Here is a 68,407-nt window from a genome sequence, read left to right as displayed (position 1 = left end):
CCCCCCTGAGGGTGATCTGCCTGATGGAACTGTACAGTGCCTGCTGAACAGCAGCAGAGGTTGGGCCAGGAAACTCCTGGCTGCTTCCCAAACAGCTGGCCACAGACACCGTGGCGTGGCGACATCCAAGGCTCAGGGGGCCGGAAGGGTGTGACCAAGAAGAGCCATTCGGGGCAGTGCAGTTCCATCAGGAGTCCAGGTGGCCAAGAGCACCAGAGGGGTTGGGTCCAGGGACGTCACCACCCCGAGGCCTCCAGGCCAGAGGAACAACCCTGACCACATGTCCCTCCCACCAGCCCCCGCGGAAATGGAACACGTTGTCCACGGAGCCAAGTTCACTGCACAGGACGCGCCTCCATTTCACAAGGACTCTCTGGCTGTCCCTGGACTCACAGGTCCTTTCTGTTAGGACACCGCCGTGACAGCACTTATTTTTTTCTAGCATCTTTTCTGGGTGGAACCACATTTCTGGGTGACCTCCCATCAGTCCCTAGAATTGGGAGACCTCATTGGTGTGGCTTCTCGAGAAGACCCAAAAGCTGCAAAGAGGTGTCCCCTTAGGCCTGTGCAGTCTTGTGGAGGGAGCAGGGGACAGTGGGAGGATTAGCCCTGCATGGCCTAGGGCCCTGTCCCTAGGCAAAGGGCTCACAGAAGGCGGGGGCTTAGCTCAGCAGAAGGGCACTTGCCAGCAAGTATGAGGTCCCAGTTCCGTCCCCAGCCCTGCAAAAAAGAAAAACATAGGCTCGGGGCTGGGGATGTGGCTCAAGCGGTAGTGCGCTCGCCTGGCATGCGTGCGGCCCGGGTTCGATCCTCAGCACCACATACAAACAAAGATGTTGTGTCCGACGAAAACTGAAAAATAAATATTAAAAATTCTCTTTCTCTCTCCCCCACCCTCTCTCACTCTCTCTTTAAAAAAAAAGAAAGAAAGAAAGAAAAAAGAAAAACATAGGCTCATGGGGACTCAGAGTCAACAAGTGTCCAGGCTGTGTCACTGCCTTAGCCAAGTGACGCACGCACAGATGTGCAGATGAGGGACTCAGAGGGGAGGGGTCCAGGAGGAGCAGCAGCTGCGGAGAATGGCCGGACGGGACTGCAGCCAGCACCTTCCAAAGACTTCTCTTGGCAGGAGGAGGCAGGGAGCCCACAGCCCTGCCCAGGACCCAGGAAGATGTGGCCCTAGAGGGGCTGTGGGCACCTAAGGGGCGTTTCCACGGCAGCAGGGGGCGCTGTCCACCACAGAGGGGGCGTCTTTGCTCCACCTTCCCCAAATTCCAAGGTCCCCCATTGAAGAAGCCCACTCAGCGGCTGGGCCTTGTGGGGGATTCTCCCAGCTGCTGGCCCCCTCCTGCAGCGATGGGCCCCCTGTGGCGCTGCCACCCGCCTGCTATGTGAATGTGGCTGCCTCTGTACGGTGGACAGAGCCTCCCAGAGTGTGGTGACAATGACCAGCTTCTGCATCTCAGGTGTGGAGAAAGTGCTGGTGTCTGAAGAACAAGGCATGCAGTGTGCGATGGGCCCTTGTCGCAGGGTGGACAGTCCCCACTGGCCGTCTGCAGGCGGAGAGCTGGGAGAACCCGTAGCTGCGCAGTCCAAGAGGCTGAAGTCCCAGAATGAGAGGGGTCAACGGTGCTGCCCTAGTCCCTGACCAAAGGCTCCTGGAGGATCTGCCCTGGAAGATGAAGAAGCGAGAGGCGGATGTCCTCAGAGGGTCGCAGCAGCAATCAAGAAGCCTTCAGGAAGAATGGAGCTTGCACCTGCAGCTGCTGTTGCGTCCTCCTTGATCTGTCCACTTTTAATCCATCCAAGCCACCATCCTATTGGTCAGTGCTGCCATGCTTAGGGAGGGTCTCCATTTTAGTTGGCTATCCCACATGCCAATCATTCCTAGACACACCCTCCTCGACACACCCATAACCCTTTTAACCATCATCTCTTAATCCAGTCAAGTTGACAATTCACGTTCACCATGGCAGGGCCCAGATGAATTAATAAATATAGTTATTCAACTTCTCTCTCTCTCTCTCTCTCTCTCTCTCTCTCTCTCTCTCTCGGTACTGGGGCTTGAGATACATCCTCAGCCCTTTTTTATTATTCATTTTGAGACAGGATCTGGCTAAGTTGCCAGGGTTGGCCTCAAACTTGCAGTCCTCCTGCCTCAGCCTCCTGAGTCACTGGGTGTGAACCGGTGCACCTGGCTTAGTCAGCTTTTCATTGCCAACCCAACACCTGACAAGAACAATGTAGAGGAGGAAAAATTTATCTGGGGCCCACAGTTTCAGAGGCTTCAGTCCATAGACAGCCAACTCCACTGCTCTGGGCCCAGGTGAGCAGAGCATCATGGTGGCAGGGCATGGCAGAGGAAGGCGGCCTTGTTCATGGCAGCCAGGGAGCAGAGGGGAGAGAGGAGGGGGCCGCAGGGCATTTGTACCATCCAGGGCAGCTCGGAGTGACCCACCTCCTCCAGCCACATCCCCCCTGTCTACAGTTACCCACCCCCCGGTCAGTCCGTTTCAGCTGGAGTGGGCTGAGGAGGTCACGGCCCTCACAGCCCAATCATTGTACCTCACAACATTCCTGCATTGACACAGGAGCCTTTGGGGGCACCTCACATCCAAACCGTAACACATACTAAGAGCCCGGGCACACTGGACAAACGGACAATGGCTGGACCACAGATAAAAGAGAACTGTGAGGAGCTGTCGGTAACAACCAATCCAGGAGGCCAAAGGATGACCTCTGTAGGAGCCCCAAGGGCCAGGACTTGATCACTGACCACGAGGTTCCCTAATTTTTGCCTCTACTTCCAGTTGAGGATCAACCTGATAACGTAAGTATAGTCCCCTCACCAATGACGCCAACCAACCCGGCCTCAGCCTTCTCCAGCAGCAGCCTCCAGTCGGGCTGGTCAACTTCTTCTACCCTAAAGTTCCCACAGTCCCTGCTTGCCTGTGGGTCTCCATGGTGGCAGAGCCCCGTGCGACGGCAAGCTCAGAATCACCAGGCCTTTGTTTATCTCCACAATCCACGCGAGGCTCTTAGCTTGCAGTGTGGCTTGTAAAAACTCCAGGCCTCTGCGACCCTGCTCAACCTGTCACAAATGGAAAGTTGCATCTGCACCGAACACATTGTTCCCTGAAAAACACAGTATGAGGACCATCCTCCTGGCATTGACCCTGTACCAGGTATTACCTGTCATCTGTCAGTCATTTCAAGTCTACCGCAGTGAGGTGGGGTAGAGAGAAACCAGACCTGCAACAGTGGCCATGGTTTAAAGTCCAGATTTCAAGTGGGTTGCAAGTCCAGATTTAGCCAGGCCTGGTGGCAACTGCCTGGAAACCGAATGGTTCAGGAGGCTGAGGCAGGAGGATCCTAACTGAAGGCCAGATTAAGCAACTTAGTAAAACCTGTCTGGAAAAAAAAGAAAAAAAGAGGGCTGGGAATTTAGCTCAGTGGTAGTGCACCCCTGGGTTCGATCCCCAGTACTGGAAAAAAAAATGAAGTCACTATTGCATACCATGGTCACCAACAATACTATTGAGTCAGTTATTAGACCTTATTCACAGGTGCGCCGAGGTAGAACTGTGTTCACAAAGCAGAACGCTCCAGAAACAAAGGAAGAAAATAACCCATCCCAGAAATGACCCATACGTCAGTAAAAGTCCCCATCCTGGTGACCGTCATGTACCAGTTACCCACATAACCGAGGACACGTGCTCTCAGATGGTGCCCTGTGTACAGACGATGCTCCCAGCCCAGAGGCCCTAGCCGAACTGACCTCAGCCCACTCCTGTCCCTGTGCAGCATTGGTTTCTTTCTCTCAACAAATTCCATCTGCGACTGGTACCTGTCCTCAAATTCCTTTTTGCTATGATGCCATGTCTAGGTTGGTGTGAACGCTCCACCCTTCACACCAGGCACCTTGGAGGCTGTGGGATCCGGGTGGGAGGCCTCTGCAGCCATCCTCTGAGGCTCTGAGACAAGTGCCCACAGAAATGCCAGCTCTTGTTCCCTCGGGGAGGGAGGCCTTCCCTTCTACTGACCTCCAGGAAACCCAGGAGGCTGCAAGGAAGAGCCCCCCAAGACCTCAGGAGCCCTGGCTGGGAGAATCCCCCACAAGGCCCAGCCGCAGGGCTGCCTCCGGGTCCTGGTGGCTGCTCCCTCCTCCCGGGCTGTACCAACTGGAGGGAGGCGCCAGGGCTTCCTGGTGGGCAGAGCACTGGGTTCAGGCCAAGGCCCTGTGTTTGAAAGCAGGGGTGTAGCCACCAGCTCAGCAGATGTCTCCATGGCGACGCCCCGCCCAGCCGATGCCACCCAGGGCCACCTCTGCTCAGGCAGGCAGAGAGGCCAGGGCCACATCCAAACCCCCATTTCCACAGCACCCGGTTTAGACTCAAGTTCCTTTGATTTGTCCTTCAAGTGACACATTCCTGTTACAGGAAAAGCAAAGAGGGAGAGAAAACAGTCCCTCCGGTTGTCCCCCCAAGAGCTGCTGCGGTTCTGGTTTCCCCTCTGCGGTCCGAGACCTGCAGTTTGAGGTCACAGGTTCTCTGGGATCTAAACACATAGGTGTTTCTGTGCTGTCACTGATTCCCTGTAAAAAGCGACTCAGAGTCTGCAAAGTGTTCCACCAAGGGGCTGCAGCGTGCTCAACGGGGAGCACGTGCTTAGCATGCGCGGGGGCCGGGTTCCATGTGCCCAGGTCCTCCTGGATCTAAGTGAATATCAAAAAGTGCATCAGCCACCTGGGAGTGACCCAGGCCTCTCCCGCAGCTGCCCCCACCCCCTGTGGTGCCCTGGGAGTTCTGCCCTGGCCCCTGGTCACAATGAAGCCAGCCGCCCATGAAACCCCCCTCTCGTGCAGGCCAAAGCCCACTGGGCAAGACAAGGGCAGGTCAGCGCTTCAGCTGAGACAAAAGCCTGGGGAGAGGTCTGCGGGGAGAACCCCATCCAGCCCTCCCCCTGGCCCCCCGGCTCTCCTGCCCCATCTCTGGGGCCCCCATAGGAGCCAGACCTAACTCCGTCCACCACATCTCAAGGCATTCCCCATTCCCTCTGGCTATTGGAAGAAGTAGAAAACTCCAGATCCAAACTCCAGCAGGAGAGAAGCCAATCAATCCTCTCTCACCAAGAACCAGCAGCCAGCAGCCAGGGCCAAAGATCCTGCTCTTCGATAAGTGGCCCTTTTGAGGCTCCACCTACTACCGGCTAGATAAGGCTTGTGGGCCTCTGGGACCGCAGGAAACCAGTGTGCTGCCTGAGGGCACGGTGTTGCTCTGAATCACTCTGGGGGCTCCCGGTGAGGGAGGGGGCCTGCTGAACCTGCTGGGCAGGGACAGGTGGGCTCAGCTGCCTCACAGCAGGACCTGTGTGACCAGGGCCAGTACCCGCCCCTCTTCAGACCTGAGTTTCCCCACCTGTGCAAGGACAGGCCAGGACTACATGAGGGTGTCGTTGGAGCCCAGGAAGCATTTAGTTCATCCTGAAGGGCTGATGTCCTGGGAGCTGTGGACTCTCCCTGCTTCCAGAGGTGGCCAGAGCCAAAGAGGCTGTCCATCTGGAGCAAGCTCCTCTGTGTGGACGAATCCCACTGTCCCCTCTGCCCCACACCCCGTGTCCTTTCTGAATCCCCTCCTCTATAGAACTTGGGTGTGCAGACCAGGGGGGCTTCCAGGGCCCTAGGACACCCCTGAGCCCATCTGTAAAGTGACTGTCCCCGTGTGCACATGGCCATGAGCCTTCTGCGTCTTTCCGGGGTTTCAGACCCCCACAGGGTGCGGGGCCCTGACCTTCAGACCTGAATGGGTGAGACCCCCTCCCTCCGCGTCCAGGTCCCACAGCCTCTAGCCTGTGTCCAGCCACCCCTCCCGCCATCAGCTGGTCTTTTAGGGTCTGCCTCTCAGGCTGCCCCACGTGAGGGGCCAGAAGAACATTCTAGATGGCCTCCTGTAGAGCCCCAGTGGCTTCGGCTGCCAGGACAGCTCGCCGCCATCCCAGCAGCCCTCCTGGGCTCTCATCCCAACACTCGCCAAGGCCCACGGAGGTGAGGCTTCTGCAGCATCTGGGGAGGAAGTAACCAGAAAAATTCCTACCCTCTAATTTTTGTGCTTCCTCCTCTCCAAAGAGAGGGAAGTCCCAGTCAGAAACCACAGAGGAAAATCCAGTCTCTTTCTGTGCCGGCGATTGACCCCAGGGCCAGAGCTTTACCCCTGAGCCACATCGCCAGCCCGTTTGTATATTTTATTTTGAGCCAGGGTTTTGCTAAGTTGCTGAGGCTGGCTTTGAACTTGCCATCCTCCTGCCTCAGCCTCTTGAGCTGCTGGGATGACAGGCGTGCGCCACTGTGCCTGTCTCAGTCTACATTTTCCATTTCCCCCAGGCTTAGACATTTTAAAATATGCTTTACAGATATGAAAATAGAAGTTGCAATCTGCTTAGATTTTCATACAACATGGTTTCAGGAAGGAAAAACTAGAAACTTATATGCTTAACAATAAAAGAATGCTCAATAGAATTCCCCACTAATCCAACAAGAGAGGTCACTTTACTCTTCAAAATAAATGAACATGGGCTGGGGTTGGGGCCCAGTGGTAAAGCACTTGCCTAGCATGTGTGAGGCACTGGGTCCCATCCTCAGCACCACATAAAGAAATAATAATAATAGAATATAAGGTTATAAAAAATTAAAAATAAATGAATATTTGGTACCTTTAGGGTAATATAGTTAGGATAGGTTTGAGACGATTTCAACCATTTTATTCTCCCTGCTTTTTTACTTAAGTAACATTTCTTTCTTACTCTTTGCTTGACTTTATTTGAATTAACTATTTTTATTTATCCATTATTTCCTCTATAAACTTGTTAGTTTTACAATCATGTAAAAAATTGGAGGGTGGTTAAGGGTAAATTATGCATTAAATTAAATGCATCCTTGACTTATTAAATTCTCTCATAAATATTTTCACCACCTCTAGGCAGATGACTTACAACCTTTTATTTCTAATTTTCCTTTATTTAAAAAAAAATTTTTTTTTAAATGTTGGCAGTACAGGGTGTGGTGGCATATGCCTGGAATCCCAGCAGCTTGGGAGGCTGAGGCAGGAGGAGTGTGAGTTCAAAGACAGCCTCAACAATTCAGTGAGATCCCATCTCTAATAAAATTCAAAACAGGGCTGAGGATATGGCTCAGTGGTCGAGTGCCCTGAGTTCAATGTGGGATTCCCGCCCCCAAATGTTAGCAGGGACTGAAGTCAGGGACTCACGCATGCTGAGTGGTGTTCTACCACCGAGCTACATCCCCAGCCTTCAATTTTTTCATTTTTAATTATTAAAAATTATTATCAAAGTTCACATTCCCTTCTTTCCTTTGTTCCTTCTCCCTCACTCCCTCCTTCTTTCCTTTTCCACACTGAGGATTGAACCCAGGGGCACTCTACCACTGAACTATATCCCTAGTTCTTTTTATTTTAAAATATTTTAATTATTATTATTATTTTGGTTCTAGGGATTCAACTCAGGGGCACTTTACCAGTGAGCTACATCCCCAGCCCTTTCAGTCTTTTATTTTGAGACAGGGTCTGGATAAGTTGCCCAGGCTGGCCTCCAACTTGTAATCCTCCTGCCCCCGCGTCTCCGTCCTTTGTTGCCCGCAACCCGCCCCCCCCCCCGCGGCCCCTCCTGAATAGCTGGGATCACAGGCATGCACCCCTGAGTCTGGCCCAAGTTCACATTTCTTGGTGGCAAACTACATACCAGGCACGATTTGTTCTAAGCACCTCACTTTGATCAGTATACTCAGTCTCAACAACAGTCACAGGAGGCTGTCAGTGTGTCATTAGCCCCATTTCATAGATAAGGAAACTGAGGCACACAGAGGCTCAGTGACTGGCCCAGAGGCCAGCAGGTGAAGGAGTGGATTCTCACCGCTGGACCATAGCTCCCTGTTTCTTAAATGCCACACTTTCTACCTTACACTCCCTCCCTTTCTTGCAGGTGGAAATCCCCTCCGTCTCCCCTGGGCTCACTCCGCATCTCCTGTCTCAGTCTCTGGGTCCAGTTCCTCCCACCAGCTGGGGGCCTCCTCAGGGCTGGCCCAGTACCCAGCCACCATCATTATAACATCACACTTTTGCTGAATTGTACTGAAACACTCTCCTCAATGTACAGATGGGGAAAATGGGTGAGAGGTGAACTGATTTCCCAGATGGTGGAATGCTGGCCAGCTGAGGGGTGGTAGTTAGTGCGTTCCTTCCTTCCTTCCTTTCCTGGTCCCCGAGATGCCACGTGGTCTCTCCTCACCCAGGCAAGGACCCAGGCAGCAGTGTCAACTCCTCTGATTCCGCAGGAGACAGATCTGTCCTGGCGCCTAGGTGCGGAGTGCATCTGCCTGTCGGAGACCACTTTTTCCAAGGCGCTTGGGGACCAGTCACCCTGAGGCCATGTCGCGGCTCCATACATGGCTTTGGCCTCAAAACGAGACCTGATGGTCTCATCTCGGCTTCACAATGTCCTCTGCACCCCTTCTGTGTAGTCCAAGTCACCTCCTCTGTGAAGCCTTCCAGAAACTCCAGGACGCACCCCCGCCCCCATCGTCGCGTCCCGAGCTTCTGACTCTGCCTGTGGTCTGGGACATCTTGTAAGTAGAGCAGGGCTGAAGGATGCTGTCTCGCCAAGCACGGCTTGAGCGCCTGTAGGTGTCCCCAGCTTAGGTGGGTGTGGGCGATCCCCCGACGCCCGGCAAATGACAGCTGCGGGGGGGGGGGCGGGAGCCCGCGCGTTTTCCGCCCGCCCGCCCTCTTGCCGCGCCGCGCCGCGGCCCGAGAACCGCGATGCCGCGCGCGCGCGTCTGACCCCCGCGGCGCCAGGCCCCGCCCTCCCGCGCCCGCCCCAGCGCCGGCCCCTTTTGTTCCCTCCCGGAGCCCGGCCGCTCGCTCCGCCGGCGCTCGGCTCGGCTCGGCTCGGCCGCGGGGCGCGCAGGCAGCGGCCGGGCTGCTCGGGGCGCGCCTCCCGCCTTCCCGCGGCCGCCGGCCCGCAGACGGGGCGCGAGACAAGCCCGGAGCGCGCAGCGCCGACCCGGGCTCCAGGACGGGCGGTCCCCGGCGGGCAGCACGCGCAGGGAGGGGCCGCAGCATCCTCGTCCCTGAACCCCGGGGCCGGGGGACGAGGCCGGGGCGCCGGGCCCGCCGACGAGCTGCTGCAGAGGGCGAAGGTAGGAGCCGCCCGAGGGGCCGCGGGCGGGGGTCGCGGGCAACAAAGGACGGAGACGCGGGGGGCGGCGGCAGCCCCGGCCTGCCTGGAGGCCGGGCGGCGGCCGGGGCATTGTCGGCGTGGGCTGGCGGAAGGGCCGGGACGGCCGGTGGGCGTGGGGGAGCTGGACCGGTGCACCCCACTTCCCAGCCGCCTGCGGGGCTGGGGACGCATCCTGGGCTGCGGGTTCCCGTGGCGAAGGCATCGCGGCGCCGTCCGTGTCCCCACCCACGGACTGGGGTCCGGCGCATCTGCCGGGGGCTGGGGGGGGCCCTTCCGCCCTGTCTCCGAGGGCAGGGTCAGGAGGCTGGACGCCTGCAGGTGCTCGGCTCCCGAGCCCGGGCGCAGCCTGGTGGGCGCGGCCATCCAGCCGCGTCTCCAAACCCGGGGTCTGGGAGCACCGCGAGCCCCCGCCCCGCCGCCTGGGGTCCCGGCCGATGGCCTTTGCAAAACTTGGCTGAAGTGCGAGGCCGAGCGTGGGGAGGGGAGATCCGGGCGGGCGGTTTTCCGCAGGGGCTTCCCCTCAAAGCTGACGCTGGTGGCTGGTGAGGCAGCAGATTTTTTGCCCTCCCCCCAGGGAGGGGCAGTGGCGGAGGATGCTTGGCTGGGCCTCCTGGGCCCGCCCGCGTGGACCTTTCAGGCGGAGCCTGTGTCCTGCCAGTGCCCACTGGGCACTGCCACGCAGGCCGAGCCCCACCCCAGAAAAGTCGGACAGAGGGACAGCTTGGGGGGAGTGACACAATCAGCGCTTTCCCAAACCTGAGATCCCGCTTCTCGGTTCTGGTTGAGTTGGGGATGTGGGCCTGGGTAAGACACTGGAGCCGGTGATGAGGGGGTCTCCCCCAGCCTGTAAGATGCCCCAGAGAGGCTGGTGGGATGGGCGACCTGGGCTGTGTTGGGGTGTGTGGGGAGCACCACGTGGGCGCTGTGTGCCAGAGGCCTCCTTCCCTGAGTTGTAAATGTAAACAAGGAGCTCTTCATTCACCCACCCGCTGCCACCCGGTCTAGCACTGCCAGGGGCTGCCAGGTACTCAGGACCCCAGCCTGGCTGCTCCCCAGGAGCACAGCACAGCTGTGCCTGATGGTTGCATTGGTGGGGAGTCTGGGGCATAGAGGAGGGAGGGACCAGTGGACTGTGTTGGGGGGACCAGGAGCCTGATGGAGCTTCCTGCGAGGACGCTGAGGGGGCTTGTTGCTGGGGAAATAGCTCAGGCCAAGGCTTGAGGTCAGGAAAGGAGGTAGGGGGTCTAGTCACTTTAGAGGGGCAGCCAAGGATTTAGGTGCCTGGAGCATGGGTTTCAAGGCTGGGGAGACCCTGCTGAGGAGAGGGGTTGCTGTCAGAGGAAGTCTCTCAGGTACCTGCCTGCATACAGTAGGTGCCTACGAGCACAGGATGCATCTGTGTCTGCAGTGCCTGGCTTGGAAGTGATGTTGGTGTGCAGGCTCCCGGACAGACAAGGAGGATGGAGACAGGCACCCCAAAGGCAGAAAAGCCAGGTGGAGGGGCCTGAGAGGACCCCCCAAAAAACACACCTGCCAGCCCAGGCAGTTGGCAGCGTCTGCCAGGAAGAGAGTAGCTAGAAGTTTGCACCTGAAATCCCAGCAAGGGGATCTGCCTGCAGGGGCACTGATACCTTCCCAGCACCTCGGCCGCGCTCTAGGCTTCTGAGACTAAGCCTGGGTTCGGAGACTGAGCCTGCCCTGCTTAGCAGCTGTGTGACCTTGGGCAAGTCACTATGTCTCTCTGTGCCCGATTTCCCGTTTGTAAACCTGATACTTCAGTATCTGTCTTTTGAGTTATTGAGCGACTTGTTTGCCCTGTGACAGAGTGTGTGTCATTACTGTGCTGGCTGTGGCTCTGCAGCCTCCACTGGGGAGAGAGGCACCCGCTGCCTGGGCTGTCCTGCCCACCTGCAGCGGCCCTGCTGCTTGTGCTGCCCAGGCCTGCTGTCCTCCCTCACTGTGACCTCCTCCCTTGGCCGTGGGAAAGCCCACAGCCCCTGGCAGACTTGCCTGTTGTGGGGTCCCCCAGGTCCCTGACCCTGCCACATCAACAGAAGCTGTGTTGGTGTTCCCCTGGGCCCCTGCCCAGGGGTTCTTGGGACAACCACTTCCACCTTTGTGCAGGTTAAACAAAAAAAGTGCGAGGAGGTGGCCGCTCTGCCTGGAGCTGCTGGGAGTGCCTCAAACGCACACGGTCACTTGTGGGCATTTTAACAACGCTGTCCACGTTTTACAGGCAAGGACATCTTGGTGCAGAGAGGTTGCTGTGTTTACCCTCTGCATTTGCTAAGCACCTACTGTGTGCTTGGAGTGTGCTGCCTCCTGCCTGAGTTCACTTCCCTACAGCACAGTTGTGGTCACGCCTTGCTCCCACACCTCCTTCCCCCTGCTCAGTAACAAAGTCTAAACGGGCTCCCGGCTCCCTCCATTTGGGGTTCTTCTCCCTTCATTCCCACGCTGGCCAGACCCCGGCGACGAGCCTCGTCCAAGGCCACCTGGCTCTTTATAAACTGTGAGTGGTGGACATGGTCTGCGGTTGGGGGGCACCCTGTGATGTCCCGGCTTTGGGATTATTTTGTCTCAGGGAAAGGAAGTGTCCTTCAATTAGGTTAAGTGAAAGGGAGTTAAGAGCAGGGAACGGGACCTTGGGCAGAGGGCAGTCCTGGGCAGCTGGCCCCGGGCCCTGGAAGCCCCCCCTTCCCTGTCTCTGGACTGTTGTTTCATTTTCTCAGCCTCTCGGGGTGCATCTGTCCGTCTCTGGTCTCTGCTGTTGCTCCCTGCATTTGGCCCTCCTGGCTCCTGAGTGTGAGCCTGGCCTGGTCCCCGGTGGCCGTCCTGGATGAGGGCTTCAGCTGCAGTCCCTGGGTCCCCGAATGGCGCTCCCTAAGAGACAGAGGGAGAGGGAGACAGACCCTGACTGATGTCCCAGCCTGTATAAGGGGCCGTCCCCCATCTGCTCAGCTGCCGGCGGGGTAGGGACAGGCCACATGGTCTCTGGGGCTGGGAGTAGGACGCGGAGCTGGGCACACTTGGTGTAATGGTCAGCTGCAGTTGGGGTACCTGTGTGTGCTGGGTGAGGACCTGAGGATTGTGGCATCGCTGTCCCTGGGGGCTCACAGTTTGATGGCAGAGGCAGACCCATGGTCCATCAGCTATTTACTATAGGACACAGAGTGTGGGTGTCCACCCTCCGCAGTGCGACTTGTGGGGGACCCGAGTGCTCTGCTCTGATTGGAGTGGGGTGGGGAATAGACGAGGTGGCCCAAACTGCCTGTCCTGCCCCAGCCCTGGCCTGGGACAAGGGGAGACTCTCCCTCCATGACCTGGAGAGTGGGGTGAGGCTGCCAGCGTGGACCTGGGCCCCAGCCGTCCCAGCACCATCCCACTCCTCCTTTTTCTCTGGGCTGCACGATCAGGGTCACCACAACGGAAACCCGGAAGTCCTGCCTCCAGGGAGGGTGCTTCAGAAGGCTAGTGACCGTCTCCCTGCACAAGCAGAGGGGCCAGGCAGGTGGTTACTGTCAACAAGGTCCAAGTTTAGGGCCCCATGCAGCGGCTTCCCTCTAGTGTAGCATCTCTGCTTCCTTGGCTGGGGTCACACTCCCGACTGCAGCTGCGGCCTGGGAGGTGACCCTCCCTCCCACTCCCTCCCTTCTTTGCCTTCCTTGCCTTTGGGGATGGGAGGGCGGAAGATCCGGCTTCCAGGGAGGGCCTGAGTTTCCAGCTCCTCGAGTGCCCTGGGCAGTCCTGGGCTGCTCTAGTCCAGCCTGCCGCCTGCCCGGCCACCTCCATATGCAGCGCTGAGTCCCAGGTAGCCCTGGGAGGCCCTCAGGGAGGGGCCGCAGGAGCTCCCCAGCAGGGCGCAGTGTGAGCGCTGGGCTCCACCCGCCCTCCAGAACTCCCGAGGAACTCCCGAGACAGGTGCAGCCACATGGCAGGAGGAGTGGCACTTTGTGTCCTTGGACTTTCCACCTCCGTCCCTCTCCTGCTCAGGCTGTTCCCTGTGTGAAGCGCGAGCTATTTCCTGCTTCACTACTTGGCTCACACTCAGCTTCTTTCCTCCCCTGGGAGGGGACAGAGAGGAGGGGACACATCTCTGAAAGGTTCCTCCGATTCCAGAAAGGACTCAGATGATTCACTGTGCTAAATGTGGTGGAACGAGATTAAAGAAAATCAGGGCCAAGGAAACCCAGGGTCGCCCAAATCTGACGAAGCCGGAGGACACTTCTGCTGTCCTTTGGAGGTGACTTGACTCTGAGTGCTCCAGCAGCCAGAACCGAGGGAGCTCAGAGTTTGGAGTGACTTCCTCTTGTGGAAGTGGCATTTCATGTCACCGTACTTAACATTAATGCCCAAGCGAGGGACAGTGGATAGGACAGAGGGATGGCGGCTCTGTGGTCCTGAGTACAGCCCCAGAGGGTCCGGAATGCAAGTAGAGGGGGACTAGAGGGGATGGTGGCTGGCAGTACCTTTTGATCCGGTTAATCTTCCTGCTTGGGGTCCTCGGTGGCAATTGCAGGAGCCGGGTTTATGCTCCTCCATGAAGGGTCTCTCCTGGAGGTGGGCGCCGCCCCCATTCCCACACGGAGGGCACGAGGCTGGGTGTGCATGGCTCTGGGTGTACCCACCTGCCCCAGGCAGCCCGTGTTCCATTTGCAGAGGGCACGTGCCAAGGGCTGGAGGGGAGAGGCACTTCCTGCAGAGCAAGGAGAGACGGGCGTCTGCAGGAGCAATGGAGAGCCCCTGGAGGCCGGGCACCCAATGGAAGGTGCACAGGACACACAGCTGGGGCGGGCGAGGGCCAGGGCCAGTGGGCAGAGGCGCTGCAGGGCTCCACACAGCAGGTGCCCTCTTGGCCTCCAGTCTGAAGCTCTGCCCTGGTTGTCTCACCCTGAGCTCCAGGAGGAGAGTTGGTTTTGGACTTGAGGATGTCAGGACAGTGTGACTCAGGGCACCTGCTCCACGGCCAGAGGGCATGAGTGCAAGCCCCGAGGAGCTGTTGGTTAGTTGTGGAACCGTCGCTTTGTGCCTCCGTGTCCCCATTGGTAAGCAGCGCTCAGGTGTCTTCATGGGCTGGTGAGAGCGAGTCGATATTCATCAGAGCCGCAGAGCGGTGGCCGTCCTGGCCGGCACAGGCTGGAGCGGCTCACACAGCAGGGGTCACTGCACGGGGACCCCCAGCACCACGAACACCTACGCGGGTTCTGGGTCCAACATAGTGAAGGGGCAGGTGCTGCCCTGTGGGTGAACATCAGCTGACCCTTTGTCCCCCGTGGTGGCCAGCCTGGGGTGGGGCCGAGGGTGCTCGCCGGGCTCCAGTCGATGTTTTCTTTCTCCTGTGATTTTACTGGTGAATCCTGCTTGTACGTAATGGCGGGAGTCATTGTCACATATTTCTACGTGCGCATAATAGAACTACGTGACGTGGCCAGATGGCGATTTTTGCTTTCTCTTTGCAGCACTGGGCCTCACCGGGCTAGGCCAGCGCTCCACCAAGGAGTTGCGTCCCTGGCCGGGATGTTGTTTTGTTTTTTATTTTTTAGTGCCAGGGATTAAACCCAGGGGCTTCTTAGCATTGAGCCACATCCCCAGCCCTTTTTTAATTTTTTTGGACAGGGTGTCACTAAGTTGCTCAGACCCTCACTAATTTGTGGAGGCTGACCTTGAACTTGTGATCCTCCTGCCTCAGCCTCCCGAGTTGCTGGGATGACAGGCGGGTGACGATATCTTGATGGTTCTTCGGTGGTGGGGGTGGAGGGAGGGTGGTCCCCGCCACCCACTCTGTCTGCTGGACCAATTTAGACAGAATCTTGTTAAGACCCTATGAGACCAAGGGCAGTGGTGCCTTGTCACCCCCTGTGTGTGGATGAAAACAGAGAAGGCCAGAGAGTGCAGCTCCTGTCCCTGGCAGCTCTGGACACTTGTCACTGCCCTGCCCCTCCACCTGTCTAGACCCAGCACCAGGCTCACGCTGCCCCTGTGGATGGACTTTGTTTCTTTTTACAACTGTGGCCTTTGGAGAGCGGCAGACTGTGGTTATATCTAAGTGGCTTTTGGTGCCTCTTAAGGGTTGAATTATGTCCACCCCAAAACTTCTATGGGGATTCCTAACCCCTGGACCCTCAGAATGTGACCTTGTTTAAGAATGGGGTCTTCACTGAGGTCATGGAGGTCAAGGGAGGTGGCGGGGGCCCTCGTCCACTACCACCAGTGCTCTTGTAAGAAGAGGAAGTTTGGACGTGGACATGTGCAGAGGGACATGCAGGGACCCGCGGGAGGACAGCCATCTGTATGCCAAGGAGAGGTGTCACAAGGAGCCAACCCACCCAGCTGGGCATGGTGTCACCTACAGTAGTCCCCGCTACTGGTGGGGAGGCTGAGGCAGGAGGATTGCTTGAGCCCAGGAGTTCACGGCCAACCTGGGCAACAGGGCAAGACCCATCTCAAAAACAGAAGGGGTGTGTGTGTGTGTGTGTGTGTGTGTGCACACGCGTGTGTAAGTGTGTTCTTTTAGGTATTTGTAGACACATACTAACACACCTGTGCCTACCTGGTCTATACGCGCACTGGGGCATGCGTGGCTCAGTGGCGAGCTCTCACCCAGCGCGCACCAGGCCCTGGGTTCAAAACCCAGCGCTGCTAGAAAGAAAAAGAAAGGCTCCAGGCAGCCCCCAACCTCAGACTCCCCGGCTCCAGGACTTGAGCAGGGCACCTCTGCCATTCAGTGTCCCACCCGGTCGATGGCACCTTGTCACAGCAGCCTTAGCAAACTAATCTGGCCCTGAGAGTGACATCTGTCATTCCGCGGGGGGTGGCAGCATTGTGGCCCTGTCTGGTGGGCAGTAGGCAGTGGGCAACCTCTGGCCCAGGTGTCTGGGTTCCTGGTTTGATGTCTTGTTCCCTCTTGGCACCTGTGTCATCAGCAGGCTTGTTCTGGGCTCTGGGGATGTCCCTGTGTGGAGGGTGAGCCCAGGAGAGCCTCTCAGGACAACTGTGCCCACTGCAGCAGGAGTACCCTGGGGGCCACCTCTGCCCCCCCAGCCACGGGCCACCCTGCCACGGCCACCCCGCCTGCCTCCTCCATGGTGGGACCTGCCCCTGGCAAGCACCAGGGTCGGGTTCCCTAGCAGGGTGCAAGTCGGTTGGGACATTGAGGTGCTCCTGTCCCCTCCCCAGAGCCAGGATGTGAGCAGCTGCCCCGGGCGTCCCATTGTGTGGCTGCGGGCATGTTCCTGAGCTCTCTGAGCTGTGCCAGGTGCTGTCCTTGGTCCTGAGAGCCCGCAAGGAACAAGATGCCCAAGGGGGGGGCACTTGCTGCTCTCCCTGAGAGGCCCAAGATGGCTGCGGGCGGGAAGAAGGGCGTGTACATAGGAGGCCAAGTGGTGGGTGTGCGTGGGCATCTGGCAGGAGGAGGGTGGTGCGTGCCCGCTGTCCTCTGGTTGGCCCAGCTCAAGCATTGTGAATGCCATCCTGTCCTGTGCTGGGGTGATGTCAGTTCTTGTGCAGATCTGACTGCGGGGAGACCAGGAGTTGGGCCACCTTCTACAGCCGCCTGGACTGGGTCATCACCCTCCAGGCAGAGAGGATGCTGGGGCCTGGTCTGCCCTATCCTCGGGGCCCCTGGCCCTCCTGCCCAGCACAGCTTCTCTCCGTTTGGACAGCAGAGTCTTGCTGTCCTGGTCACCTGCTTTGTGCTCTGGTGCCTTACTTCTCTACGGTAGGCCTCAGTTTCTCATTCTGTGAAATAGGAATAAAAGGGGGTCCAAGGGTGGCTTGGGCTGTGGTTGATCCCTGGCCCTTCTCCCTGGCCTGGTGGGGAGCCAAGCCAGCAGATCAGGCTGCCGCCTGCCTCGTATGGTGGGCCTGAGGAGGGGGCTCCAGCCATTTAGCTGTGGGTGGCCACACAGCTGGCCCTGGCTCGGGGCCACGTCTGTGCCCTGATTTTGAGAATGCCAACTGTGTTTGTGTGTGTGTGTGTGTGTGTGTGTGTATGTGTGTCCCGGCTCAGGCAAGACGGACAGACTGGCCATTCCCAGGGCTCTGCAGTCTCCCCAGGCTGTTGGCAGGGCCAGGCAGTTGGCTTCTTTACAAATGGAAACTTGGCCCCTGCGTCCAGAGATGGGGGGATGTAGGTTGGGGCCAGAACCCAGGCGCCCACTTGGCTCAGCCTCAGGTGCCAGAGAGGTTATGAGCCTGGGGGCACTTGCCATGGCCTGTCCCCCTGCACTTGCTGTCCTCACTTCCCTGTGGCCTGCCTGCCCTGCCACCATCTTGCCAGCTGCACCCCCTCCTCTCCTTGAAGCCGCACCCCCTGCAGCCGGGTTCCAGCCCCAGCTCTGCTTGGAGGTGTGAACAGGCCCCTCCCCATCCTGGATCCCAGCTGCCCCCCTCATCTCCATGGCCACCGGCCTCTTGGTGCTCTCAGGATGACTGGGGACCTCGCTTGGGGCCGTCCCAGCCCTGCTCTTCCTGGGCTCTTCTGTGCCCGTACTGTGGCTGGCAGCTGTGTGTGCTGGGCACGCACTGCCAGGGCTGGCTCCAGCCTCCTGCCAGGCGTTAGTGACCAGGTGAGAGCAGAGGGTGGGCGTGGGGCTCGGGCAGACTGCGCCCTCTCCCTGGCTCTCGGGCCGAGGCGTAGATGATGTGAGGCTCAGAGCTTGGGTGTCTGCCTAAAGGCTTCCAGGACTCCTGAGGAGGGGCACGTCCCTGCCCTGCCCTTCACTTGCCCTGTGCTGGGAGGACGTGGGGAGCTGGGTTCACCCCTGGGTGACCCAGGTCTGCCTCTCAAGTTCCCTGAGCCTCCATCAAAGTGAGCCTCCTTCCAAGCTGGAGGGATGGGCAGGAGGTGCCCGCTCTGAGCGGTCCTGCTGCACCCGGGGACTGCCGTCATTGGGTTTCCAATGCAGATGGGGGTTGGGGGCCGCATCAGGCCCAGCCAGGGGACTCTCTGTTGGCTTGGGGAATCTGGGCCTGGTGTCGGCACCCAGGGGTGCATGGTGTCTGGGGCTTTCCCTCCTCTGGTGGGTGTGCAGGAGTGGGGGGCTGTCCTCCCGTTCCAGGCCCACTGGGTTCTGTTCTCTTCCTTCCTTTGTTCCTTCCTTCCTTCCTCCCTTCCCTTTCTTCCTTCCCTTCCCTTCTCTCTCTCTCTCTCTCTCTCTCTCTCTCTCTCTCCCCCCTCCCTTCCTCTCTCTCTCTTCCCCCTCCCTCTCTCCCTCTCTCTCCCTTCCCTCCTCCCCTCCCTCCCTCTCTCTCTCTCCACTCTTTCACTCTTCTCTCTCCTCTCTCTCCTTTCTCTCTCTCTCTCCCTCCCTCCCTCTCTCCCTCTCTCTCCACTCTCTTCTCTCTCTCTCCTCTCTCTCCTTTCTCTCTCTCTCCCCTCTCCCTCTCCCTCCCCCTCTCTCTCTCTCCTCTCTGTCTCTCCCAGAGGCACTTCTCTGGCCTGAGGTACTTCCCTAGCTCCCAGCTCCCCCAGCACAATGCTGTGGGGTGGCCACCAGACCCCGCTGGCCCTCCCAGTCTCTGGTGCCCACTCCCAGCCTCACCACCCTGACCTCCTGGCTGCCTGGCTGGCTGGCCGAGTGTGGTCTGTGCTTCTTCCAGCTCCCCCTGTGGGGCCCCAGGCCTTCTATCCTTCCGGGACCCCTGCCCTGGGCTCTTGTCCCTCTGCAGTGCCAGGAAGGCTTGGGACTTGCAGCAAGTGGTCAGGGGCAGCACTGAGTCCCCCTCGGGGTGCTGTGGGTCTGGGTACCGTGAACTGCTGGGCCAGATGTAGGAGGGATGGGCAGTGGCTTGGGGGAGCGTGGGCACAGCCCAGCCTCAGCCAACAGCAGTGTCTGTGCCACGCGCTGGTCTCCTGGCCCAGACGCCCACCTGCGAGCAGTGGCTGGGGCTCAGCGGCAGGTCTGGAAGGGCACCCTTCTCCTGGTCCCCGGCTCCTGCTGCCCCACCTGACACCCCCTGCCAAGAGTCCATGGCCTCGTCCCCACCAGGGCTGGGCCACTGTCAGGCGCTGAAATGGGAACCCTGCAGTGCGGCCGGTTTGTCTGTGGAAAAAGGCACTGACGGTGGCACAGAGGGCCTGTCCATCTCAGGTCACCCACCCGGCCAGCCCATCCCAGCTGAGCCTGGTCCCTGGAGGATCCTGATGAGGTGGGAGAGTTGAGGCTGTGCCTGGGGCTCCCGGGTGTGTCCCCTCCTCAGTCTTCTGCGCTGTTCCCCACGCACAGGGGGTGCAGCTGGGCTCCTGACTGGGTGGGAGCCCTCCTCCCATCTGGCTCCCCCGCCAGCCCCAGCCACAGTGTGGCCAGAGGCCAGTTTATCACCATGTTTCCCAAGCATCTCGGCTGGCTTCCTGTGTCCCATGAGCGAGGCTGAGTCACACAGCCCCTCCCCCCTCCCGCCACCATGAGCCTCTCCCTCCCCCTCCCTGTGTCCCTGGGCCAGGCTACTCCCCCTTGCTCCCTCTCCTGCCCCTGCTGGTCGCCCATGACTGAATGCCCCCTTGGTCCTCCCTTTGGTCCTCCGGCCAGCTCCCTGGTCTCCTTTGTGAGCCTCAGTAAGTGGGCAGACATTGTCCCCAGAGGACAGGGGTCTCATAAATGCTGTTCCAGGGCCCTGCTGGGAGGCTGGGAGGCAGGGAGGGGCCAATCCTGGGTCCGATTCCAGCACAGAGTGGCTGGCGGTGACTTTGAGTGAGTCTTGAACTTTGCTGAGCCTCTGGTGTTCCCCTTATAAGAAGGCCACACTACCTCTCGCCAGGGGACCAAGGGGACTAAGGCCACATCCAGTGAACCCCTGGCCTGCAGCAGGCTCACAGGCATCGCTGTGGTCCAGGAGGGCACCTGTGGGAGCTGTCCCTGGGGACTTGTGCCCTCTGTGTCACTTCAGGTGTGTCCCCATGTAGGGTTTCTGGATTGCTGTCTCTGGCTGTGTTCTCAGGGGACAGACGCTGACCAGCCTGGGCTCACCCGCAGATTCCCAGGAGGCTCCATGCACAGAGGACCCCCCAGGCGAGCAGTCCCAGGTCTCCAGGGCCAGGTTGCTGGCAGCCTCCCTCGAGGGGGCGGCGTGTAGGTGTCCAGTAGGTGAAGTGAGGCAGGCGGAGGAGAGGCCCCCCGGGACCTGGAGGTGGGAAGTGTCAAGCTGGTGGTGAGGACGTCCGGGGCGTCGGCAGCAAGGGACTGGGCAGCCTCCAATGCCAGGGACACAGTTCTCACCTAGTCCTCGCTCCCGGGTGCATGCTGGCTAGCGGGGAGGCCAGAATGGTTGCCCTAAGAGTGGCCGGGTTGGGTGGCCACTTGGGCTGGTCACTGTGAGGGTTCTGAGGAGGTGAAGGTATCCTGGCCCCACCCGCTGGACCACCTCGTTTACTCAATCACTCACCGTTTGTGCCAGGCTTCTGGGTCAGGACCAAGGACGGCCTGGTAAAGAAGACCCGGTGACATCCACTGTCACCAGAGGCCACCTTGCAGGCTCTTGCTGCTGGTTCAGTGACAGCGAGGGAGCAGCCCCCGGTCCCCCGGCCCGACCAAGTGGCTCCCGGCCTCCAGAATCCCCAGCGCACCAGGGACTTGGAATGTTGGTTTTAGTGTCCCCTCCCCTGGCTGTGCCAGGACACATTTTGCTGGCCTAAGCCAATTGTGAGGACTCCTCTTTGCATATTCCTGCTGTGCAGGTTGGCTTCCAGCACTCAGATCTCTTTTGGTTGCAAGTGACAGTGTCCCTCAGATAGTTTTAGGAAAAAAAAAAAGTGAAGCAGTGCACGTGTGCATGGGGGGTGTGAGCTGGTGAAGGTGTGAGCTAGCGTGGGGGTGTGTGAGCTGGCATGGGGAAGAGCTCTCGTGGCCAGCTGCAGGCTCGGCTGGATCCAGGCTCTCCGGACCAAGGGGCTCGGCTCTGCTTTCCTGGTGAGCAGGCTGGGGCAGGCTCTTCCACGAGGTAACGGGATGGCACCTAGGTGACATCCCTGGCGTCCACCACACACCCAGGTGGCCTCAGAGCAGGGAGCGCACCACTTCTAAAGGACCCAGCAGATCCGGACCTGATGTTCCCTGGATGCATGCTCTTCCTTCAGCCAAGTGCAGGGGCTGGGATGGCCGGGCCTGGGCCACGTTTCCACTGCAGGAGCGGGAGCAGGATCATCCACGGAAATTGTCGAATTCTTCAGAGGGGAATGATGTTCTGCCACCAGGGGTGGGACAAGAATGTTGCTGGGTGTGACATCCCCATGGCCTCAGAGCAAGGTGCCTAGACTGCCTGTCCCCGGTCCCAAGGCCACGGTGCTCTCCCCTCCACCTGTCCCCATTGCACAGTGCTCCCCAGGACTGGGTGGGATGGACATGGCCACAGTGAGCCCCACCAGCCCTCCCTGCCCAAGGCTCGTGCACCCCACGGCCCCTGGACCCTGTGCATGACGGTGGAGTTAAGAACCATTCCCAGGCGATCCTAGGTCTCCTGGGAGCCTGGAGCTCTGCCCCGCCAGGAGCCCCCTTGTAGAATGCTGGTGCCCCTGCCTGCTGAGGTGTCCCCCTGCCTGCTGAGGTGTCCCCCCGCCTGCTGAGGTGTCCCCCCGCCTGCTGAGGTGTCCCTCCACCTGCTGAACTGTCCCCGTGTCTCTGTCACAGGGCACTGTGGAGCTGTAATGGTGGAGAGGTACCCAGAGGGCAGGCCCCGCCTGGTGTGGGGTGAGGCAGGTGGCCTACAGCCTCCTCTGTGTGTCCCCAGCCTGGAATGCATGGGCAGTGGGAGCAGGACCATGAGCCAAAAAGCAAGGTGGAGGAACAGGCTAATGGCGGGAATCAGGTGCTGCCTGGTCCAGGCCACCTCAGAAGGGACATGAAACGCTGGGGGGTCCTGCAGGGCCTGGGGCCTTGGGAACGTGCCCCCCTGGGGTTGCCTGACTAGGGAGAGCCATACCCAGCCTGGGGGAGGTCACTCAGCTCGGCCCTCCTGGGCTTGATGCAGCCCTTCCTGCAGATCCTGACGGGTTAGCTTTGCTTTCCAACCTGGACCCACCGCCATGCTGTGTGACCTGGGCCCCCGTCTGCTGCGTCTCTGTGCCTTTGTCTCCCCACCTAGAATTGGTGTGGCGATGGTCCCTGTGCACAGGGTGGGGGTGCCAGAGTCCTGTGAGGGTGCCTGTCAGCATTTGGAGCTATGGGGCTGCCACCACCTGGCTCCGGGAGACAGGCGTGGCCGTGTTTGCGGTGGACGAGCCCTGGCGGGGCCCGCGCCTGTGAGTGCCTACCATGGTTACGATGCAGCTTCTTGTTTCCTACCCGCAGGCAGGTGAGGAAGAGAGGATGGCAGAGAGAACGTGACCTGCGCCCACCCTCATCCACCCTCCGAGTGGCTCCACCATGCAGAAACCCAGTGGCCTGAAGCCCCCTGGCCGCGGGGGAAAGCATTCCAGCCCCATGGGCAGGACGTCCTCTGGGTCAGCCTCGGCCTCTGCGGCGGCGGCGGCAGCGGCCACTGGCTCCAAGGAAGGTGCGTGGGATCAAGGGCGGGCAGGGAGCTGTGTGGGGAAGGGGGTTTTTCTGGGAACACAGGCTGCTGTGTGACCAACCTGGGGGCCAGTGGATCACTGCAAGTTCTTCTTTATGTCTATCTGTGATCCTTTTAATTAACTACTGAGCAGGCTTTGAACAGCCCTCTCTGTGCTACCCCCTTGGGGAGGTGGGCACACCCATGGCCCTGCTCTGAGAGGGGAAAGAAGGCCCACGGAGGTCTGGCACCTGCCTAGGTCACTAGGGCCATGGGCACAGCCAGGTTGAGTGCTCCAGCCTCAGTCCCTCCCTCCAGAAGCCCCACTGTCCTTCGGGGCTAGCCTCTGCTCCCAGCCAATCTTCTCCAGAAGACCCCTGCCCTGGTAGCCTTTGTCACCTGACCTTGGCCTTTGCCTTCCTGCCAGAGGGTAGCTGCTGTGTATTTGCTTTTTTCTGATGATAAACATGAGCTGAGTTCATCTTCCTTCCCAGTCAGCTGTGCCTCTGCCTCTGTGCTGAGTGATGGTGACATCAATTTAGGACTGCAGTGTGACCCCTGGTTGCTCCCTAATCTCAGGCCCTGCGGTCTGGAAGCCCCTGGGGGCAGGAGCTGGGGGACCCTGGGTCTGCTTCCTGCTGGGCAGTTCTAGAGACAAAGGAAGGTGTGCCTGTCCCTCCTGTGGCCATTGGTGACGCCCAGTGCCTGCCTCCCCCCTGGGGCTGGCTGCTGCCTTAGCGGGTGGATTCAGACACCCAGGCGAATCCACCCAGGCTCGGGGCAGTGAGCTGGGAGCAAAACCTGGGTGTGGGGCAGGGGATCCCGGCTACCACAGACCTGCCTTGTCCTATTCCAGGGTCTCGAGGAGTCCTGGGGGAGGGGCAGATGGGAGTGCCAGGTGAGGACAGTCCCTTCCTCCCCGTTGGCCTCTCAGCCTCCCTCACTCGCCTGCAGAACTGCTCTCTATAATTCTAGGGTGCCCACCCCCTGTCCGAGGCTGGCACCGTGCACGAGGGCACTGGCAGTGGCTGGGGGCTGGCGTGTCAGTTGGCATGTGCTCTGGGAATCAGTGCTCGGCTGCCTCCCAAAGCATGAGCTCAGTCCCTGGGCAGAGAGTCTGGCAAGGGATGCGGCCTGGCGGCTGCCCCTGCCCACCCCATGGAGCTGGGAGGGTCCTGCAGGTCCCCAGAGCCAAGGCTGCAGGAATAGCAGGGTGTGGGAGGGTGAGAGGGCCCAGGAGGGAGGGCGTCTGGGAGCACCTGCGGGAGCAGGGAGGACAGGACAGGTATCCGAGACTGCCCAGAGGCAGTCAGGGCAGGCTTGCCCAGGCAAGGACACTGGTGCCCAGGCGCTTGCAGTTTGTTGTGGGCCTGGGGTGGGAGGCGGGGCTCAGCCTGGAGGCTGCAGCTAGAGGCTGCTGCAGGGCGTGGCCTCCCCTTGAACCACAGGTCTATGCCTTTTCTGGGCCTGGTACTAAACCTCAGGCAGGGGCAGCTGGGCTGCAGTGGCCAAGGTATCCCTCCTGGCCCTAATAAGAAGGGCTCTGGGGACCTGGCCGAGGACCCCGGGGCGGCCGAGTGGAGCGGGCAGGCACAAGCCACCACTGTGCTCGCTCTGTGCTTGAGGCGCCCACTGGGCGGGCGGGTCCTCGAAGGGCTCTCCAGTCCCTGTGCTGTGGCCCCACCCCAGAGATGCTCACCTGTGAAGGACAGTGTTTGTCACCCACCTGGCACAAGCTCTGTGGGGGTGGTTAGGCAGCTCTTCCTCATGAACAACCCCGGTGTCACCTTCTCTAAATTTGTTTTTATTTATTTGTAGCAACACTGGGGGTCACACTCAGGGGCACTTTACACTGGACCATGTCCCCCCAGGCCTTTTTATTTTGACGGGGGCCTTCCTGAGTTGCCCAGGCTGGCCTTGAACTTGCCATCCTCCTGCCTCAGCCTCCTGAGCAGCTGGGGTCAGAGGTGTGCGCTCCCAGGCCCGCCCCTCTCTTCACGGTAAAGACAAGATGACTGGCCTGCCGTCCAGCTGCTCGGGAGGCTGAGGCAGGAGGTTGCTCCAGCCTAGGAATTGCAGCCGCACCTGGGCAACAAGAAAAGTTAACAATAAAACGAGGACAAGACACGGTCTTGGAGCACTCTGTCAAATTGCCCAGGTGACAGGGCCAAGGGTGTGGGGTCGGAGCTGAGACTCCTGGTCCAGCCCTGGTCTAGAGCTGACACTGGCCGCCTCCCACCAGGGGCTGCCTGGGGCCCGAGGCCAGTCGCAACTGCAGACACTCTGCTCCTGTGGCCAGCAGGTGGGGATGAGAGGAGCATGTGTCCTTGTAATGTTGGTCACTACTGTCCCCAGTGTGGCCTTGCCTCACGCTGGAGACATGGAGGTGGAAGTCAAGTGTGTGAGTCGTGACAGACAGACTTGGCCCTGAGGGTGGGGCTCTTGCTCCATCACACGGGGCGGCTCCACAGCCTTCCTGTCCTGGCACCCTGAGCTTGCAGGCCCCTGCGCCTGTGGGTGCTGTGGACATGGAGCTGGCGAAGGGCCCACAGGTATGGCAGCGGGCCCCAGTCTGCAGGGAGATGTCTGTCCCTGCCGTTCCCAGGCCCCTTCTCGAGCCACCCCTGGTGGGATGTGGTTTCAAGGGTACCAGCAGGCTGCCAAGGTCAGCCGCTCCCTTCAAGGCCAGCTCCTCCGCCCCCTCCCCTAACCACATCCTAAACTTTCTAATGGCTTCAGGATGGGGGAGCCAAGCTGAGCTCTTCCGGGGCTGTGCCGGGGGCAGGGCCGCCTGACGTTCCTGACGTCGTCCACTATTGATCAGAGTGGGCAGCGGGGGCCAGCGCCTGCTGCCCGGTGGCCCAGCGGCTGCACGGCTCCTCCATGGGGAGCTGGCTTTGTTCTTTCCGGGGTAAGCCACCACATCACCCTCTCCTGGTTCCCGAGGTTCCCGGGTGGGAGCGCTGTCCACCAGGTTGGGAGCAGTGGGGACGGGGGGGGCTTTGAGCTCCGTGGGCTCAGACAGGATGCTGAGCAATTGTGGAGTCGGCCACCCCTGTGGGTGGTCTGAGGTCCCTTCTTAGGGACGGTGGCATAGTGGCGGTGTTGCTGGATGGATGCCACAGCGGATGGCTGACCTTCGGAGGGTCCCTGCCTCAGCCAGGGTGGCCCAGGAGGGACAGACTCAGTCCTCCCAAGTCTGGCGGATGCTGCCAGCAGGCGCTCCCTGTGGCAAGGGGCGCTCCCTGTGGGCTGCCTCCTTTGCCCGGTGACCTCTGGGGAGAGGAGGGGCTTTGAGCAGGAAGCTCTCTGGGTCTCGTGGGAATTTATGTGTGTTCCTTAGTCGGGGCCACCGCAGAGTTGGGGCCACCACAGAGGGCATGTGGGGTGGGGACCAGCTGCATCTCAGCTGGGGCATGCAGGGGAGTCTGTGTGGGTCCATCTCCCAGGCGTGTGCCTAAGGTGGGCACAGATTTACACCAGGCAGCCCGGCAGGCACGCTGTGATCCCCGGGAGGACGGAGCCCCGTGGGGTGGGAGGGGGAGAGGTGCCATGGGCGACAGGGACAAGGGCAGTCCGGAGCTGAGATTTCTTAGGTGATGCCAAGAGCCGGGGACCTGCTCCACCTGGAACACTCCTGCTTGGTGCCTGTGCCCTTGGCATTATCTCTATTTTTTTTTTTTTTTTTTTTGGTACCAGGGATTGAACTCAGGGGCACTTAACCACTGAGCCACATCCCCAGCCCTATTTTCTATTTTATTTAGAGACAGAGTCTCACTGAGTTGCTTAGGGCCTCACCGTTGCTGAGGCTGGCCTTGAACTCATGATCCTCCTGCCTCAGCCTCCCAAGCCACTGGGACTACAAAGGTGTTACCTCTATTACAACTACTTCCCGTTTCCAGAGGGTCCTGGTGTGGATGGTGACCGGTGCTCCCCTTACTCCCAGTCCCCGTGTGTGGCCAGGGTGCTTTTGAATGCATTAAAGGCTCCAGGGGTCCAGCGGAGAACACCTTGAGCCCCTTTAGCTGTGTTGAAGATGCTGTTTCCCAAGCTTATTTGAACTTAAAGGTTAATTTTTTTTCATGATATCTAGTCACAGCCTGTGGAACTGTGTCCTGTGGAGCAGTTAGGGCGGGGGCCACCTCCCCGAGGGTCCAGGTCCTGGCCTGGGACCCTTGTTCCCTTCTGAGGCTATCAGGGTGGAGGATGGAGTTCTCCGTGCTCCTGGATCATGACATGCTCTTTTCACGGGTCCCTGCAAGGGCCCTCGTGGTTCTTAATCGATCCCTGTGTCCCCTGCTCCCTAATCCCTTGCTCCCTCCCCCTGCATCTGTGCCGGGTGTCCATGTGGGGCTCTCGCTAGAGCGACTTTCCCACCAGGCAGCATGTGACCAGTGCATCTCCATGTGACCTGGAGAAATGGCTTCTAAGGGCTGCTTGCTGGTCTGAGTGACACTGAGGCTTAGGGACCTGCCCCTCTATCTGGGGGTGCTAGGATTCTGGCTTTTTAGTTTTGTGAACGTCAGAAGGGTTTTTATACTTTCTGAATCATTCCCTTGGGAAGTGGGTCAAGGATGACAGTCCCTTGCTTTTATTTTTTTCTCCTAAGAATATTATATTTTACCTGGATTGTGCTTTATCCGTTTCAATATTTTTATTCCGTGGGCTCTGGGTAAAGGTCAGAGGTCAGCAGGAATGACCCCGGGCCCGCTGGGGTGGCTTTAGCGGTCCAGGGCTCTGGGGCCTGTGTGAGGCCCTGGGTTTTATCCCCAGCACAGGAAGGAAGGAAGGAAGGAGGGATGGAGGGAGGGAGGAAGGAGGAAGGAGGGGGGAAGGGAGGAAGGAAGGAAGGAGGGAGGAGGGGGGAAGGGAGGAAGGAAGGAAGGAGGGAGGGAAGGAAGGAAGGAGGGAGGGATAGAGGGAGGGAAGGAAGGAAGGAGGGAGGGAAGGAAGGAAGGAGGGAGGGAAGGAAGGAAGGAGGGAGGGAAGGAAGGAAGGAAGGAGGAAGGAGGGGGGAAGGGAGGAAGGAAGGAAGGAGGGAGGGAAGGAAGGAAGGAGGGAAGGAGGGATGGAGGGAGGGAGGAAGGGAAGGAAGGAAGGAGGGAGGGAAGGGAGGAAGGAGGAAGGAGGGGGGAAGGGAGGAAGGAAGGAAGGAGGGAGGGAAGGAAGGAAGGAGGGAGGGAGGGAGGGAGGGAGGAAGCAAAGCAGCCCCAACGTTGAAATGAGCTGGGGCTCTGGAGACGGGTTGGGTTTCTGCTCTGATGGCGCAGGGGCGAGACCCTTCCGATCGTCTGAGACCCAGGAGGCAGTGTGGCCTTTGGAGCTGTTCTGAACTTCAGGGTCCTGGTCAGTGGCAGGCTGGGAGAGGGAGGCACAGCCAGGGGATGGGTGTGGCCCAGTGAAAGGCAGGCTGGGGCCTCCTGAGACGGGCTCTTGGGGAGGTCTCTCTGGATCAGAATGTTGTTTGAGGCCTTGGGGGACATCTGGCAGCACGCGGCTGCTGGTTGGGCAGGTCTGGACAGGACAGGAACGCGGTCTGGGCTGGGCAGAGCTATTGGGAACCAGCTTGGCCTACACGTCCTGTACCGATTGTCCTTTCTAGAGGCCATCAACCCCCAGCCCCCTCTAACAGGAGCAGAAAGCTTGGTCTCTCCTGTACCCTGTGCGACCAGCTCAGGGCGGACCCCAAGGATTTATGAACGGCTTAAGGGAGTAACAGGGTAGTGTGTGGGCAGTTTCCAGGGCTGCCAGGGCGTGAGTTAGATCATGGAGTGGGCACAGCGTGAGAGGGGGTCCCAGCCCTGCTCACTCCCTGGACAGGGGTGGGGCAGGTCAGGACCTGTGGCTTCTCTTTCTCCTCCTCCCATGTGCATTGTAGGGAGGTGGGTCTTAGGTGGGCCTTGCATCCAGGGGAACTGGCCCAGCTGGCTCCTGAGAACCAATTGTGAACTTTCAGGAGTTTTGCAAGTCAGGTAATAGAGACATTGTTTAAAAACCAGGCTGGGGGCACAGCTCGGTGGTGGCATGTGTGAGAGCCTGGGTGCGTCCCCAGCACCACACACAGAAGAAGAAATAGATGGTGTGAATTTAGTGAATGACCAACTGCTGGCTGCGGTGGTGCGGAGAGCTTGATCTCTCTCTAGCACCCTGCGTGACCAGCTCAGGGCCGACCCCTCCACGCCCAGAAGGGGGCTGCCAGCCCCTCGGCTCCCAGGGAGGCAGCGCCCAGTTCCCCGGGAGCCAGGGGGCTGGGAGCCCCCTTCTGGGTGTGGGGGGGTCCGAGCTGGTCGCGCAGGGTGCAGGAGAGACCCAAGATTTCCGCTCCTGTTAGAGGGGGCTGGGGGTTGATGGCCTCTAGAAAGGACAATCGGGTCAGCCCCCTCTGAGAGGGTGAGGTGGCCGCTGGTTCCGTGACTTCTGGGGCAAGAGATCATAGGAGACCACTCGAGGCCGAGTCCTTCTCTTCCCATGCCAGACCCCCACGCTCTCGGTCCGTTTCTTGGCTCTGCCTGGGACGTGGCATGGGACCTGCTGGTTCCCGTGTGTCCCACCTCTGCTCCCACCCCTTGCTGGTCCTCTCTCGGCCACGCCTGTGGTCCCCAGTGGCCGGCGCAGTATCAGGCACCCAGTGGGTGCTGGCTGAGGCTGGGCACAGTACTTGCTGGGCCCTGCTGCTCTGGGCAGTGGTGGACTCAGGGGTCCTAAGGCCCAGGCCCTGCCCTCAGGGAGCTTCCAGGGGCTCACCTGGGAGGGGGTGTGGGCTGAGCGAGGCCTCCCCCAGCCGAGTTTCACAGCTTAGCACCCACAGGCCCCTCGCCCTTTATGGACTCCTGGGGAAACTGAGGCACGGACATGGGGAGGATGACTCCAAGGACTCTTTGGGGAGATGGGGGCTTCCAGGGGGATTTCTTTGTTGTCCCCAACCTCAGGCAGCTGAAGGGGAACTTGAGGAGGGTGTGGCCTTTAGGCGGGCAGCCTGTGACTACTGCAGAGGGGAAAGAAGCAGATGGCTAGGCTCAGGCGCCTCCGGCTTGAGACCTGGATTTTAGCAGCTGTTGAAACAACTGGTGGATGGGCCTGGGACCCCTGGAGGGGGCGGGGGTCAGGGAGAGATTACCTGAGGGTCCCCTGGGTAGGACAGCTGGGAACAGGGACAGCTGAGCAGGCTGCTTCTTACTAAGAATAGTCCCCTGGGTCTGCGGAGCCCCAGGAAGCCCCCTCTGTGCCCTAAGCAAAGGCGGCAGGTAGAGACGGCCCTGCCGGGCTCTGGTGATCTGTCACAGCAAGTGTCCAGAAACAGATAGGAAGGGGCTGCCACCTGCCAGGTTCAGCTGCCCGTGTGCTCCAGGGGGACGGCTCTGGAGCCTGACCAGATTGCCCTCTTTGGCCCGGGGACCTCAGCACATTCCCTGCCCCATTTCCTATCTGCAAGGTACAAATGTGGCGAACTCAAGGCGCCCTGTTCACTCTAAGTGGCAGCTGCCGTTTCAGTAATCATAGCGCTGACCCTTGTCGATGACGGCGGCAAAACCCACAGGTCCTTGGGTGACGTCAGGAGGGTCTGGGAGCTGGAGCATCACGGTGTGTGCAGTTTTCTCCTTCAAGGCTGCTTCTCCCCTAATAGGGGGCCATTAGACCTGGTGGAAGCCAAGGGGCATGGGAGCCTGGCAGGCCATGGCCTGTGAGCATGTGTGGCCTGCCTGTCCCTGATGCAGGCTGCTTGTTACAGAGCAGGGCAGGCCTCCCAGGAGCTCAGCGTACAGGCACAGAACCAGCCAAGGTCTCTGAGCCGCAGGATCTCGACTCACGTCCCAGGAACCCTGCAGAGGGCCCATCGCTCTACACGAGGGCTCTAACAGTTTGCCCGAGGTCACCAGAGCCTGCCTGGAAGCCCTTCTTGTACCTCCTGGGCCTTTCAGGTGCAGTGGCTCAAGCCTGCAGTGCCAGCGGCCCCGGAGGCTGAGGCAGGACTGCAAAGCCGAGTCCACTTGGGCAACTTTAGCAAGACCCTTTCTCAAAATTTCAAAAGGACTGGGCTGGGGCCCCCCTGGATTCTGTCCTCAGAGACCTGTCCCCCAGACCAAGTCTTAGTCCCTGAGGTGGAGTATGAATCATTCTCGTAGAAACCCCCTTGTGTGGCCTAGCACTTTACGCCTGTCTCCCAGGAAAAGCCTGTAGCAGACAGAGAGACGGGGAGAGCACCCGACTGCAGGTCCGTGGGCCCTGAGGCCAGCTCCCTCAGCTACGGGGACCCGCCTCCTGGAGTCATTGTGGGAGAGGAGAGTCTTGGGCTCCGCAGCCCAGGATCCCACCCAGAGCTTCCCTTTAAGCAAGACCCAGGGGTCCTTGAGCTGGAGGGTTAGACACCATTCCTCTGTAGAGAGCCGCAGGGTTCGCTCAGACTCTGGGACCCGATCCCTCAGGGGAATCCAAGTTCTGGGGTGACCATGGCCACATGGCGGGTGCTGATACACCCTGTTGGATGAACCCAAGTGCCGGCACCAAGAGCCAGAGGCCTTTGGCTGGAGCTCGGCTCTGCTGCCCACCATCTGGGAGCCATGGTGAAGCACCTGGTAGCTCTGAGCCTCCGTTGTCTCACCTGTAAATGGGGCAGAGGACGAGGGGAGACTCCCCGCGCAGAGCCTGGATGGGTGTCTGAGGCCTGTGGTCGTCCCAGTGCAGGGAAGCTCTTTGGACCCCCAAGAGCCCGGCTCTCACGCAGGATGCACCTTCCCCTGGGCAGGGCTCCGTGGTGACCGCCCAGGCTCAGGGTGGCTGCGTTGGTGGCAGAGAGCCCACCCTGCTCTCCCCTATACTTCTGCTGCAGCCCTACAGGACAGTGGCTTCCTGGCTCCTGAGAGTACCTGGCCAGGCTGTACTCTGGTGGTGTTAGCCGCTGTCCTCTGGCCCTTCTCTGGCTGGCCGTGGGAAGGACTGGAAATGGGCAGCTCTGGGGGGGCCTGGCGGTACTCTGCCCCCAGCCGCAAACCAAGGCCCATCTGCCTGTGAACTCTCCCCTGATGCTTGACTCGGTGGCATGGTGGGGGCAGCCTCACCCTGGGCTGGGGACAGGGAGTGGCTCAGAGGGTGATGGTTGGCATAGGAGGCTGCGTAGGACCCAACCCTCAGGCGGCTCAGAGTGGAGCCAGCCAGGCACACCCAGAGCACAGCTCAAGCCCTTTCTGTGGGTGACCTTGAGTGAGCTGCTCCCTATCCTGCCGCAGCACACCCAGCCCAGGCCTGGCAGCAGACGTCCTCCCTTGGAGCCCCATTGCTGCTGTATGTCCTTGAGCAAGGCCCTTGCCTCTCTGAGCCCAGTGGCTGGCCCAGGGGACCCTCAACACCAGTTCAGACCAGAGCCCGGGGTTCAGCCCCAAGAAGGGAGCGAGTTAGGTGCCTGCTACCCCTGGCACAGTCTGAGCCTGGCCCTGGGCTGGGGCTGCTGCTGGAGGAGGTGGGGAGGGAGTTTGGTGGTAGACGCTCTGAGGCTGCAGAGGAGCAGGTTGGGAACCTGCAGTGGGTTCTGGAATCCTCTGAGACAAGGAGGAGGACACAGACCACTCCCTTAACATCTGGGTCCAGATTAGGAGCTGAGGCCTGAATCCTCTAGTGGGGAGGTGGCAGCTTGGCATCCCCTAGGATGGGTCTATGAATCTTGAGTGACCTTGGGCAGTGGAAGTGACCTTGCTTACCAGGAAGCCCTTCTTAGCGCTGAGACCTTCCAGAAGGGCTGGGAGGGTGGGGAGTGCCCAGGGGGTGCCCAGGGCCATGCTGTTGCTCACTGGGCTCATGTGCCCCAGCCAGGCTTGGTCCTAACCCTGAGCCCCCCTGTCTACAGGCTCCCCACTGCACAAGCAGGCCTCGGGCTCACCGTCCTCCGCCGCAGCCCCCGAGAAGCCCAGCTCCAAGGCGGCCGAAGTGGGTGACGACTTCCTGGGGGACCTGGTGGTGGGCGAGCGCGTGTGGGTGAACGGCGTGAAGCCCGGCGTCGTGCAGTACCTGGGCGAGACGCAGTTCGCGCCCGGCCAGTGGGCGGGCGTGGTGCTGGACGACCCCGTGGGCAAGAACGACGGCGCTGTGGGCGGAGTGCGCTACTTCGAGTGCCCGGCGCTGCAGGGCATCTTCACGCGGCCCTCCAAGCTGACCCGGCAGCCCACGGCCGAGGGCTCGGGCAGCGATGCCCACTCGGTGGAGTCGCTCACCGCGCAGAATCTGTCGCTGCATTCCGGCACGGCCACGCCCCCGCTGACCAGCCGTGTCATCCCGCTGCGGGAGAGCGTCCTCAACAGCTCTGTCAAGACCGGCAACGAGTCAGGCTCCAACCTCTCGGACAGCGGCTCTGTGAAGCGGGGCGACAAGGACCTACGCCTGGGAGACCGTGTGCTGGTGAGTGCAGGTGGCACCCAGAGAGGCAAGCTGCAGGGAGGGGACTGGGGGACTTACAGGGGGTCCACAATTGGGCATGTCCTCATCAGCACCAAACCAAGGGACAAGGGAGCCAGGTGAAGTAGGCTCTGGAGACTTGCTGTGTGAACCTCAGTGAGCATCTGAACCTCTCTGAGCCTCAGCCTTCCCATCTACACAATGGCAACTTTAATAGCACCTGACTGGAAGGTTGAAATGTGTTACTACTGTCCTGCCTTCACACGGTCACTGATTTTTACTCAAATGCTCCATAAATACTGGCCATCTTTGACATCCGTTTATCCAGCCTGCCAACATGGCTGCACCAGACGTGCCCTGGAGAAGGCTGGGCACCAGTGCTCCCAGTCCCTGCCCAGGGCCAGGTGGTACCCACGCCCAGTCAGCTATAACCTGAGTGACCAGTGTTGTTGACGCCGGGAGAATTGGGTCACTGAAGGCTTCCTTCCAGGGGTCCCTCTTCTCTGGTGGTCCCAAATGTTAGAAAGTGGACAGTGGCCCCCAGTTCCTTTGGAATCTGGATCTGTCCTTCTATACTCTGAACATGGCAGTATTTCCTGGGTACCTGCTATGGCCAGACTGAGGGGGGTACCAAGATGAACAGGACAGAGCCTCACCTGATGTGTCCCAGCTGTCTCTGCCCTCCCAGGACCACAGTGTTGCGAAGGGGACAACACACAGGGAGGTCCCTGAAGGTGGCCTGGCATGAACAGCCGATGGGAGGCATTTGACTGGGGAGAGCGGGGCTCACCTGGAGCCCAAGACCCCAGAGTGGGGTCCCCAAGGGTATGGCTGTCTGGGCCCCTCTCTTTGCCCTGTAGACCCTGCTCCTCCTGCTCCCCCAAACCAAGGTTTCTCCCAGAGGCTTCTGGGAACAGCCTTTGGGGTAGGGGAGGGAGAGGAAGTGTATGTGCCTAGGGCCAGTTGGACCCTCGGGCTGGTGCTGTGAAGTAGCTTTGTCCCCTGCTTTCCATGACTGGAGAAGTTGAGTGACCTGTCTGGTGATGGCACAGAGCCTGATTCAGACCAGCCTGAGGCCCACCTCTCTCTGAGCCCCATGCCCCCCTCGGCTGCCTCAGGGCTGGCTGTCCCTCGGGAGCTTCTCCTGGGGTGGCCCTGTGGTGAGCCTGCAGGGGAGGGGAGATGGTGTCACAGACCTGGTTATCTCCCCACAGACTCGGCTGCAGGTCCTGAAGCAGCAGTCCCGGTGGCTCAGAGGCCTGGCCTGGGGGGCTTCCTGGGGGACGTTGTTAGGGCTGAGCCTGGGGAGTGGCCGGCATGCTGAGAGCGGTCCGTGGTTGTAGCGAATACCCAAGCAGCTAACTTACAAAGAAAAAGGGTTTATTTCAGCTCAGGGCCTTGGGGGCTGCAGTCCGTGATTGATTAACCTGTGTCTTTGGGCATGGAGTGGCACGTCATGGCTGGGGGACGGTGGGGCCCAACCACTCACCTCATAGCCAGGGAGCAAAGAGGAAGAGGAAGAGCTGGGGTCCCCCAGCCCCCCTCAAGGGCACACCTCCAGGACCTGGAAGAACTGCACCCCACTTCCCCAGTAGGGCCTCCTTAAGGACCAGAGCTTTAAGACATGGTCTGCAGCTGGGTATAACCAGGTGACAGGGACATACACTTCTTTTTTTGGGTTGCTGGGGAGTGAACCCAGGGCCTTGTGCATGTGAGGCAAGCGCTGCACCAACTGAGCCATGTCCCCAGCCCCAGGAGCTTCTTGACCAGTGGCCAGAGAGACCAGAGAAGCTGGAGAGGAGCAGGGGTCTGAGCAGGGAGCAAGGAGCCTCGGGGCAGGAGCACACCCCGAGGCTGGCCTGGGAGGCCCTGGTGGCGCTGGGCTTCGCCTGTTCACAGTGGAGACTGCAGAAAACCTGAGAGGCAGGTTCCCTGCTGCCCAGTGTGGGTTCGGGATCCGAGGTCAAGAGCCAGCCGGCTGCAGGGCAGGTCCCAGGGGAGGCAGGATGCGTGACCCCCTGCGGGTTCCTCACCCCTGTGGAGTGGGAAGCTCAGGCTCTGCATGCTACTGACCAGCCTTGGGTCCCTGCTCCCTGCAGGGAGTGGACACTTCTCTGTGTCGGGTATCCAGTGCCCAGAGGCTGGGCACACGGGGAGGACCGTCCAGCTGGCCCAGCAGCAGGGCTGGTCCGCCAGGGGCTGGCACTCGGGCTCCCAGCCCACCGAGGCTGCAGTCTGCCCTTGGGAGCGAGCCCCGACCCGGGCACTGTGTCCAGCACGCTGTGCCTTGTCACCTTGGGCCTGTCCACTGTCACACAGGGACGGTGGCCTGGCCCTGAATAACAGCCTGCGGGGCACAGGAAGGGGCAGTGGCGGCCACCTCTTTTATTCACTCAGCAAAGCCTGCCTTGGAGCGGACATTCCTGGGACTCTGGGTGGAGACAGGAGCGGATCCCAGTGAGGGGTGTCCACTCTGCAGGGTGCAGAGCCGGCCTGTGTGGGGGCGAGGCCCAGACACCGATGACACCGCTCCTGGGGTGGCCGGGAGCCACACGACTGTCACTCCCACTCAGGACAGTTGGCCGTTTCTAATAAAAGTAAACATGTCTTTGTGTGACCCAGCTGTCACCCCCCTGGTGTTCACCCAGGTGAGCTGGAAGCCATACAACCCACCACCGCTGCTCAAAGCAGCAGGTTCCCAATGGTCACAACTCAGCCTCGCCACTGGGAGGACCTTGTGTGGCCTTGGGCGGTGGCACATCTGCCATCGGAACGTTTTTCGGCAATGGGAAGAAATAAGCCATTTGGCCTAGAAAGGCCATCACATGTATTGGTAAGTGACAGCCGCCTGAACAGCCGATGTGCTGCGTTATTCCCACTGTGTGACCTTCAGGGCCAGGCAAAGTCACGGCTGCCTTTTTTTATTTTAATGAAACTGGGGGTTGAACCAGGGAGGCTCTACTATGAGGTACACCCCAGCCCTTTTAAAAAATATTTATTTTTTTTAGTTGTAGTTGGACACAATACCTTTATTTCACTTACTTATTTTTTTATGTGGTGCTGAGGATCGAACCCAGGGTCTCTCGCATGTGCGAGGCGAGCGCTCTACTGCTGAGCCATGACCCCAGCCATCCCCAGCCCTTTTTTATTTTTATTTTTTATTTTGAGACAATGTCTTGATAAATTACTGAGGCTGGCCTCCAGCTTACAATCCTCCTGCCTCAGCCTCTGAAGTTGCTGGGATTACAGTCACGAGCCACCATGCCTGGCTTGGTTGAAAAATCTTTAGTCCCCGCCCTGACCCTGGTGGCTGTTCCTCCATCCCTCTGTGGGATGGACACTTGGCCCCAGAAGGGGGTCCAAGACAACCTTCGGGTGAGGGGATCCAGGCAGTGTGGGCTGAGGAAGGAGGGTAAGGGGAACACTTCTGCTCTGGAGGCGGAGTCCTGTCCCCAGCCGGTCTCCTCCTCTCTCACCCGCTGACACTGGTGGCCCAAGCTGTGCCCTCCATGGTGGAGATGACAAGAAGCTTCTCCAGGGAAAATGAGAACAAGAGAAGGTGATGCAGGCATGAGCCAAACACGGTGCCACTCAACATGCATATTCGTGCTCATGAATATTCATATGGTGTGAATGTTCACAGGGACTCCTATTGGGTGAGCCAAGGCGCTCTGGAGATGAAAGACGTGAGTGCAGAAATAAGCCCCGTGGAGGTGTCGGAGATGTCTGAGAAAGGAGGGCAAAAAGGGAGGGGCAAGGGCAGAGAGGACCAGCAGGAACTCGCGCTCGCTGAGGGCGCAGGGGCTGGGGTTGCAGAAGGAGGGGTCCCGGGGAGGGAGGCTGGGGTCGGGAAGGACTGGAGCAGCGCCCCATGGTCGGCAGGTGCCTGGCCCCTGGGCAGCCAGGACAGCAGCCCGCAGGGGGAAGGAGAAGCCACAGAACCTGGGACATAGACATGCCGCGGGGCTCCTGGGTGGACAGGTGCTCCCACATACGGGCTGGGACTGCATGTGGCTTTGAGAGTTGCAAGGGACCCTGGACAGCGGGGGACTCGGAGATTCTATAGGGTCCATCCAGCTGCACTTCAGAGCGAGGGTAGTGGGCCTCAGAGGTGGCGCCTCCGCCTCACACGCTCGAGGCCCGGGACTCCAGCCCCAGCCCTGCAGAAACCAAGGCACAAGTGAAGGGGATGCAGTCAGAATGTCACCCCAGCTTTGTATCAGCTGAGACAGTAAAAATCAAAACCTTGAGGTCGTCAGCATGCTGCTCAGAGACAGGGAGGTCAATGGGAGAGTGGTGTCCCGTCACCACCACCCACCCCCACCCCTGTTCCAAGCGATTGTTTCTGGGGAGAGGAGAGAAACTGGGGCTTTCCTGATGGCTCTGCAGGTATTTGACTCAGATACTCACAAGTGCAGCTGGGACTTTGGAATTTTAAAACAACTGCTACGGTAATGTCCACATTTCTTTTTTTTTTTTTTTTTTTTGGTACCAAGGGTTGAACCCAGGGGCGATTAAACCCCCGAGCCCCATCCCCAGCCCTCTTTTGTATTTTATTTAGAGATGGGGTCTCACTAAGTTGCTCAGTGCCTTGCTTTTGCTGAGGCTGGCTTTGAACTTGCCTCAGCCTCCCGAGCCACCTTTCTTATTATCCTCTCCTGTGATTTTTTTTTTTTTTTTCCACTGTGGTAAAGACCACATGACATAGGATCAACCGTCCCAGCCCCAAATGCACAGGCCAGCAGCATTAAACACACTCAACGTTGCTGCACAGCAAACCCGTGGAATTTTCTCATCTTGCAAAACAGAAACTCTGGATCTGTTAACAGTAACTTCCTCCCTGGCAGGGTCCCCACACCACCCTTCAAACTGCTTTTCAGGGCTACCTGTGATGCGTTTCTAGTATCCGACTCTATCTACAGTACTTAATTTTCACAAAAGTCCTTATGGATGAAGGTGGTGAGGCTCAGAGATGTTGGTGAGGCTCACACAGCTTGTCGGTGGCTGCATTTGAGTGCAGATACATGTCCCTCCCCAGCCTGTTTGTGCTCTCGCATGGGTCAGACTGGGAGGCACTGGAACCTGCGTCCCTCCCAGCTGTTCGTGAGCCTCCTCTTCCTCGTGTGCCCCCTGCCCATATGGGATAAGTCCAGGTGCGCACACTGTCTCCATGGTGCCTGCCTCGTCCTCCAGACCCATCTCTCTGTGTGCCAACAGGTTGGTGGGACGAAGACTGGTGTGGTGCGGTATGTGGGGGAGACAGACTTTGCCAAGGGCGAGTGGTGTGGCGTGGAACTGGATGAGCCCCTTGGGAAGAATGACGGGGCTGTGGCAGGCACCAGGTACTCGGGGCTTCCCCAGGACTGTTGGAGGGGGCAACAGGGACTGGGTGGGCTGGGAGCGAGGTGGGCCCTGAGCTGGAGCGCCCTTTACTTGGCATGAAGGTGGGTTGCTGGCCAGGGGGTGGGACAGTGGCAGCCCCCCAGCGCGTGAGCACCTGGTGGGACCTTGTGGTCCGGTGTGCCGCCTAGGACTGGAGTGGCTTTGGGAACAGAAGAGTCCACGGTTTCCATGACAACGTCTGCCTTCCTGTTTGGGGGTGGGTGTCTCTCATCCGCTCTCAACTCAGGAGCTGCCAGGCAGCCGCCCCTGCCTGGCCCAGCCCAAGGTGTCCTCTGCTGGCTTTTGCTTCTCTGTTTGGGGGACTCCTGGACAGAGAGCTCATGGGACTCCTTGATCTGGGGGTGATTAGGGACATCTGTGAGAACAGGGCTGCAGCCATGGCTGGGGGTCCTTTGGGAGCCAAGTTTGGGGACTTTGTACCCCAACATGCCACCAAACAGCTGTGTGATGGTGAGCCAGTCTCTTGACCTCTCTGAGCCTAATGTCCTCGTTTGTGAATGTAGACAACACTGGGGAGGTGAGATGAACATCCCCGTAAAGGGATGGGCACTTGAGTCCTATGACTGGTGTCTCCCCACCCCCCAAAAGCAGGTGTTCGCAGCTGCAGGGACCCTGGGGCCCTGGTCACCCCCATTCCTCTGAGAATCCTGTCCTCTGTCTGGAGGGCTCTGCCCAGGTGCGGGTGGCCAGAGACAGGTGCCCGTCTCTGCTGGGCTTAGAAGAGGTGGGAGGTGAGGTGGTACCCGGCTGTGGGGCCGCGGTGGCAGCTTGGGTCTCCCCTGCTTCCTAGGTACTTCCAGTGCCCACCCAAGTTTGGTCTCTTCGCGCCCATCCACAAGGTCCTCCGCATCGGCTTCCCATCCACCAGCCCGGCCAAGGCCAAGAAGACCAAGCGCATGGCCATGGGCGTCTCTGCACTGACCCATAGCCCCAGCAGCTCTTCCATCAGCTCCGTCAGCTCTGTGGCCTCCTCCGTCGGGGGCCGGCCCAGCCGCAGTGGCCTGGTGAGGGGGCCTTGGAGAGGGTGGGACCCGGTGTCCCAGTCTGCCCTCTGCTTGCCCCGGCTCCCAGTGTCCCACAGTCTGGGGTTTTGAACAAACACGGAGGTGCCCGTGTTTCCTGGGAGTGACGGAGCCATTTCCATTCATTGCTCCTGTGTCCTGCCGCAGTGGTCGCCCATGCCTTTCCTGGGGGGACGGAGGGTCCGTGCAGGGTTCAGAGAGGCTGGTGGAAGCCCCGTGTGGTGGAGAGGAGGCTGCTCCAGGAGTGGGCACGGGACCCTGTTCCGTCCGGCCTGGGCGCAGGGCCCCTCGGGGTCTGGGAGGAACCGGCCCGGAGTTCCCTGAACCACGTCGTCACGGTGTGCCTTGGGGTGTCCAGGCACTGGCCAGGAGAGAGCAGGCCCCAGGGTCCAGGCACCTTGGTGCCGCGGTCCCTGAGTCCCACCTGCACCCCCACAGCTCACGGAGACCTCCTCACGCTACGCCCGCAAGATCTCGGGCACCACGGCGCTGCAGGAGGCGCTGAAGGAGAAGCAGCAGCACATCGAGCAGCTGCTGGCCGAGCGGGACCTGGAGCGGGCCGAGGTGGCCAAGGCCACCAGCCACATCTGCGAGGTGGAGAAGGAGATCGCCCTGCTCAAGGCTCAGCATGAGCAGGTGGGCGCCAAGCCACGGGGCCCCCAGGTCCACCAAGACCCCTCCTGCCAGTCCCCAGTGCCACTCACACGCAGAGAAATACCCAGCGTGCACCAGCAGCGCGCTCGCCCCACTTTCCAGACCCGCAGCCGCCCAGTGGCCTCCCCGGGCCCTTCTGGGAGCCCAGCCACGGAGCCGCCTGTCCTGCGGGAGTGCGAGCTTTTCTAGGTCATGAAAATCCTTCACTAAGTTAGTGGCTGTGTGGCCATCATCGTGACCTGTGTCCTTGTGACGTGGCCAACCCCTGCTGTCATTTACACTTTCTAGTCTTTCTCTTCTATATAATACCACCGGGACGTCTTGGGGACATAGCCGTCTGCGTGTCATGCTCTTGAGCACATCTGGGGTTGGGTTTCGGGGCAGGGCCCTTGCCCCAAGCTTGGGGCCGCTGCTGTCTCATCCCTTGATGTCTCTGAGTGACAGCCCCCACGCCCAGATCACGAAAGCCAGGTTCACCGAGGCTAGGGATGTGGCGCCTGCCCAGCGTGGGCAGCCCCCTTCAGTTAAAAAGCCTGTGGGGGCCTCCGCCTGGTGGCTGGGAAGTGGGAGGAACTGGGCCACGGTCTTGGGCCAACCTCATGCATCTGGCAGTCCCCTGGGCGGGGCCTCCTCTGCCATTCCTGCTGGGTCTCTGGGCGTCAGCCCGCCCAGCTGCGCCTGCCCGGGGAGCAGGGGCTGCGGGGCATCCAGGCATGCCCTCGCCCTCCTTGCCCTGCCTCGGCCCCTGCTGGACCCCATGCCCGCCCCGGGGGCCTGGCCCTGACCCTGCCGTGGCCCTTGCTCGGGCCAGTATGTTGCAGAGGCAGAGGAGAAGCTGCAGCGGGCTCGGCTGCTGGTGGAGAGCGTGCGGAAGGAGAAGGTGGACCTGTCCAACCAGCTGGAGGAGGAGCGGAGGTACGCGGGGCCCGGCCCCAGCTCCAGTCCTGCTCTGCCACCCCAGCACTGTCACCTGGACTAGAGCCTGATCCCTGGGCCTTGGTCACCTGCCTGTTGAGTGGGGACACTGGGTGACGGGAGCAGAGCTCCCGCAGAGTCCAGGCACAGATGGATGCTGTGTCTGCGCGCTGTAGACTGCACGTTCCCACCGGCCAGTGGCACATCACAGGAGACCAGCCTGGCCCTCCTGGGAGCCAAGACTGGGGTCAGGGCCCCACATGGCTGCCACTGAGCCCCTGGGCCAGGTCCCCTGCACAGAGCTTCTAGCTCCTATCCTGGGGCTTGGTCCCCACTTCACATGCCAGGAAGCTGAGGCCCAGAGACGGCAGCAGAAGGACACGGGACGCCTTGCGTGGTGCCAGCCAAGCACTGTCCCCTCTTAGGATGAGCCTGGGGGCTGCCATATCGCAGGCGGAAAGCAGACCCGGTGCGCACCTAGGGGGTGCTGCTGTTTCCTGCCCCACCACAGGGGCCGTGGGGACATCCCGTCTCTTTCTGAGGCAGCTCCAAGGATGGGGCATACGTCCCCTCCTCCCAGGAAAGCTCCTGGCCAGGGGGTCACGGTACCAACAAACCCTGCAAAGTCAGATGTTTGTGCCTCCCACCAGCCCAGCCCGAGGAGGGAGGCGGAGTGATGTGGGCAGGTTCGCCTGGTCCCAGAGCCTCTCCCCCTCCCACCCTCCAGCCCCCCACCGTGCCCCGGCCCAAGCCCGCACTTGCATCTGTGTTTGGGGCCTTCAGCCAGGGCCTGGGCTCCTCAGGCTGCTGTTTCTGTCTGACTCCCAGAAACGAGGGTTTATTTCTATCTGCTGAGACGGTCATCAGAGGCCATTGTCATCGAAGCCCACACATCTGGCTCCCATGGCAATGGTACTGAAGCTGATCATCGAAAGCAGTTCTGTAAGGCATTGCAGAAATTGTGTCCACTAGGGGCCAGCATTGGCTTGTGCTTGCTGGGTGACCTTGGGCAGGCAACTTGCCCTCTCTGACCCTCTGTCCTTCCTCCCAGCTCACAGATTGGTCCACTTGGCAGCATCTGCTCCGTGCGGAGCCCTCACTAACATGGTGGTGACTCCATTACTAGTCCACCATCCTCTCTCCCCCCAGCCACCCCAGGAGAAAGGAAGGTCCTGCTCAGAGTGCAGGGTGGGCTGGGAGATCTGGAGGCCTCCAGAGAGCTCTGCTCCTGGGGACGGTCCCTCCGCGTGGTCTGGGCTCGGACCTCGCCTTTCTTGCCGCCATTGACCTGGTGCAGCCCTCCTCCAGGCCAGGCAGTCAGTCCCCTCTCTCCCCCCTGCAGGAAGGTGGAGGACCTGCAGTTCCGGGTAGAGGAGGAGTCCATCACCAAGGGGGACTTGGAGGTAAGGCTCGGGCCCTCCCTGAGCTGACCCAGCAGCATCCCGCTGGGGGGCTTGCCGGCTTGTGCTGGCAGCACTGTGGGCCTCCTTGGGATGAGGCTGGGGGGTCGCAACGGGAACAGGGAGGAGGGGTCACACCTGGAAGAGCGGGAGAGGCCACCAGGAAACATCCGAGTAGAGCGGAGGTGGGAATGGCTCTGTCAGAACCCCACAGGAGCCTGTGTTGGTGGCTGAGGTGGGGGACAGGATGGATCAGGGCAGTGAGGACACCAGCTGGGCCTGAGAATGAAGTAGTGCACTTCCTGTCCCTTCCCGTTGGGCAATAGCCCCAGAGTTGTCCCTTGGGCCGTCGGTTCACCTGGGACTCCAGGTGCTGTCTGGCTGGAAGCTCGTGGGGTCTCCGAAGGCACAGAGAACTGAGGCTCAGAAAGGCAGAGGGACATGCCGAGTTGAGCCAGCAGGACTCGGCCCCGACCCTCACTGTCCTGGGCGCTGGGCCTCCAGCTGTCACCCTCACTCCTGGCTCTAGGCGCCCTTCCCTCTGCAGTCACACCCACCCGTCGGGTCCAGGGGGGGGCTACTCAGGTCAGTTGGCCAATGGATGTGGCCCTGGAGCCTCCCCAGACCACTCAGAGACCACAGGGCTCCTGGGGCCACAGTTGAAGGGGCCAGAGCACCTTCTGCCTCCTGGGATGTGACAAGGGACAGAGCTCCCAGAGCTGGCAGATGGAATGGGGACAGCGAGATCACTCCCTTCCCCTCTCTGGTTCTGGCTATTCCCTCTCCTGGGCCTGTTTCCTGCTCTGTAAAGGAAGGAGGCCGAGTCCCTCAGGGTCCCTGAGTCCCTGAGCCTGTGTCCTAGAGGGCAGGCTGGGCCATCCCTGGCAGGCCTGGGACCCCAGAAGCTGCCTTCCCCCACGTGATGGTGCCGTCCGGGGGCCACACTCTGGGAACCCTATCATACTGCTTCAGCAGTGAGCTTTGAGCTCAAATCAGAAATCACAGTTTCTGACCTCGAGAGCCACGCGAAGACCCCTGACCTCCAGTTCCCCACCAGCAAAACTGCACTGGGATCCTGTCCCTGGGCCATCCCGACTGGGCAATGGGAGGGGGACGTGCACCCTGCGTAGAGTCTCTGCCAGTGGCCTCTGTCAGCAGGTCTGCATGGCTTGAGGTGGCATCAGGCCGTTTTGACACCTGTGTCCCTCAGAGCCAAACATTTGGCCAGTTTTTCTCACGGGCAGCTGTCCCCCTACAGGGGCTGGGCTGGGTTGTGGGAAAGCAGCTGGGGTCGCTAGAACAGAGCTCCCGTTCCCCAGCCAGTGCCAGTCCCCAGGGATACGGGGAATCCATGCCCTGCAAGGACAGGCGGGGCAGAGACCGGGAGCCAGATCTGCCAGGAGCCGAGCCCCCCAGCAGAGCCTCCCTCTTCTCCTGAGTTGGGCCTGTCTGCCTTCCTGGCTCACTGTCCCCCCTCCACCCACCAGCTCCAGCCTGCGAGTGCCACCCATCACCCCCCCCCCCTTACTCTCACAGGAGAATCTGATTGGCCCCAGGCCAGCCAGTGGGTGGGTGGGCTTTGATCAGGGGCCCACCTCAGATGCAGTGCGGCCTGGCCGGGAGAGGCCGGGCAGGCGCAGGACAGGCAGTGATGGCCAGTTCCTGGGGAAGGGCTGTCGCATCCCATGGTGACGTTTGTATGTATAAATTGAATTGTGACCATATTCGTGACAACCAGAAAGCAAATTGACCCCGAGTCTCCTCATCCCCACCCATCTTAAGAGTCAAAATTAAAAACCAGGCGCCCGCTGGGCCCCCTCCGGCTGTGTCACCCCACCTCTCTGTTAGTGCTCACAGCGAGGGAGTTGCCCCTGAGAGCGGTTCCCCTTCTGTCCCCTCCCCCAGTGACAGCCCATGTCCCCATTCCCACTTCCTGGCCTTCTTGCTGGCCTTCCACCCCCTGACCTCCGAGTGCAGACTTGGGCCTTTGGCCTCTGGTCTAGGCAGGGCCTCAGCGACCCTGTGGCGCCCTCCTGGCATGCCCTTGTGACATTGCCACCAGGATTCCCTGGGCTGCAAATTTCCCCAGCCGAGCGACTGAAAGTGGCACCCACTCCAGCCTCCCAGTTCTGGAGGCCAGAAGCCTAACCTGGCGGTGCTGGGCGCGGCTGGTCCCCAGCGGAAGGATGCTGTGGAAGGCCTGGGCGCACCCTCCTGGTGTCTGCCAGCTGCCCGCGCCTGGCCAGCCCCCACCCGTCCTGCTGGCAGCTCTCCCATGACTGACGCGTGGCCTTCCTCCAGGACACCAGTCATGGGGTTGGGGCTCAGGGTCCACCCCAGTCCAAGCTGATCTCAGTCATGACAAGAACGGAGACCCTGTTCCGAACAAGGCCCCGTCTGAGATTCTGGGCAGGGGGACCTGTCCCCACAGGCTCTGGCTTCCTGTCCCTGCCTTGCCCAAGCACCCCCAGCCATTCCCATCTTCTTGCCCCCTCATCGCTCCAAAACAAGTGCCTTGACCTTGGTGCCCAGGTCACCTCTGTCCCCACAGCTGTCCCCCTGGGATACGGCAGCAGCCCACACCCACCCCGGTCCTTACCCTTGCTCCCCCAGACAAAGCCACCGTAGCCTTTTTAAAATTATCTTGTAAAATTTTTAATAGTGGAAAATTTTAAAGCTGTTCAGCAGCAGAGAGGACAATGTCACGAGCTCCCAGGTCCCATCACCGGCTCCTCCAGGTGCCAACTCGTGGCTGATCCAGCTTCAGCCCCCACCCCACCCCATCACATCCCACTCACCCTATGACCAAAGCTTCCCTGTGGCCCCCAGGTCCTGCCCCTTCCCTGCCCACACCTGCAGGTAACGCCAGGCTCTGGAGTGGCCGGGAGAAGACCCTCAGATGCAGCCCCTCCTGGTCTCTCAGGCCTGGTGGCTCCTGTGTGCCCTAACGTGCCTCTGCCTGTGCTGGGTCCTCTGAAGCCCCTGACCCGCACCCTGCCTTAAGTAGACTCCTCTCCCAGGCCCACCGCAGGTTCCCTCTGCCCACTGCCCAGGTCTCTCCCAGAATGACCTTCTCTCTGCATTCATCATTGGCATCCTTCCCCAGGATCTCTGCCCCTCGAGGGTGGCACCTGGTCCAGCTTTTCACCTCTGTGTCTCTGAGGCCAGGACGTGGTGAGGAGCACGTTTGTCCTCCGGTGGGCTTCCTGTGTCACAAGCTGAGAACAAGTTTGGGGTCCATGCCTTGCCCTGGATGTCACAGCTTTAGGCCTGACAGCACTGGGGGTCTGCTGTGAGTCACCCCGGCTGTGATGCCCTCTGGTAGCACCTGGTGCTTCTGAGTGGCCTGTCATTCACAGGAGACCAAGGGAAGCCCTGGGCCTCTGTCCTTCAGGGGCCCTTCCTAGCTCACTCATGAAGCAAACCCTGGACTACCAGAGAGCTGTCCCCAGGTGGTGGGGTGGACGCCGCTTGAGGGAACGAGGAAGGGCTGTTGGCAGAGCTCTGCCAGGACTTGAGCTGGGGCAGGGCAGCGGGCAGCCTGCCCTTCCCGCTGCAGGAGACCCTGGCTGCTGTGCACGGGTGCAGGAGCTGAGGACTCCAGCGAGCGCCTGCGCTGGTCAGAGTTTCACTGCTGACTGCCAGCGCCAATAGAGAGGGGAAAGGTTTATTTGGGGGCTCATGATTTTTGAGGACCCAGCCCACAGACAGTCGGCTCCATTCTTGGGGCTCAGGGTGAGGCAGGACATCTTGGCAGAGGGTGTGGGGAGCAAAGCAGCTCACGTGGTGACTAGGAAGCAGAGAGACAAAATATCTACCCCAAAGGCTCGTCCCCAGTGCCCACCTCCCCTGGCCACACCCCGCCGGCCTCCAGGTACCCCCCAGCTACTCCCCACCTGGGGACTAATTCAGAGCCCCTCACTTCACCTCCAAACCTTGCCTTGTCCCACATGTGAGCTTCAGGGGGACACCACACATCTAAACCGTTGCAGTGCCCGCTTGGGGATGTGGCCGTCTTGGCTCTGGACCCCGCCCTGCTGAAGCTGCTGGTGGCTGCGAGCCCTGGCCCTCCCTGGAGCAGCCCCTCCCCTCCCAAACTGACACCGTTCAGCTGGATGGGGCTCTTGTTATTCCTTGAGGGAAATTCAGAAAACAAGATGATGAGCCAGGGCGTCTGAACATCTCCATCGCTGTTTATGCGTTGCAAGGGAAGTGCAGTCACCCCTCAGTGTCCAGGGAGTGGCTGGCTCCAGGACCCCAGAAACACTAAGAGTGTCATATGTTCAGCCCTTGTGCGAATGGCGCAGTATTTGCATAGACCCTGCATCCCCTGCCAGGTCCTTGCAGTCACCTCTAGATAACCATCAGGGGCACTCAGATGCTGGGTAAACAGTTGTCTTCCTGGGGAATGATGACATGGAACAAAGTCTGTATGGGCTCAGTACAGACTGAGGGTGTTTTGTTTTGGGTACCAGACAGTGGAGTCAGGGCCCCTGGCCACAGAGCCAAGTCCCTAGCCTTTTGTGGTTTTTATTTTGAGACAGGATCTTGCTAAGTTTTGAGGCTGGCCTTGAATTTGCAACCCTCCTGCCTCAGCCTCCCAAGTGCTGGGATTACAGGTGTGTGCGCCACCGCACCCAGCCCAGGTTCAGTTTGTAAGAAATATTCTCATCAGGCTGGTGGAGTGTGCTTGTGATCCCAGCAGCTCAGGAGGATCACAAGTTTGAGGTCAGGCTCACAACTTAGCAAGGCCCTTTCTCAAAACAAAAATATATCAATAAAAAAGGGGATGCAGCTCAGTGGTGAGGCACCCTTAGATTCCCCAGGACCAAAAAAAAGGGGGAAGGAAATTATTTTCAACTAGGGGCTAGTGGGGTCTGCGGACGCAGCCCCACCAGCATGGAGGGCTGTTTCGGGGCGGAGGGTCTCCGCTGTTGGCGCATGCGTGCTGTTTCGTGGAGGCGCCTGTGACTTGGTGCTACTTTTGTCTCCTGGGAGATGAGCCTGGTTTTCAAACTGGTTCCCCAGGGTACCGAGGGCGAGAGCCCTCTGCTCCCTGCCTCCCCACCAGGGTCCTCCACGGGCAATCAAATGCCATCGTGGCGCCCTGAGAATGCCAGGCTTTGTTAGCGGATAAAGCGGGTGTTGTGTAGTGGGGACAGAAGTGCTCTTGTGCTTCCTGGAGACCAGGCGTCCTCCATGCCCACCCCCCGGGGGGGGGGTGGTCAGCGACCAGGCAGGCGGTGGGAGGCACGTCCCAGCGCCACCCAGAGCTCAGGCTGGAGAACCAGGGTGGTGCATGTGAGTTTATCTTTGCAATCTGCCCAATCCGCTGCTTTCTGTCAGCACTGGCCTGGGGACCTGTCACTCCTGGGACCACATATTTCCTCCTCCTCCTAAAGGCCTCCTGTGTGCCCAACCCTGTTCCCAAAATGAGTCCCAGCCCACAGGCTCCCTGAGGGGCAGCAGGGAGAAGGAGGGACCCTCCCCGGAGCAGACATTGGAGTCCTGAAAATCCCAGGGCGGCCCCAGGGGTGACAGGCAGGAGGATCCAAAGTTCAAGGCCAACCTCAGCAATTTAGCGAGGCCCTTAGCAATTTAGGGAGAGCCTGTCTCTAAAATATAAAAAGGACAGGGGACGTGGCTCAGTGGTTAAGCACCTCTGGGTTCAATCAAGGGTAACTCTCCCACCCAAAAACCACCCAGACAGGCCCCCTGCTGGGGGGGGGCTCTTGCACCCCGCTCCGCAGGCCTCTATCCCTGAGCAATTCTGGCTCCTCGACCTGCTCTGTCTTGTGCACAGAAGATGACGCCTCCTCTCTCTCTCTCTCCCCCTCTCTCTCTCCGGCTTCCTCTTCCCCGCCCCCTGCGCCCGCCTCCCCCGTCCCCGGGCGGAGCAGACCCAGACGCAGCTGGAGCACGCGCGCATTGGGGAGCTGGAGCAGAGCCTGCTACTGGAGAAGGCGCAGGCAGAGCGGCTGCTCCGAGAGTTAGCGGACAACCGGGTAACGCCGCCACCGCTCGCCGCCAGCCCCGCCTGGAGGCCCCTGGCTTCTCTGTTGTGCCCCTTGCTGTCCTTGCTGCTGTCCCACTGCCTTCTCCTTTGGGCTCCCTTTTTCCGAGGGAAGGAGGATTTAGAAGTGTGCTCAGGCTCCACGGCTACGTCTGCTCACTGGAGGGGACATCTCCTGGCTCAGGACCCAGGCCACTGGGATGGCCCTGTGAGCCACCCTGTGCCTCGCCCAGGGTGTGGGCACGTTGGGAGATGGGCCTCCTGGATGTGGTCAGGCCCGGGAGCCACAGGCCCCCGTGTTGCTAGCCTCAGTGGCAGGAAGGCCTGGCCCGACGGAGCTGGGCTGAGAAGTGACAGGGCGTTGGGGAAGTGGGTCCCTAGGGGGTGCAACGGGGAGCCCCAGGAAAGTGCTACTGGAAGGCGAGTTCCCTGAATCACCAGGGTATGGTTCTATGTCACACTCCAGGCCTGGCTGGCCCATGCATGGCCACTGTGCATACACTGAGGCCAGCACCCTTTTCGGGCCGACCCAGCCGACAGCGGTGACAGGAAGACACCTTCTGCACAGCACGAGGGTTGGCACAGCACAGCCCTGGATGGGTGCTCTTGTGTGATGTTGGAGAGTCCCAGGTGTCTGGTGGCACTCGCTGGCCATGGCCCTGTGGCCACATGTGCTCATCCGTATGCAGGGAGGCTGTGTGCAGAAACCCACCTGCAATAGTGGGCGGGTTGGAGCCTCCACGGGAGGCACCTGATCTTGTCATCAGCTAACACAATGAAAACAGGTTTATTGAACCAAAAGACCTTCACGAACAAAAGCTTTGAAGTTTGTAAAAGATTTGAATCTTCAAAATAGGTTGTGTGATGGTGCACACCTGATATCCTAGCCATTCCTGAGTGGCTGAGGCAGAAGGATCACAAGTTGGAGGCCAGCCCCTGCAACTTAGTGAAGCCCTGTCTAAAAGAATAAAGAGGCTGCGGTGTAGCTCAGTGGTAGAACCCCCCTGTGCAATCCCCAACCCTCCAGATCTGAGGCAACCAGGTAGGGGTTTTGGAGGTTGGAGCCCTGATGGGTCTGGAATCCTCAGTTCTGTTCTGCTGAAGATTTGAAAGTCAGCCGCCCTTGACCACTATCTTCAGCCAGGCCCTCTGTGAGTTGACCCATTCTGGCCTAGGCTGATCTCTCTCCAGTGAGACAATGCAAAACTCACTCTGGCCTCTGGCCTCTGGTCTCTGCCCTTTAAAAATAACATTAGTAACTTGTGCAGTGGTACACGCCTGTAATCCTGGAGACTCAGGAGGCTGAGGCAGGAGGATCACAAGTTCCAGGCCAGCTTCAGCAACTTGCCCTAAGCAACTTGGGGAGACCCTGTCTCAAAATTTAGGAGAAAAAAAAGGACTAGGGATGTGACTCAGTGGAAAAGTACCCCTGGATTCAGTGTACAATCCCTCCAAAAAATTTAAAAGTGGTGACCTTAGATCAACAAAGCTGTCACCTTAAAGAAGTGGTTCTTCTTACCCACCAGTTTGTCCCAAGCCGGTTGGGCATCAGGGGCACCCCCATCATGCGGCTGACCTCATGGTTGGGGTACAGCCAGCACCAAGTGGGAGTGGGCCACTTCCCCTCTCCTGCTGTCCCAGCCCTCTGACCCATCTCCCTCTCTCCCGGTAGCTGACCACGGTGGCCGAGAAGTCCCGGGTGCTGCAGCTGGAGGAGGAGCTGACCCTCCGATGCGGCGAGATCCAGGAGCTCCAGCAGTGCCTCCTGCACTCAGGGCCCCCACCCCCTGACCACCCCGAGGCTGCCGAGACTCTGCGCCTGCGGGAACGGCTGCTGTCGGCCAGCAAGGAGCGCCAGCGGGAGAGTGGCCTGCTGCGTGACAAGTACGAGAAGGCCCTAAAGGCCTATCAGGCCGAGGTGGAGAAGCTCCGAGCTGCCAACGAACGGTACGCACAGGAGGTGGCCGACCTCAAGGACAAGGTCCGGCAGGCCACCAGCGAGAACATGGGGCTCATGGACAACTGGAAATCCAAGCTGGACTCGCTGGCCTCCGACCACCAGAAGTCCCTGGAGGACCTCAAGGCCACGCTCAACTCGGGCCCCGGGGCGCAGCAGAAGGAGCTCGGCGAGCTGAAGGCGGTGATGGAGGGGATCAAGATGGAGCACCAGCTGGAGCTGGGCAACCTGCGGGCCAAGCACGACCTGGAGACAGCCGTGCACGTGAAGGAGAAGGAGGGCCTGCGCCAGCGGCTGCAGGAGGCCCAGGAGGAGCTGGCCGGGCTGCAGCAGCACTGGCGGGCGCAGCTGGAGGCACAGGCCGGCCAGCACCGGCTGGAGCTGCAGGAGGCACAGGACCAGTGCCGCGATGCCCAGCTGCGCGTGCAGGAGCTGGAGAGGCTGGACGCCGAGTACCGCGGGCAGGCGCAGGCCATCGAGTTCCTCAAGGAGCAGATCTCCCTGGCCGAGAAGAAGATGCTGGACCACGAGCTGCTGCAGCGGGCAGAGGCGCAGAGCAAGCAGGAGGCCGAGCGGCTGCGGGAGAAGCTGCTGGTGGCTGAGAACCGGCTGCAGGCCGTGGAGTCCCTGTGCGCGGCCCAGCACACCCACGTAGGCGCGGCTGGGCCTGGGCGGGTCCATAGAGAGCGTGCTCCTGCCCGGGCGCGTGCCCAAGGGGATCGCGGGCACCTGGCTCAGAGGAGGGGACGGTGGGATGCCAGTGGCCGGGCTGAACCCACGGGGCCCCCTCAGAGCAGGCTGGAGAGAGGCTTGGGGGCCACTGGTTTCTCATTGAGGTGCCCCTACGCCCACAGCATAGCGCCCAGGGCAGGTGCACCCGCGGGGGGCCCCCAGCCCAGCAAGCACCCACAGGGTGCAGGGGGTTACCCTGAAGAGGCTCAGCCACAGTGACCAGCCACTGTTCCAGTGCAGGGGCCCTGAGGTGGGGTCTGAGGCTGGAGAGTGGTGGCCTTAGGCCACTGCACCAATATTCAATTTTAGAAATCCCCTAAATGTCTGGCCCTTCCCCTGCCACTGAGCCTGGCACAGTACCTAGGGACCATGGGGGGACTCTGTCTACCCCAGCAGGGCTGCAAGAGCCTCTGAGTGCCTCTGGGCACCTCCGTGCTGGGCCCTGAATTGTCCCATTTCACCCTAACTCCCCAGAGGTCAGCATTGCTCCCATCACGGTGAGCAGTGGCTCAAGAGCGAGTCCCCTTCCCAGGTGCCCTGCCCGGCCATGGTGGAGATGCCAGACCCCGAGGGCAGTAGAGCTGACGGGGGTGCCGGCTCCCCATCCCTGGGGGAGCTCGAGCTTTCTGAGAATTAAGCATTGGGATCAGTTTTCTGCAGCCCAAGTGCGGCTTCCTTCTCCTGTCAGAGGAGACCTTCCTGCTGGTGCCTTGCCGTCCCCTGCAGGGCCTCCCTGCCCCTTTCTCCCAGGAGGGACCATTTCGAGCAGTTGCTCTCCCAGGACCCTGGGGGGAAGAGGAGGCGGCAGCTCTGGCTAGCTGATGGGTGCATGGGCCAGATGGGCCACTTGGGGCAGGTGGACAGAGCCCGCAACCCCTGACCTGGATCCCCTTGCAGGGAGGTTTTGGCTGTTGTGGTCCCTCAGAGCTGGAGGACAGAGGCTGAGGATGCCCTGCCTCTTGCCCCAAACCCCTCAGTCACAGTGGCTCCTGGCTGCGGAGAGGGTGGCAGCCTCAGGACAGATCCTCCCATCTGGACGCCGTGTGCCCCAAGATTCAGAAGTTTAGGTTTTAGCCAGGCCCAGTAGCGCACATCTGTGATCCCAGCAGCCCTGAAGGTTGAGGCCGGGGGATCTCGAGTTCAAAGCCAGCCTCAGCAATTTATAAGCAACTCAGTGAGACCCTGTCTCTGAATAAAATACAAAACAGTGCTAGGGATGTGGCTCAGGGGTTAAGTTCCCCTGGGTTCAATCCCCAGTACCAAAAACAAAAGAATTTTAGCTCCAGAGACAACTGGATTTGTTTTTCTTTTTGGTCTCATTATAAGTGTGGACAGGAATTTTAAAAAAAATTATCCTTTTAGTGTGTGCCTCATCTTGACTGAAATGTTTATGCATTAAACTCAAGGGAGCTGGCCGGGCTCCGTGACACACACCTGTAATTCAGTGGCTCAGGAAGCTGAGACAGGAGAATTGTGAGTTCAAAGTCAGCCTCAGCAAAAGGGAGGCGCTACGCAATCAGGGAGACCCTGTCTCTAAAATAAAAATACAAAATAGGCTGGGGATGCGTGGCTCAGTGGTTGAGTGCCCCTGAGTTCAATCCCCAGTACTCAAAACAAACAAAGATCAAGGGGTCTTAGTCAATCACAACTCATGGAGACTAGAATGGGGCTTAGGATGTATGAAGAGAAGAATGAGAGGCAGGGTAAGGGAGGTGACTGCCTGCCCCACCCTGTGATAACTCATCTGCAGTCTTAGACTCTGGCCTTCTGGCCTAGGACATCCAGTGGGAGCAGGTGACGGGCAGCCTGTGGGTGTCTTCTGACCTATGGCAGTATTTGTCAAGTTGATGGTTTCTTTTCTTTAATCAATTTTTTCTTCTTTGGCTTCTGAGTTTATTACTAAACAGAAGTGTTAGAGAGGAAGGAATGGACATGCACTGTCACCCCTCCAAGAGCTGGCCCTGGGCATGTGGCACATGGTGCCCAGGGCTCTCAGGGCTTGTTTTACGGGTGGGAGACCAAGCCCAGCCACACTGACTCTGGCAGAGGTGCTGGCAGCAGGTGCCCAGGACAGATCTCTAGGTGTCCCAGGGAGAAAGACGTCTGTCCAATGCAGATGTTCCCAACAGAGGACAGGGTCCTCGGTGTTCCCACAGAGGCGTCTCCAGAGAGGTGGGACCCAGGAGTCTGCTGCCTGGGCCCTGCTCAGGCGCTCATCCCTCCCTTGGGCCGCCTGTCGAGGGGCGAGGCCTGCAGACATCCAGCGGCTAAGGTGGCGGCCAGGGCGCCCCTTACAGGCCTCTCCTTTCAGATGATCGAGTCCAATGACCTTTCAGAGGAGAAAATCCGGATGAAGGAGACTGTGGAGGGTGAGTGGCGGCTGGGCCGGTGGGACCGGGCCTCTCGGCTCTGCTCGCCTTTATTTTGCCCAGTGATTGTGGAATCAGGGAGAGTCACACTATTTCCGAGCACCTACCTGGTGGCTTCCAAGCTGGCCAGTGTGGCATCCTCATGACCGCTGACCGGCCGCTGTTTTGGGTTTCCTGAGGAGAGTCCAGTTGCCCAGGACCACAGTGTGGGACCCTCTTCCTCGGGGTGGGCTTCTTAGAGAAAGGGCCGCTCTCAGGAGGATTTGGACCCTTGCTTTTGGATCCCTGTGGGAGGACTGCCCACTGGCCCGCACCGTTGGCTCTGGAGCTTTGATGGCGTCTTGTCTGTCCCTAGGCCTGCAGGACAAGCTGAACAAGAGGGACAAAGAAGTGGCAGCCTTGACGTCCCAGACCGAGGTGCTCAGGGCCCAAGTAAGTGGTAAGTCTCCTCCCACAGGGCAGACGCGGGCCTCCCTGGGGCTGTGCGAGCCGCAGGCTCTGGAGCATGCAGTGGGTGGTGGCTGGCTGGTGTCCCCACACTCTGGGCTGAGAAGGTAGCAGTGGGGCCAGTTCCCCCTCCCTGGACAGGCCCCTGGGCAACAGCAAGTGGGCAAGAAGTAGAATCCGGGACCCGCAGATGGCTTCTGTCCCCAGAGCCAGCCCTCTGTCCCGAGTCCTGCCCGAGTTCTCTCTCTCTGGTCTTGAGGCCTCGGGCTTCTCACAGTCACCTGGATTCAGTGTCACCCTCGATAGAAATTTCAGGAGTAGTCCCAGTTGGGGGAAAGGACGCAGGCTGTGGCCAAGAGCCAGGCGCACGGGGCACCTGGGGAGAGGCGGGGGACTGGATGGGTGATTTGCGTGACAAGCTGGCCCTGCTTCTCGTCCACCAGAACGCCAGTGGTGGTGGTGGCCCTGTGACGGCGCCCCTCCTGGGAAATGGTTCCCACCCCCTCTTCTCTCCAGTCCCCGTCACGCTCACGTGGCCTAATGGGTCCCGGCAAAGGTCAGTGGACCTCAGACTCCTGCAGGCCAGGGCCAAGGCAGCCTCTCCTTGTCCCAGCAGTGGCCATAGCCATGTCCTCTTGGGAGGGTGGCCCGCTGCCCCCGCCCCAGGCCCGGGCTGCTGTGCTTTGGGGTTTGGTCTGCTTGGTGTCGCTCCTCCTGGGCCCCTTGCCGCCTGCTTCTCTAGGGCCACAGAGACCCCTGAGTTTTTGACTCACCTTGGTGGAGCGTGTCCCTGGGAAGGCCAGCTCCGTGCCCAGCCGGGGCCCTGGGGGCGTTCCCAGGCCATCCCAACCCTCTGCCTCCTTTCCCTGCCGGCCACCCCCAGCGCTGGAGAACAAGTGTAAGTCGGGGGAGAAGAAGATGGATGCCGTCCTAAAGGAGAAGCGGCGTCTGGAGGCCGAGCTGGAGGCCCTGTCCCGGAAGACCCACGACGCCTCGGGCCAGCTAGTCCTCATCAGCCAGGAGCTGCTGCGCAAGGAGCGGTGAGTCTGCCGCCTTCCTGCTGGTGACCATCCTCTGGCCTGTCCCTCGCTCCACCCTGCGTTCACCAGTCTTCTCTAGAGGCAAGGAGGGATGGCCCGCGGGCAGGAGGCTGGTCACCAGAGCTGCTGGCACCACGAAGCCTCAGAACCCTTCTCAACGCAGATCTCCACGCTTAGCTTAGGAATGATGAGCTCCCCCACTTTTTGTTCTCAGGGACCCTTTTAAACTCTTAAAAATCACCAATTTGGCACCAGGCGTGTGGGGCACGCCTGTATTCCCAGCAGCTCTGGAAGCTGAGGCAGGACGATCTCAAGTTCAAAGCCAGCCTCAGCAACTTAGCAAGACTCAGTCTCTAAATAAAATATAAAAAGGGCTGGAGATGTGGTTCAGTGCCCCTGGGTTGAATCCTCAGTACAAAAAAGAAAAAAAAATCAAGTTTCCCTCAAGAAGCTTTTTTTTTTTTTTTAATATTTATTCTTAAGTTTTAGGTGGACACAATATCTTTATTTTACATTTATGTGATGCTGAGGATCGAACCCAGTGCCTCGTGCATGCTAGGCAAGCACTCTACCACTGAGCCACAACCCCAGCCCCAAGAAGCTTTTGTTTATTTACCTATTTACCATATTAGAAATTAAAACTGAGAAATTTAAATTTTTTTTCTTTTCTTTTTTTTTGTTTTGTTTTGTTTGAACCAGGGATTGAACCAAGGGGCACTTAACCACTGAGCCATATCCCCAACCCTTTTTAGTTCTTATTTTGAGGCAGGGTCTTGTTAAGTTGCTGAGGCTGGCCTTGAACTTGCAATTCTCCTACTTCAGCCTCCCTCCTGAGCCACTGGGATGTGCACCACCACGCAGGCTAACGGTTATTATTGTTATCATTATTATTATTTTTGGTACCAGGGATTGAGCTCAGGGACACTCAACCATGGAGCCACATCCCCAGCTCTATTTGGTATTCGATTTAGAGACAGGGTTTCACTGAGTTGCTTAACACCTCCCTTTTGCTGAGGCTGGCTTTGAACTCAGGATCCTCCTGCCTCAGCCTTCCAAGCCACTGGGGTTACAGGCATGTGCCACCTCTCAGGCTAAAGATATTTCTTAATCCATTGCATGATAAACCAACGGCATGTAATATGAAAATGCTTCTGGTAAAAAAATAAATATTTCCAAAACACACACACACAAAATGTTCACTGAGCAGGTTGGGGTCTTCTCGTGATTTTGCAAGTGTCTTGGAGGAAGACAGCCAGATTCTGATATCTTCTACATTTGTTCTTTGCAGTTGGTCGTTTCTGCTGAAGTAGATTAATGAAAATCTGCCCTGACATATGTATTTGGAGTATTTATAATATTTTTTCCAGACGATCACCAGCTTGCCCTGTAGCTCTGGGAAAACCCATGGTATGCTCAGTGACAATGAAAATAGTTCTGTTTTTATTATGAAAATAGTTTTGGCCTTGGAGATCCCCTTGGGGTTCCCCAGACTATACTTTGAGAATCGCTGGGCTTGATTTTTTTTTTTTTTTTTAGTGAATAACTAGATTAGCACCTAAGAAACCAGAAGATGTCCTATAAAATCCGATTCCCTTTGAAATTGGGAGGCCTGCGGACGCCCGGCTGACAGATCTGTTCCCACCCCACCGCCTTTGTTACTTTCATGGGTGGGATTCTGCAGCCGGCAGCCTCTGCTTTCTCGGAGGAGCCACAAGCATCCTCTGTAGGATGCTGACTCCTCCCGCGGGGCTGCTGCGCAGACGGGCGGCGCCTGAGCACAGAAACCCGCGGAGCGACAGCGCCCTCTGCAGGCGGCAGTCCTCTCGGGGCCGCGGTGCGCCGCTCCCCTCCCCTCTGTCCTCCTGGAGATGTCAGGCCGGGTGCCCAGCCCTGGCACCTCTCCGAGGAGTCTTCCTGGACTGTCCTGGCCACGGGGACGCTCCCTGCCCCTGAGTCCCAGTAGAGCTCCTTGGAGTTTTTAACCCGTTGTATCATTGCTCCGTTGGGGGATTTTGTTTGGGGGATGTTTTTATAATGCCAGGGATGGAGCCCAGGGACTCTCAAAAGCTGACCGGCCTCAGCTCGGTCAGGGTTAGGGTTTTCCTCCCTGGCCTCACCCCGCACAAAGTACAGCCTTCTGGAAAGCCTCCTTCCTTTGGGTCATTTCATGAAGGCTAGGCAGTCCCCTAGGCTCCAGTCAGACTCCAACGCTTTTCTGAAGCCCCTTTTTCTTTCAATACCAGAGATTGAACCCAGGGGTGCTTAACCATGGAGCCACACCCCAGCCCTTTTAATTTTATTTTGAGGCAGGGTCTCACTGAGTTGCTCAGGGCCTCACTAGGTTGCTAGGGCTGGCTTTGAACTTGCGATCCTTGTGCCTCAGCCTCCTGAGCTGCTTGAATCCCAGGTGTGCGCCCAGGGAAACCTTTCTTGATCGCTAGAGGCCACAGAGGGCTCCTCCACACCCCTGTGGTGCTTCAGATGTGGCAGAGATCAGGCTGCTTTGGTCACTGTGATGCACCATCTAGTGAGCAGCAGATTGGACTGGGAGAGTTTTTCCTTCCTCATATAATAAGAAATCTGGAGGTGGCTGTGACTGGCAATTGGTTTAGGAGCTCAAGATGTCAGTGCTGCCCACGCCTGTAATCCAGCAACTCAGGAGATTGAGGCAGGAGGGTCCACGTTTAAGGCCAGCTTCAGCAATTTAGGGAGACCCTGTATCAAAAAAAAAAAATTAAGAAGGGGCTGACGATGGCTGGGTACAGTGGCACATGCTGAGACCGGAGAATCACGAGTTCAAAGCCAGCCTCAGCAATGATGAGGCAACTCAGTAAGACACTGTCTCTAAATAAAATACAAAATAGGGCTGGGAGGATGTGGCTCTGTGGTTGAATGCCCCTGAGTTTAATCCCTGGCACCCAAAAAAGGAGGGGCTGAGGATGAAGCTCAATGGTAGAGCACCCCTGGGTTCAGTCCCTCCCCAAAAAAGAACTCAGTGCCAACACATTTACAGTTCACCTCATCTATCTCTCATAGTGCAGTGTGGCAGCTGAAGCTCCAGCCATCACATTCAGAGGAAAGGAGGAGGGAAGGGAAAGGGGCAGTGCCTGCTGCTTCTGCTTTGTTCTTAACTACACGTGGCTAACCAGTAATGGAGTTCCCCCCCTCCCTGGTATATGCAGGCGAGGGAGCAGGCTCAGGAGGGCATCGGCATCCTGACCTATGGCGGGCACTGCTCATCCGTGGCTACAAGGGAAAGGGCTGGGGAGTTGGCACTGCCTGTGGCAGGCATTGCTGATCCATCACTGCACTTGTCTGCAGAACCCCTGTGTGGCCTGGGAACCCCCCCCAAGTATGCCAAGCAGCTCCTGCTAGTTGACCAAGCGTTGACATGGAGTATTAAGCTTATTTGACATCAGGCATTTAAAACACCTTGCCACCTGGGATCTTCTCAGAAATGAATGTTTAACTTTCTAATTTTTTTTAACTTAAATATGTTCCCTTTCTCTCCCTTCCCCTCCCCCTCCCTCCCCCTCTCCCCTCCCCCTCCCTCTCCCCTCCCCTCCCCCTCCCTCTCCCCTCCCCTCCCCCTCCCTCTCCCCTCCCCCTCCCTCTCCCCTCCCCCTCCCCTCCCCCTCCCTCTCCCCTCCCCCTCCCTCTCCCCTCCCCCTCCCCTCCCCCTCCCTCTCCCCTTCTCCTCCCTCTCCTCTTCCTCTCCCTTTCCCCTTCCCCTCCCTCTCCTCTTCCCCCTCCCCCTCCCTCTCCCTCTCCCCCTCCCCTCCCCCTCCCTCTCCCCCTCCCCTGTGCTGGGTTGGAGCCTAGAGCCTCATGCATACTGGACAAGCTGCCCACCCCTGAGCCACACCCCAGACCTTTCTCTCTCTCTCTCTCTCTCTCTCTCTCTCTCTCTCTCTCTCTCTCTCTCTCACTTGCTTTTTCAAAATAACTTAGGGTGGGGGCTGGGGCTCAGTGGCAAAACCCTTGCCTCACATGTGTGGGGCACTGGGTTCCATCCTCAGCACCACATAAATAAGTGAAATACAGGTTATGTGTCCATCTACTACAAAACGATTTCAAAAGTAACTTTTAAAACATTGCAGGAGGGGCTGGGGATGTGGCTCAAGCGGTAGCGCGCTCGCCTGGCATGCATGCGGCCCTGGTTCGATCGTCAGCACCACATACAAGCAAAGATGTTGTGTCCGCTGAAAACTAAAAAATAAATATTAAAAAAAATTCTCTCTCTTTAAAAAAAAAAAAAAAAAAAACATTGCAGGAATGGCCAAGTCCTCTTGACCTTGCCATGCCCAGGTCCTGGCCCCCATGCAGCTGGTGCCCCCAAGGGTGGTGGGTCTCCAGCGCTCAGCCCATGGCAGAGGGGGAGCTGACGACTGCTCTGTGCTCTCACCCCACCCAGGAGCCTAAACGAGCTGCGGGTGCTGCTGCTGGAGGCCAGCCGCCACTCCCCGGGGCCCGAGAGGGACCTGAGCCGCGAGGTGCACAAGGCTGAGTGGCGGATCAAGGAGCAGAAACTCAAGGAGGACATCCGGGGCCTTCGTGAGAAGCTGACCGGGCTGGTACGTGGGCACAGTGGGCAGCAGGGTGGGGTAGGGCTGCCCTGCTGCCGGGCTGTGGAGCCTGGTGACCTCTGGTGAGGTTTAAAAAAGTCACAGTGAGGTTTGGAAAGTCACAGGCAGGGTCAGCAGCAGGGCCTGTGGAGGGACTGGGCAGCCCCTATGGGAGACCTTGCACCTGGCTGGGTGCATCTGACCTGTGAAGAGGCCCAGGGCTGGCAGAGGTGGTGAGCTCCCCGTGCAGGGAGGTAATCAGCCTGGAACCAGAGCTCCTTGCTGAGGATCCACGCACACACGTCCATCTCAGAAGGAGAGGCGGCCTCAGTCTCCTTCAGCCGAGAGCTTCTGGGGCCCTGAGATTCCTTCTTGTTGTCTGGTCAGCTTTTCATCTCTGTGACCAGAACACCTGACAGGGTCAGCCTCGAGGAGGAAGAGTTGACCTGGGGCTCCTGGTTTCAGAGGTCTTCGTCCACCGCTGGCCTGCTCCAGGGCTGGGGCTCAGGGAAGCAGAGCATCACGGCGGGAGGGCGCGGAGGGGCAGCGCTGCCCTGCTCCCAGCAGCCAGGGAGCAGATTGGGAAGGGAGCCCTCCTGGGCAGCTCCCAGTGACCCACCTCCCCCAGCCACAGTCCCCACCCAGCAAGTCCCAGAAAACCTGGAGGGACTGGCTAGGTCCCAGCTGTCACAACACGGCTATTTTAACACAGACGCTTTAGCCAAACTGCATGCTCACATCCAAACTGTCACATCCATGTGCACCAAGGGGAACCTGGCCTCAACCGAGTCCCCATGTGGGGGGTGGGACAGCCCAGGGTAGAACCATGCCCACCTCCATGGTCAACACCTGACAAGCCTGTGGTCAGTCCCCTGGTGGGGTCTGGAGGACAAGCTTCTGACAGGGCAGCTGATCTGAAGCCCCCCATGCCCTCCAGCCACCGGGGCTCTGCCACACTGTAGGGGAGATGGAAGAAAAGGGGACCCAGCCCTGGGGCTTCTCAGGCTTGAAGAAAGGAGGGTCAGGCATAGCCACCCACAGCTGGGAGCCGGCCACAGCCCTCTGGCGCCACCTGATGGCGTCAGCATGGGCAGCCCTAGGCCCAGCCACCCTGCCCACCTTCAAGTCCCACCATGTCTGACCAGCAGCCTTCAGTGGTCCTCCTGGCTCTGAGTCCCCGAGGGATATAGGAGACCAGCCCACCCCTCACCCTCGGGCCCACCACCTTGGGTAGACACCTTGGGTAGACGTGGCCTGGGGAATCCCCCCCCCTCACACACACACACACACACACACACACACACACGGCCATGTGGCAGGTGGCGTGCTGAGCACAGACTCGCCTCCCGGGGCCCAGGCACACTGGCGCCCCCACTCCAGGGCAGCCTCCTGTCATCACCCTGCACTGTGCCCAGCAGGGAAGGACCTGATGGGTGGTTAGAAGCCTGCGAACAGAGCGGGCATGGCCAGAGGTTGAGAGCATCCTGGCCTCCTGTGGGTGCATCTGGGCGGACCTTGGTGGTGGAAGCTGAGAGTGATGGAGGTCACAGTGGGGAGGCATGGGTCACATGGGCCGATGAGAAGAGGCCATGGTCCCGTGGTCAGTGCCGGGGGTCAGGTGGAAGGGAAGGATGGGGCGCGCTGGAGTTGGGGCCCTAGAGAAGGTGGAGCGTGCGTCAGAGCTGGGAACTGGGGCCGGGGACCAGAGGGAGGAAGGGCACCCGAGGGACATGGGCACCTCCCAGGCCTGCACCCAGGGGTGAGGGGGAGAGTCCCCTGCTGCACCCACTCATGCCCTCCCGCTGCAGGACAAGGACAAGGCGCTGTCGGAGCAGAGGCGCTACTCGCTCATCGACCCCGCCTCGGCGCCTGAGCTGCTGCGGCTGCAGCACCAGCTGGTGAGCACGGAGGACGCGCTGCGGGACGCACTGGACCAGGCCCAGCAGGTGGAGAAGCTGATGGAAGCCATGAGGAGCTGCCCCGAGAAGGCGCAGGTGTGGGGTGCGGGGCGCGGCGGCCCGGGGGAGGGGCGGGGGCGGCCGGGCGGGAGCTGGGCTCGGGGTCCCGCCGGGGTCTAGGCCGGCGACAGCGCGCCACCTGGTGGGTGCGCCTGGGACTGCGGCCGGGCGCCCCTGCTCAGCCCCGCGCCTCTTGCAGACCCTCAGCAATTCCGGTTCTGCCAACGGCCTCCACCAGCAGGACAAAGGCCAGAAACCAGAGGTAAGGGCGCCTGGCACCTCTACGCACGCAGGCCTGGGGTAGAATCCCTGGAAGCCACCAGAACACACGGGACAAGCATGCTTTGTGGCGGAACAGGCATTCAGGGAGGGCACAGGCCCCTGTTGCTAACTGGGTCCCCCTGCTGCTAACTGGGTCCCCCTGCTTTGGGAGTCTTATTTCCTTTTTACAAAAAAGTGCTTATTGCAAAGTGATACACACCTCTGGGGGACTTTCTGGAAGAAACCAACAAGTGTATAAATAATAATATACGACCAGTAGGCCTTCTGGGGGCAGGGACCAAGGGGACCAAGCTTTTTTTTTTTTGTACTGGGGATTGAACCCAGGGGACTTAACCACTGAGCCATATCCACAGCCCCTTTTTTATATTTAGAGACTGGGTCTCACTGAGTTGCTTAGGGCCTTGCTAAATTGCTGAGGCTGGTCTTGAACTCACGGTCCTGCCTCAGCCTCCTGAGCCGCTGGGATTACAGGGGTGCCCCACTGCACCCGGCCCAAGCTCAGCATTTAAAGTATGTTCCTCCTGAACTTTCCCAAGTGTGTGTGCACGGATGTGTGTGTGCTTACACAGTCCACCTTCTTATTTGAAGATTCCCTGTTTGCAGATGCGCCTGTTTGCTAAGGTGTGTTTATGATCCCACAGTCAGTGCTCTTGGCACGTGGGGTCCCTCCCAGTCATGCGCAGAGAGGACAGACAAACTGACCTGGGCTAGGGGTATGGCTCCGTGGCAGAGTGTTTGCCTAGCATGCTCCAGGCCCCAGGTCCATCCCAGTGCCTCAAAAAATAAAGATAATAGAGGCCAGGACTGTGGTGCATGCCTGTAATCCCAGTGGCTCGGGAGGCTGAGGCAGGAGGATGGCAAGTTCAAAGCCAGCCTTCGCAACTTAACGAGTTGCTAAGCAACTCAGCGAGACCCTGTCTCTAAATAAAAGATTTTTTTTAAAGGGCTGGGGATGGGCTCAGTGGTAGCGTGCCCTTGGGTTCAATCCGTGGTACCAAAAAAATTAAAGATAAAACACTTGGTGTGCACCCTCCCACCTGAGGTTGCCAAGGCACGATCATCTTTTGGTCACCTTGTCCTTTCCATGGCTCTGTTTAGTGCCACATTTCCGTATTTTGAGCTTTTTGTTGGCGGTTTTGCTGTTCAAAACGGCCCCCTGGAGGAGTGCCGAAGGGCTGGGTGGTGTTCCAAGCCCAAGAGGACCGTGACGAGACCCCATCTGGGTCGGTGGGCTTCATGCAGCTGGTGCTGACAGCTGGGCTCGTGTCCTGAGCGACTGGTGGACAGTCAGTGGTTCAGTGGTGGTGTCCTCAGAGGCGCCAGGAGCCTGTGGTTCCGCTCATCCGTCCCTCCTCCTGGGGACCTGCCTGAGCCCAACCTCCCTCCGCCACGGGCTCGCTGGCATGCTGGGCGCAGAGGCAGGGCCGGGCCAGCGTGTGCTCACTTATTTTGAAAGAATTTGAAACCTGACAGAGCGGGGCCAGCATGGACACGGCCTGGGAACCGCCTGCTTCCCCTTCCTCCTGCTCTCCGCCTGGGTGACGTCAGACAATGTAACTTTTCTGAAACTTTGGCCGAACACTTGCCTCACAAGTCCTGAGAAAAGGGCCAGGTTTTGTAAAGGACAGTAGCCCCAGGTCCGGTCGCCACGCCACTGTCCACACCCGGTCTTCCTGGGGCTCTGTGCTCCCGTGTTGATGTCCTCAGGAGCAGGGGTTGGCTGTGCCCTTTCCTCCCAGCGCAGGGTCCCGCCGAGCCGGAAGCCGGCTTCCTGCCCTCAGTGTCCTGTCTCCTTGGCCTCCTCGGTCTGGACGCTTCCTCCATTTCTCTTTGATCTTTATGTCATTGATGTCTTACAGAACACCCTCTGCCCTTTTCTGTTTTTTATTTTGCTTGGTCTTGGGTTTGGTGTAGGGATTGAAGCCAGGGCGCTGTGCCACTGAGCCACACCCCAGCCCTTTTCATTTTTTATTTTGAGACAGGGCCTCCCCGACTTGCTAAGGGCCTTGCTGATTTGCTGAGGCTGGTCTTAAATTCTCAATCCTCCTACCTCAGTCTCCTGAGCAGCTAGGATCACAGGCGGGTGCCACTGCGCCCCACCCTGGGCAGAGTTGTTTCTAAGAGGTGCTGGGTGGCCACCACGCTCCATGCCCCCACGGTTAGTGCAGTGTTCGCCCACAGTGTCACAAGAAACTGTCTGGGAGCAGCTCTGTCCCTGGCCACTGTGTCCCCTGGGCAGCTGAAGCAGGGCAGGGGGCGGGCTTGCTCCTTGTCCTTCCACTTCCGACACTGGAGTCCCCAGACCACAGCTGGTCACTAGGCACAGGAGAAGCTTTGGAGCAGACTACGGGGTCCTGGCCTGTGGGAGGGACAGGAGTTGGTGCCCTGGTCAGGTGCTGAGGCCAGCGCAGAGGCAGGGCTGGGTCGGCTTGTTGCCTTGGCAACCAGGGCCCTGGAGTTGATGTCTACACCTCCGAAGGCTTTGTCCTCTCAGGACCCCTGCAAGGCTCAGGGGTCAGATTGAGAAACTGAGCCAGGTTCAGTGGCACACGCCTGTAATCCCAGTGGCTCAGGAGGCTGAGGCAGGAAGATTGCAAGGCCGAGGCCCGCCTGCGCAACTTAGTGAGACCCTGTTGCAAAATTAGAAGAACTGGGCTATGGCTTGGTGGCTAAGCATCGTGGGTTCAATCCCCAGGACCGAAAAAAAGAAACTCAGGCTTGGAGTCTCCGGCTTACGTTTCTTGCAGTCCAGCTCCACATAGGCCTTAGGGCTCCTTATAAAACCCAGGCTTCTTCTACCTCAGGGTCTTGGCACATGCTGTTCCCTACCCAGCACACTCTCCTGCCCTGCCCCCTTTTCTTTCTGACCCTCTTGCTACCTGTGTATCCCTCAAAGGTCTTGAAGATTCACTGATCAAACCTTTGCTTCCCTCTAGGACAAGCACTGACACTGAGGGACACGGTGGAGCAGCCCAGTGTACGCCAGAGCCCTGCCAGGCTACAGGGTGGCATCCCCTCCCAGCAGGGTCAGGACTGTCAACTTGGAGACAAGACAGTGTTTGTACCAATGCCAGACTCAGCCGTGGACAATCCCCCGCCCGAACCCCGCCGGGCCCGGAGGCTCCTCCAGCCGCCTTCCGTGGAGTGGCACTGCCCGGCGGCATCGGGAGTTTGGTTAGGAGGCCCGGTGACTGGGCCGGGCTGCTCCCCGCAGGGCGAGCTTGCCTAAGGCCCCTCTGGGTGCCCCGGGTGCTTCCTGCCCTTTTCCTGGGGCCAGAGCAGGGCCCAGCTTCCCCTTGAGGGCACCGAGGAGGGACACCTGGTCTCCAGGAGCCGGTGCAGGACCCTTTTCTGCCCCCTTCTAGGCCAAGGCTGGACCTGGGGCTTCTTGTCCCTACGCCCAGCACCGCCTTCACACAGTGGTACCGGTTCCCCGCCTTCTGCCCAGCAGGGCCCAGGTTCAAGGTGTTGGGACAGGGTCCTTCCTCCCCGAGAACCTCACCAACATGTGCCCCCAGCTGCTGCCCACAGACGCTCAGCAAGGCTACCAGCTGCAGTACTGGGAATGCTTGCGGCCCCTCCGCGCCCACAGGGACCTCCTGTAAGCCAGGCCTGCCCTGACAGGGTCGGAACACACGTCCCTGGCGCCCAGCTGTTTGGACCGGGCCTCCCGGGTGTGCCCTCTGCGCCCTGGAGTGCACCACACTCCGCCACGTGGCCAGGCATTGTCAGCTGGCCACACTCGGCCAGCAGAGGCACATGCCCGGGCTCCAGGATGGCAGGGCTGCCCCGAGGGCACTTGTATCCACGGTCAGGGGTGTGTGTCCCTCGCAGGCGCCTCAGAGTGCGACGGCTGCCCCTTCAGCCTCCCGAGTTGCCTGCTGCCCGGCCGTGCCCGCCCGTCCTGGTGACAGCCCTGGTGGCTGCTGTCCTGTGCCCAGCCTGCGCGGAGGACAACGCGCAGACCTGGCGCGCGAGGCCCAGGGACAGCCCCGGCGCCCTTGCGAGCACACAGGTCCCGGCAGGGCCACCCCCGTTCTTGCCCCAACGCAGCCCAGCCCGCAGGGCGATGGCCCGGCGTCCCCTCCCGGTGTCCTCTCCTGACGCCCCGCAGCTTCTTGCGCGTAGCAGCGACAGCCGCCTCCATGCGATGCTTCCGGCTGATCCGGGCCAACGCACCCGTCCTGCGAAACCAGGCAGCTCGGCCGCAGCAGGGACCCGAGGGACCAGGGCCGGGGGCTGCAGGTAGCAGGTGTGCGAGAAGCCACCCGGGAACCCCGGCCTCCCCTGGTGGCCCCAGTGTGGCCCGGCCACGCCCCTCAGCCTCCCCGCCCCCCCCCCCAGTGGAATTGTGGAAGTGTGGCACCTCTGTGCTCGGGACAATAAAGCTTGTGACCGAGGTGCAGCACCCTGCGCTGTCTGCTTCTCCCCGCGGCTTCCTGGGCACCCCCGGAGCCTCCCTCGGTGCTGGGCACTGTGGGCCAGGACTCGGTGCCAGCCCAGCCTGGCTGCCTCGCAGGAGCCGGGGCTCAGGAGTCCTGGAGGACTTGGGAAGAGGGGAACCTGGGTGGGAGTGGACAGAGGAGCACCGACGGGACAGCCAGGGCCAGGACCCCCAAGGCTGCCAGACAGACCAAAGACCCCAGGCTTCTGGCTGGGTTTGCACTTGAAGCTGCTCTGTGGGTCCGGAGAAGCAGGTCCCCCCCACGGCAACGCAGGCTCCCCCGGCTCCTGGGTGCCCAGGGTGCTCACAGCTCGGTGGGTAAGTGGCCTCTGAGCCAGAGAGCAGCCAGGGCTCCCCTCCTGCAGCTTTGCCCGCTGCTCCTGCTGCAGGGAGGTTGCCTGCACCGGAGACTGAGCAAGGCTCCTGAGGTGAACAGCTGAGCACCGGAACCCGGTCATGTGCTGTGTGAAAAGGGGCCTGGAGGGTCAGAGGAAGGGACAGGGGAGTCACAACAGTCCCTGAGGGGCTGTTCCTTCCCCCAAAGGCAAAGCAAAGGAGCTGGGGGAACAGACACCCACCCCTTCCGCCTTCATTGATAGCACTCCTTTGGCTGACCCCAACCAGAAGCCAAAGCAGGGACACTGCTAGAGAGGCTGAGGCCAGCCCCGGCACTGCCCAGAATAAAGGGTGCAGAGGCTTCTGAGGTGACACCCCATGGGGAACAGTCATCACCTTCTCTCTCAAGAGACAGATCCCAGAGAGCTCCAAACACCACCCTGGCCTTTGAGATTCTGTGCTCAGAATAGGAGTGGCCTTCCGCATCCAGAACTTACCTCACCAGCCCAGCTGGTGTGGCCCTCAGAGTCTGCCAGAGGTCCTTTCCTCCCCCAGACATCAAACACCACTGGGACCCCCGGCTCCTTTTCACCTGACCCACAGCACAGGAGGCTAAGAGGTCACCCTTCCCTGTGTAAGGTGTGTCCCAGCCCGTTTAGTTTGACCTTCAGTGGGAACTCCTTGCCAGGATGTGGGGTCCCAGGAGAGGGCGAGCCCACTCACACCATGGAGGACAGGCATGTGGCTTCCCAGCTGTGGAGAAGAGGGCGCTGGTGAGGGGAGGAAGGAGGAGGAGCAAGCGGGGACCATGGGACAGGGGACCTAGCCGCTCCAACAGAGCCCGGGGTGCGAGAGAAAGTGTATGTGGCTGGAGCCCAGGTGGACTCACTGCCCCGGGGCTGGGGTGCACTGGCCAGATGACGTGGGGCTCAAGTCTCCTGCCCAGGGCTTGGCACCAGCAGGTGCAGGTGGAAGGAAGGAAGCTGAGAGAAGATGGGGGGCCCTTGAGGATGGGTGATGGTGGGGAGCACGGAGCCCTGGCCAAGCCAAGAAGCTGTGACCTCGGGGCTGGGGCTGTGTCCCAGACAACACCGCCCTGCGGAGAGCTCCGGCCCAGGTCTATCTTGGGGACACTTGAGGGTCCAATGTAGGGGTCAGGTCAGTGGGGGGCTGACTCCCTGGGTGCAGGAGGAGCCCCAGGAGCTCAGACAGCCCTCTCTGGTCACAGGGGTCCCTGTCCTGAGGTCCCAGTTGGGGGTGAGCATGTCCCCAGGGTCTAGTCTGGGTTCAGAGGGCTGCTCTGCCTACAGAAGGCATCTCCACACCACCCTGCGTTGACTGTACCACTGAGCTACACCCACTCAGACGTCTTTATTTTTTATTTTGACACAGGATCTCACTAAGCTACGGAGGCTGGCCTCCAACTTGCCATCCTCCTGCCTCAGACTCCAGGTAGCTGGGATCATAGGCATGCACCTCTCACCCAGAAACTTTTTTTATTATTTCGAGCCTGCTTAAGGTTCACAGAGGACTTGTGATAAGAGTGGCATCCCATCCCCTTTGGCCACTTCTTGCCCAACCACAGGACAAAGATCCAACAAGAAAATGCATGTGGGCACGATGCCGTTAGCTCATGTGTGGCTTGACTTGATTTCACAAGTTCATGGGTAGAAAGTGTCCTTCTGCCCCAGGATCCCATGTTCACTTATCCCTCTCGTCTCCTTCAGCCCATGACAGTTTCTCAGCCCTCTGT

The 68,407-nt window shown here is 59.7% G+C and overlaps 1 protein-coding gene across 5 annotated transcripts; it reads left to right on the top strand.

The window, feature by feature from the left end:
* Window positions 1-9,028: 9,028 nt before the first annotated feature.
* On the top strand, window positions 9,029-66,282 carry Clip2 (CAP-Gly domain containing linker protein 2). 5 transcript variants are annotated; one of them, XM_046422777.2, is made up of 17 exons: window positions 9,038-9,208; window positions 22,533-22,737; window positions 32,573-33,120; window positions 38,335-38,459; window positions 39,311-39,524; window positions 39,981-40,178; window positions 41,008-41,111; window positions 42,454-42,514; window positions 48,412-48,516; window positions 50,197-51,132; window positions 53,525-53,582; window positions 53,938-54,021; window positions 54,913-55,069; window positions 59,484-59,643; window positions 61,443-61,628; window positions 61,792-61,854; window positions 64,811-66,282. In XM_046422777.2, exons 2-17 carry the CDS (start codon window positions 22,608-22,610, stop codon window positions 64,820-64,822), a joined length of 3,141 nt encoding a protein of 1,046 aa, XP_046278733.1. In that variant the 5' UTR covers window positions 9,038-9,208; window positions 22,533-22,607; the 3' UTR covers window positions 64,823-66,282. The 5 variants fall into 5 exon arrangements, with proteins under 5 accessions (XP_046278737.1, XP_046278735.1, XP_046278733.1 ...); XM_058572219.1 differs by lacking the exon at window positions 9,038-9,208 and adding an exon at window positions 16,944-16,966; XM_046422779.2 differs by lacking the exon at window positions 61,792-61,854 and having other exon boundaries at window positions 9,036-9,208.
* The last annotated feature ends 2,125 nt before the right edge of the window (window positions 66,283-68,407 follow it).

This window comes from Marmota monax, unplaced genomic scaffold, assembly GCF_021218885.2.
Source record: "Marmota monax isolate L192 unplaced genomic scaffold, Marmota_monax_Labrador192_F-V1.1 WCK01_AAM20220418_F8-fsc00237, whole genome shotgun sequence".
Lineage (NCBI taxonomy): Eukaryota > Metazoa > Chordata > Mammalia > Rodentia > Sciuridae > Marmota > Marmota monax.
The sequence above is the reverse complement of the archived record's forward strand: the minus strand, read 5'-3'. Positions and strand labels throughout refer to the sequence as shown.

What these genes read in the sequence shown, in the direction of transcription:
- Clip2 (XM_046422777.2), top strand. Translation starts at nt 22,608, where the DNA reads ATGCAGAAACCCAGTGGCCTGAAGCCCCCTGGCCGCGGGGGAAAGCAT. An exon ending in GCCTGGGAGACCGTGTGCTG is followed by an intron (nt 33,121 to 38,334) that starts GTGAGTGCAGGT and finishes GTGTGCCAACAG; the next exon opens with GTTGGTGGGACGAAGACTGG. An exon ending in GTGAGAAGCTGACCGGGCTG is followed by an intron (nt 59,644 to 61,442) that starts GTACGTGGGCAC and finishes CTCCCGCTGCAG; the next exon opens with GACAAGGACAAGGCGCTGTC.